The sequence below is a fragment of the Loxodonta africana genome, chromosome 3, assembly GCF_030014295.1.
Source record: "Loxodonta africana isolate mLoxAfr1 chromosome 3, mLoxAfr1.hap2, whole genome shotgun sequence".
NCBI classification, from domain to species: Eukaryota; Metazoa; Chordata; class Mammalia; order Proboscidea; family Elephantidae; genus Loxodonta; species Loxodonta africana.
Window position 1 is genome coordinate 26,043,712 of NC_087344.1, and position 72,089 is coordinate 26,115,800.

General features: G+C 41.1%; 1 protein-coding gene across 1 annotated transcript; it reads left to right on the forward strand.

Annotated features, from left to right (window-relative positions):
- Positions 1-19,132: 19,132 nt before the first annotated feature.
- On the forward strand, positions 19,133-47,502 carry LOC100661161 (zinc finger protein 709-like). The gene is made up of 5 exons (XM_010593303.3): positions 19,133-19,506; positions 21,638-21,887; positions 40,028-40,154; positions 41,111-41,273; positions 41,614-47,502. Exons 2-5 carry the CDS (start codon positions 21,885-21,887, stop codon positions 43,493-43,495), a joined length of 2,175 nt encoding a protein of 724 aa, XP_010591605.1. The 5' UTR covers positions 19,133-19,506; positions 21,638-21,884; the 3' UTR covers positions 43,496-47,502.
- The last annotated feature ends 24,587 nt before the right edge of the window (positions 47,503-72,089 follow it).

Below are 72,089 nucleotides of genomic sequence, written 5' to 3' on the forward strand. Positions count from 1 at the left end.
GATCAGAAGTCGATTGGAACCAATGAGGAGATATCCTGGTGTGCTCTCATGAGGTGGCCACCTGGGTCCAGGAAATGCAGATGTGGGCTGAAACTAGACATATTCCTTTTGCACCCTCTGAGGCACAAAACACCAATAAGAAGTGTAATGTCTAACAATAGACAGAGAATGCAATGGCTACGGGCAAATGGTGCAGGGTGAAGACCCTGCACATAGCTGCCAACTCTGACTGGTGCTGATAGCCCCAGGAGTGTACAAATGGGTCCTTAGAGGAATTGACGCTTGTTCTGGATTGGGCTTTGGATACCTGGTGGTACATGCAAATGATGAAAATACTATAAAAGGATGTGAACACAAGAAATTGCACAAATTAAGCCCAGTAAGCCACATTTCCTCAGACCAAGGAACACCCTTTACAACACATAATGTCCAACAACGGGCAGAGGGATATCGCCCTAAGAGAAATGGTTTGATAGATAATTGGAACAGGCAATTCAAACATATGCTGTCTAAAACAGGGGGTGGGGGAGATAAAGACAAGAAGGGCTGGCTTATATACCTTCACAAGTGTGTGCTCATTCTCAAAATGAGGAGAGCTGCGGCGTCTCTATTTTCTGGAAAATATCAAATGGGAGAGAATGCTGGTATGACCATAGGATTCTTCTCATAGCGGGGAGGGGATAGAGGTATGATTTGTAATTGAAATCGCTAAGTTGTACACCTGAAAAGGTTGGAATTGGCAAATGTTGTGTTACATTAAAAAAAAAAAAAAAAGCAGCTGTTGATGCTGCTTATGTTCAACCAAACACTTCATGGGATTGTTTTTCTTGGTTCAGAGGTTTAGAGTCAGGGCTTTGTTGAACATTCCAATGAATCGGCTTAATATTGTTTTTAGTGTTTCCGTTCTGTTTGTTGTGCAGTGCCTAGGGTCTTAAAACCTTGTGAGTGGTCATCCCAGGTACAACAATTCGTCTCCGTTTGCCTGCAGCCACAGAGAAAGGAGGGTCAGGAATCAGAGGAGGAATTGGAATGTGTGTCTGATTGCCTCCAAAGTTATGAAGCAAAGACTGTGTGTTGTACATTCAGAAGGATGGGAAGGGCAAAGAGAAGAGCATTTGTCTCAGCTGGGTGTTTTGTGCAATGGAGTTAGTTGTGGGAGAAAGGACTAAGTGATAGATTGGGGCCAGATTTTGGAAGGTCTTGAATGTAAAGCTAAAGACTTGATCCTACAGGAAATGAAGAGCCATTGATGATTACTGAAGGCAGTTACAAGAAATCAGAAGAAATATTAACAGAGAATCACACCTAATTCTGATGTGCCCAACAGGGCATGAGGTGCACAAGCTAAAGTTTAGTACAATGGCTTTCATATTATTTTGACCATAACCCACAGTAAAAGTATGTTATATATTGAAATCCAGTACACACGTGCACACCTGAAACTTAAGATCAAACAAGCCTTAGTCTTACTGCATGTGCAGCCTGTGCTTTCATTTCATTCCTCTCCATCTCCCTCTACGCTATTTCACTTGATTCTATTTCATGCTAGTTTTTATTCACGAAATTAATTCTTCTACCCGCAAAGGAATAACTTGAAGTTTGAAATATACTGTTTAAGGAGATGAATCAGTGTGGAGAGTGAATTGCAGAGGGGGACATAGGAGTAGGATGGCACTTAAGAGGTGATAGTCGTAGTTCATTTACAAAGACATTCATTAATTCATTCCTTTAACCAACTTTTATTAAGTATCTACTATATACCAGACATGGAGATACAGAGATATCTTTAGACCAAGGAACATGCTTCTCTCCTCAGAGTACTGATTTGATAGGGACGGGCAATTTAAGCATTGACTGTCTAAAACGGGAAGATAAAGGTGTAAAGTGGCTGGCTTACATGTTTTCATGGGTGTGTTTACACTCAAAATGAAGGGGACAAGGGAGGATCCCCACTAAGTAGATCCCACTTTTCCTGATGACTCTGGGGAAGAAAGGGTTGGGGAAATGCTAATATGACTATAGGATTCACCTGTGAGTACTGAGTACTAAACAGGGGCAATTATGACTGTGAAATTTGTAATTGTAGAAACTGTAACTGTGAAAAAGCAGACTAAGGGGGAGGTACATACTGCTGGACTGGAGTACAGAAGCCGAACCAAAAGTCCCTTAAAGGTTTCACTATGCTAATACCTCAAAGAGAGGTTCAGAGTAAGAGAATAACATTCTCTCATTTAAATTTTATAAGAGGTCAGAAAGGGTAAAGCTGAGACAACTTTTGGGACCTGACCAGATCAGATGGCCACCTGCAGCAGACCTGAGTGGCTGGTACCTGATGATCTCACCCTGAGAGGAGTTTTTGCCCTACTGAAGGGCTAATAGTTAATGACTGATTTTGATTGGTAAAATGAACAGGGAGAGAGAAGTAACCCTCCAAATGTTAAGTGTGTGTAAGACTCCATGGCCAAAAAAGGTGAAGGGGTGATCGATCTGTGATGTAACAGGTTTCTCATATATATGGCCTTTCTGGCCTTTGCTTTATAATTCTGCCAAAAATAATTGGTTGGGACACAGCCTGCCCCGTGATTTGTCTATTGTCTCTGGGGAAAGGCCTTGTCATCAGTCTTCCCCTGGGCCTAGGAGTTTCTTAGTGCAGGAACCCTGGATCCACAGGACAAGCTCCACTCCCAGCTCTTCTTTCTTGGTGATAGGAGATCCCTCTCTTCTCTGCTTGTTTCTGTCTTTTATATCTCGAAAGAGGCTGATTCAAGATACAACCTAATCCTGTAGATTGAGTCCTGCTTCATTAAAATAACTGCCTCTAATCCTGTCTCATTAACATCATAGAGGTTAGGATTTACAACACATAGTATAATCACATCAAATCACAAAATGGTGGGCAACCACGCAAACCTTGGAATCATGGCATAGCCAAGTTGACACACATTTTTAGGGGACACAGTTCAATCCATAACACCCCCTATGTCACTGCAGAGTCCCCATATTGGATTACTGGATTCCACTGCATGGAACTCAGTCTATCGCTGACTAGAACTGTCTCGTCACTTTCAATAAATCTCTCAATTTTACATTAATCACAGTACAGATGGTTACTCTACAACATTTCACCTGTGCCATATTTCATTATTTAGATGAAATGGTGATCTCCAAATCTGAATGTTGAGCATGACTCCATGACAGTGACTTTTAAAGAAGACCTCACTACCTGATTTTGTGTTCATGGGGATGAACATTCCCTTCTAAAATCCATCCAAAATATTGGTCTTTCCTGCTCCAATAAAGGATCTGGGAGTGTTCAAGCACAGTGGTCAGTTTGCACATCGCTCTGGGCTTACTGAGTTACATGTTTCCATTTCCTCCTTTACATTGGGGAAGGTATTCAGTCTTTCATCATTAAGTATAGCGTTAGATGTAGGCTTTGTATAACTGTACCAATCTCAGAGGAGAAAAACAAAACTCTTTGAGAACTTGCTATAAAGCTGCAGTAATGAAGCGAGTGTTGTATCGGTGTAAGAATAATCAAGTATCCAATGGGATATCACTGCACACCAATTAGATTGGCAGGAAGGGTCTCTCAGCTAGGAGGGACACAGCAGAGGCCAGAGACCTTTCCAGGGAGCTGGGAAACCTGCCCTTCCCTCCCCGACTCAGCCCAGTACTTGTCTGCAGGTCTAGTCCCTGGTCACCATTAGCTGAGAGCTTTATCCACCCACCCCCTCTACACATCTGTCCCCATTTCACCATCCCGTTAACCCTCCATCTGCGGTGGTTCCAAGAAGGCCTCTCATACACCCTCTTCCGAGCACGTGGCTCGCGGACAAGATGAAGTCACTTCTCCTTGCAGAACCTGGGCCAGGGAAAAGCAGAGGGAGAAGAACCTGGCGCAAAGTGTCTGTAGTCACCCTCTTCCCAACTCTAAGGGAATCCTGGCTGAACCCTCAGGAAAGCCCATGCCTGGGACTGGGAAGAGTTGTCCGCCCTGCAGACCTCCACCTCCGGTGAACGAGGGGGCGAGGGGGCCCAGGCATGGTCACGGGGAAGATCAGGGATCAAAGGCCAGGGTGTGCAGGAGCCCCGCCGACGTGCTCGTCTTCGCGTTCCTTCCTTCCAGCCGAGGCGTGGTCCGGGCGCGCGGGAAGAGCCCTCGGGAGAAGCGACGGCGGAGCACAGCCGGAGCCAAGCGCAGGCAGCAGGCGCTGAGCGCACTGACGGCGGGAAGGGCGGGAGTCACGACCAGAGTGACCCCGGGCCTAGCGCCCGCCCTCAGCGCGTTTCCCGGACGAATCCCGGCGCAGACCCACCTATTCCTCCGGGCCGCGGGACCCACGCCCGCACCGCGCCGCCGCTGAGCCGGCGCCCGCATCAGGGTGGTCGTGGGGGTTACTGATAGGTGAGGCGACCCAAGGAAAGTGCAGACGGGACTCGCGGGCTGGCCCTGAGGGGTGGTAGGGAGGGACGCGGTGGGCGGGGCCCCCGAGAAGGGTCTGTTGGGGGAGAAGTGGGGGTGGCACCTTTGGCCCTGCTCAAGGCAAGTTTGTTGGGCACAGGAGGTTGGCAGAGGGGGTGCGGTGGAGGGGGAGGGGCGCTGGGAACCAGAGCCAACTGCCCATTTCTTTTTGAGGGGCTTGTCTTTTTATCAAGTCCCAGGAGTTTCTTATGTATTCTGGATATGAAACCCTTATAGCCTATATAACCCAAAAACCAAACCCAGTGCCGTCGAGTTGATTCCGACTCATAGCGACCCTATATGACAGAATAGAACTGCCCCACAGAGCTTCCAAGGAGCACCTGGCAGATTCGAACTCTGATTTTGTAGTTATCCTCTCACTTTCTTGAAAATATTCTTGGATAAACCAAAGTTTTGATTTTGGATGAAGTCCAATTTATATATTTTTTCTTTTGTTGCTCAACTTTTGGTGTCATGTCTAAGAATCCCTTGACAAAAACAAGGTTCTGAAGATTACTAAAGTTTTTCTTCTAGGTGTTTTATGTCTCAGCTCTTATATTTAGGTCATTAGTCTACTTTAATTTTTGTTTCTGGTGTGAGGTATGGGTCCAACTTCATTGTTTTCTTTACTTAATTATTTTTGAGGTTAAGAAAACTATAGGCTTTCTCCTAAAGCCTTAGGCTCTCTACAAAAAATAAAGTTCAGGTTCTCCACCGCCACACAACATTGTACTTCCTCATTGCCTTGAAATTTTATTATTCCTTGCTTGGTAAAGACTACAATCTTGTATAAAAAAATTGCCTTCGAATCAATTCCAACCCATGGCAACCCTATAGGATAGAATAGAACTGCCGCATAGAGTTTCCAAGGAAAGGCTCGTGGATTTGAACTACCGACATTTTGGTTAGCAGCTGTAGCACTTAACCCACTACACCACCAGGGTTTGCAATCTTGTTAATAGCTCTGAGCATTTCAGTTACATACAATACAGATGAAAATCTCAGATTCCTTTTAAAAATCTTCACCCATGTAGAGAGACAGAATCCGTTTAAATTTGAAATGTAATGTTCTTGATTTTGCTTTTGTTGTGCTGTTAGTGAACTGTTCCGTGGGGTTTTGTTGGCTATAACCTTTATGAAAGTGGATCACTAGGGCTGTTCCTTGGCACAGTTGGGTATGTTTGAACCAGCCAACCTTTTGGTTACCAGCCAAGTGCAAACTGTTTGCACCACCCAGGGACATTTGAACTGTAATGTTCAAAATTGCAATTAAAATGGAATATAAAAAGGAAATCCCACTGATGTTAATGAAAGTAATTTATAAATCTGATAGAACCAATGTCCTGTATTTTATTTCCTCAATATAATATCCGGCCAAGGGTGAAAACCAAAACTTCAGACCACTAGTTTGTTCTGTTTGATCAAACAGACAAATGGTTTGGTGTAACTATTTCTCTTCCTCTCCCTTCTACTTACTCCCCAACAATCATACTCTGAGAAGGTCAAAATTCTCAATACAGTCTATCCAATTTACATTATCTGGCACCTACACTTTTACCTCTCTTCTTGCTAATTTTTCCCTCTCACTCTCCGGCCTACAACAATAATGAAGCTTCAAATACCCTGTCCTCTCTAGTCCATTCATCTTAAGTCTTCTCTCTCCAATCTCAACTGTCTAACTACATTAAAAAAATTTTTTTTATTGTACTTTAGATGAAGGTTTAGAGAACAAACTAGTTTCTCATTAAACAGTACACACATCATTTTGTGGTATTCATTACCAACCCCAAGACATGTCAACACTCTCCCTTCTCAACCTTGGGTTCCCTATTACCAGTTTTCCTACACCCTCCTGCCTCCTAGTTTTATGAGCCTGTCTAAACTTTGGCTGAAGGGTGAATCTCAGGAGTGACTTCGTTACTGAGCTGGAAGTGTCTCCAGAGGCCATACTCTCACGGTTTCTCCAGTCTCTGTCAGGTCAGCAAGTCTGGTCTTTCTTTTGGAGTTAGAATTTTATTCTTTATTTTTCTCCACCTTTGTCCAGGACCGACTATAGTGATCCTTGTCAGAGCAGGCAGTGGAGATAGCCAGGCACCATCTAGTTGTACTGAACTCAGTCTGGTGGAAGCCGTGGTAGATGTGGTCCATTACTCCTTTGGACTAATCTTTCCCTTCTATCTTTAGTTTTCTTCATTCTTACTTGCCCAGGACGGGCTGAGATCAGTGGAGTATCCAAAATGGCCGCTCACATTCTTTCAAGACCCCACACGCTACTCACCAAAGTAGAATGTAGAACATTTTCTTCATCAACTATTTTATGCCAGTTGAGCTGGATGTCCCCTGAGACCACGGTCTCTACAGCCCTCAGCCCAGCAGTTTGGCCCCACAGGGAGTTTGGATGTGTCTATGGAGATTCCATGGCCTTACCTTGTACAAGTTGTGGTGCCTTCCCCAGTGTTGTGTATTGTCTTATCCTTCTCCAAAGTGGTGATAAAGGGCATCTTTGTCTTGTTCTGTTCTCAAGGGGAATATTTTCAGCCTCTCTCCTTTACACTGATATTAGCTGTTGGTTTTGCATAGATCCCCTTTATTATGTTGAGAAATTTCCCTCTATATGTATTTTATTAAGAGTTTTTATCAGGATTGTGTTGGACTTTTTCAAATGCCGTGTGTCTATTGAGATGATCGTGTGATTCTTTTCTTTCCTATTGTTTATGTGGTGGATTATGTTGACTGATTTTCTAATGTTGAACCATCCTTGCATACCTGCTATGAATCCTACTTGGTCCTGGTTGTGTTTTTTTTTTTTTTGATATGATGCTGAATTCTGTTGGCTAGAATTTTGTTCCAAACTTTTGCCTCTATATTCAGGTCTTTGATCCATTTTGAGTTAGTTTCTGTAATTTTCTTTTCTTGTGGTGTGTTTGGTTTTGGAATCAGGGTTATGCTGGCTTCAAAGAATGAATTTGGCAGTATTGCTTCCTCTTCTCTGTTCTGAAATAGTTTGAGTAGTACTGGCATAAGCTTCTTTCCGTGTTTGGTAGAATTCGAAATTTGTGCATTTCCACTAAGTTTTCAAATTTGTTGTAGTTTTTCACAATACTCTCTTATAATCCTTTATATTTTAGTTGGGTCTGTTGTACTGTCCCCTATTTCATTTCTTATTTGGGTTATTTGCGTCCTCTCCTGTTTTCTTTTGTCCATTTGTCTGTTAGTCTGTTGATTTTGTTGATCCTTCCAAAGAACCAACTTTTGGTTTTGTTGATTCTTTCTATTGTTTTTCTATACTCTATTTCATTTATTTCTGCTCTGATCTTTATTATTCTCTTTCTCCTGGTGGTTGTGGGCTTCTTTTGCTCTCCTCTTTCTATTTGTTCAAGTTGTGTAGCTAATGTTTTGATTATGTCCCTTTGCTCTTTTTTGATGTATGCATCTATTGCTATAAACTGACCTCTGAGCACTACCTTTGCTGTGTCCTAAAGGTTTTGGTATGATGTGTTTCCTTTCGCGTTTGATTCTAGGAATTTTTTGATTCCATCTCTGATTTCCTGTATCACCCAGTGGTTTTTAAGTACGGTGCTATTGAGTTTCCATGTAATTGATTTTTTTCCCTTACTCTTCCTGTTGTGAATTTCTACTTTGATGGCCTTTTGGTCAGAGTAGATAATTTGTATTATCTCAATGTTTTGGATTTTGTTGGGGGTTGCTCTGTGGCCTAAGATGTGGTCTATTCTAGAGAATGTTCCATGTGGGTTGGAAAAGAAAGTGTACCTTACAGCTGTTGGGTGGCGTGTTCTACATATGTCTATGAGGTCAAGTTGGCTTATAGTACCCTTTAGCTCTTCTGTATCTTTGTTGAGATTCTTTCTTGATGTTCTGTCCTTTGCTGTGAGTGGTGTGTTGAAGTTTCCTACTATTATTGTGGAACTGTCAATTTCTCTTTTCAGTGCCGTTAATGTTTTTATGTATCTTGGAGCCCTGTCATTTGGTGCGTAGATGTTTATTATGGCTAAGACTTTATGATGGATCATCCCTTAGAACACTTCATTATGCTCATGAGGAACCTGTAGATAGATCAACAGGCAATGTTCACACAGAACAAGGGAATACTATGTGGTTTAAAGTCAGGAAAGGTGTGCTTCAGGGTTGTATCCTTTCACCATACTTATTCAATCTGTACGCTGAGCAAATAATCCAAGAAACTGGACTATATGAAGAAGAAAGAGCATCAGGGTTGGAGGAAGACTCATAAACTATCAGTGATATGCAGATGACACAACCTTGCCTGCTGAAAGTGAAGAGGGCTTGAAGCACTTACTGATGAAGATCAAAGACTACAACCTTGAGTGTGGATTACACCTCAACATAAAGAAAACAGAAATCTTCACAATTAGACCAATAAGCAACATCATGGTAAGTGGACAAAATATTGAAGTTGTCAAAGAGTTCATTTTATATAGATACACAATCAACAACACCCTTGGAAGCAGCAGTCACGAAATCAAACAACTTACTGCCTTGGGCAAATCTGCTCCAAAAGACCTATTTAAAGTGTTAAAAAGCAAAGATAACACCTTGAAGACTGAAGCCCACCTGACCCAGTACATGGTGTTTTCAATCGCCTCATATGCAAGTGAAAGCTGAACAATGAATACGGAAGGCTGAAAAAGAATCCATGCCTTTGAATTATGATTTGCACAAAGAATATCGAATACACCATGGACTGGCAAAAGAACGAACAAATCTGTATTAGAAGAAGTATAGGCAGAATGCTTCTTAGAAGGAAGGATAGTAAGACTCCGTGTCACATATATCGAACATGTTATCAGGAGGGACCAGTCCCTGCAGAAGGACATCATGCTTGGTAAAATAGAAGGTCAGCAAAAAAGAGGAAGACCCTCAACGAGATGAATTGACAAAGTGGCTGCAACAATGGGTTCGTTGTGGGAATTCCACAGGACCTGGCAATGTTTTGTTCTGTTGTCTGTAGGGTTCCTATGAGTCAGAACTGACTTGATGGCACCTAACAACAATTACGTTCAACCCATAATACTAGGGGTAAACACATACGTACAGAAATTGTAGATAATGGGATCCAATCTTTCACCCTCAGAAACAGACATTATAGTTAGACATTATAGGAAGGCTACAATGAAGATTACCAGAGATAAGTTCGTTGTTGTTAGGTGCCTCTGAGTAGGTTTGGACTCAAAACAACCCTACCTACAACAGAGTAAAATACTGCCTGGTCCTGCGCCATCCTCACAGTCATTGCTATGTTTCAGCCCCTTACTGCAACCATTCTGTCAGTCCATCCCATTGAGTGTGTTCTTTTTTGCTGACTCTCAACTTTACCAAACATGATGTCTTAATCCGTGGACTGGTCCCTCCTGATAAAATGCCAAGGTATTTGACACAAAGCCTTGCCATCCTTGTATCTAAGGAGCATTCTGGCTGTACTTCTTCCAAGACAGATTTGTTCCTTCTTCTGGATGTCCATAGTGTATTCCATATCCTTCACTAACACCATAATTCAAAGGGGTCAGTTCTTCTCTGGTCTTCCTTATTCATTGCCCAGCTTTCACACGCATAGGCAGTGATTGAAAACACCATGGCTTGGGTCAGGTGCACCTTAGTCCTCAAAGTAACATGTTTGCTTTTGAACACTTTAAAGAGGTCTTTTGAAAAAGATTTGCCCAATGCAATGAGTCATTTGATTTCCTGACTGCTGCTTCCATGGGCATTGATTGTGGATCCAAATAAAATGAAGTCCTTGACAACTTCAATATTTTCTCCATTTATCATGATGTTGCTTATTGGTCCAGTTGTGAGGATTTTTGTTTTCTTCACGTTGAGGTGTAATCTATTCTCAAGGCTGTAGTCTGATCTTCACCAATAAGCGCTTCAAGTCCTCTTGACTTTCAGCCAGCAAGGTTGTGTCACCTGGATATCACAAGTTGTTAATGAGTCTTCCTCCAATCCTGATGCCCCTTCTTCTTCACATAATCCAGCTTCTCGGAGTATTTGCCCAGCCTACACATTGAATAACTATGGCGAAATTATACAACCCTGATGAACATCTTTTTTGATTTTAAAGCATTCAGTATCCCCTAGTTCTGTTTAAACAACTGCCTCTTAGTCTGTGTACAGGTTCCACATGAACACAACTAAGTGTTCTAGAATTGGAGTTCTTCTCGATGTTATCCTTAATTTGCTATGAATCACACAGTCAAATACTTTTGCATAGTCAATAAGGCACAGATAAACATCTCTCTGGTATTCTCTGTTTTCAGCCAATATCCAGGTAACATCAACAATGATATCCCTCATTCCACGTCCTCTTCTGAATCTGGCTTGAATTTCTGGCAGTTCCCTCTTGATGTACTTCTGCAATCGTTTTTGAATTATATTCAGCAAAATTTTACTTGTATATGATATTAAAGATATTGCTCGACAATTTCTTCATTCTGTTGCATCTCCTTTCTTTGGAATGAACACAAATACGGATCTCTTCCAGTCAGTTGGGCAAGTAGTTGTCATCCCAATTTCATGGCATAGATAGATGAGTGCTTCCAGCTTGCATCCATTTGTTGAAACGTCTCAACTTGTATTCTGTGAATTCTTGGAACATTATTTTTTGCTAGTACCTTCAGTGCACCTTGGACATCTTACTTCAAAATCATCTTTTTTTTTTAATTGTGCTTTAAGTGAAAGTTTACAGCTTATGTTAATTTCTCATACAACAATTAATATGTATATTGTTATGTGACAGTAGGTGCAATACCTATAATGTGACAGCACAGTCCTGCTTCCCACCCCACGTACCCCATGTCTACCCAACCAGCTCCTGTCCCTGCCTGCCTTTTCATCCTGTCTTCCAACAGAAGCTACCCTTTTGGTCTCATGTATCTGCTTGAACTGAGAGGCACACTATTTGCTAATATTATTTTATGTTTTATAGTCCAGTCTAATATTTGTCTGAAGGGCCTTGGGAATGGTTTTAGTTCTGAGTTAATGGAGCATTCGGGGGCCGTGGCTTTGGGGTTCCCCCAGTCTCAGTCAGAGGATTAAGTCTGGTCTCTTAAGTGAATTTGAATTCTGCTCAGCATTTTTTCGTGCTCCGTCAGGGACCCTGTGTTGTGTTCCATGTCAAGTTGGTCATTGGTGGTAGCCGGGCACCATATAGTTCTTCTCGTCTCAGGCTGTTGGATTCTGGTTCATGTGGCCATTTTGTCTCTTCAGCTAATATTTCCCTTGTGTATTTAGTGTTCTTCATTCTCCTTTGCTCCAAGTGGGTTGGGATTAATTGATGCACCTTAGATGGCCACTCAAAAGCTTTTAAGACCCCAGATGGCACTCAACATAGTGGGATACAGAACATTTTCTTAATAAATGTTGTTATGCCAGTTAACCTAGACGTTCCCCAAAACCATGATCCCCAGACCCCAGCCCCTTCTACTCTGTCCCTGTAAGTTTTTGGTTGTGTTCAGGAAACCTCTTAGCTTTTGGTTTAGTCCAGTTGTGCTGACTTCCCCCTTTATTGTGTGCTGTCCTTCCCTTCACCTAAGATGATTGTCTACTATCTAGTTAGAGAATTTCCCTCTGCACCCTCATAACCATCAAAGAATATTTTCTTCTGTGTTTAACTCTTTTCTTGAATTGCATTGGGCAAATCTGCTGCAAAGGACCTTTTCAAAGTGTTGCAAAGCCAGGATGTCACCTTTAAGGCTAAGGTGCACCTGACCCAAGCCATGGTGTTTTCAATGGCCTCATAGGCATGTGAAAACTGGACAGTGAATAAAGGAGACCGAAAAAGAATTGATGTCTGTGACTTACGGTGTTGATGAAGAATACTGAATATACCATGGAGTGCCAGAAGTACAAATAAATCTGTCTTGGAAGAAGTACAGCAAGAATGCTCCTTAGAAGCAAGGATGGTGAGACTTTGTCTCACATACTTTGGACATGTTATCAGGATGGATCAGTCCCTGGAGAAGGACATAATGTTTGTAAAGTAGAGCGTCATCCAAAAAGATGAATACCATGCCATTTCTCTTCAATTTGTTATTCCCAGCATAGGAGACCATATGATTGTCCAATTCACAATGTCCAATACCAGTCCACTTCAGCTCACCAATGCCTAGGATATCAATCTTTATGTGTTCCATTTCATTTTGGACAACTTCCAATTTTCCTAGTTTCAAACTTCATACATTCCACGTTCTGATTATTAACAGAGGTTTCTAGCTCTCTCTTCTTATTTTGAGTCATGCCACATCAGCAAATGAAGGTCCCAAAAGCTGTACTTCATCCCTGTCAAAGCTGAGTCTACTTTGAGGAGGCAGCTTTTCCCCAGTTGTAATTTTGAATGCCTTCCAACTTTAGGGGCTCATCTTCCAGTAGTATAGTAGACAGTGTGCCACTGCTATTTATAAGGTGTTCACTGACCAGTTTTTTAAGAAGTAGGTTGCTAGGTCCTTCTTCCTGGTCTTAGTCTGAAAGCTTCGCTGAAACCTGTCCACCATGGGTGACCCTGCTATTATTTGAAATACTGGGGCATAGCTTCCAACATCACAGCAACACAGAAGCCAACACAGTATGAAAGTGACAGACCAGTTGTGGAGAGAGAATGATAAAAGGATGAATTCAACTAGAAGACATAACAATCCAAAATGTGTATACACTCAACAGCAGAGCTTGAACATATATGTAGGAAAAACTGGTAGAACTTTAAGAGAAAAAAAAAAAATCAGAAGGATATGAAAATCAGTAGGCATGTAGAAGACTTGAACAACACCAGCAACCAACCTGACCTAATTAACATTCACTGAACAATCCACACAACAGCAGCAGAAGACACATTATTGTCAAGGCAAGGGCCCATTAAACATTTAGCAGTATATATATATAGTATCCTAGGTTAGAATACAATCCTTATAAACAGGGAATTAATTTTTCAAATATTGTGGTATATTCATACAATGGAATACTACCTAGTGACACGCAACGAACAAATTACTGCTATATGCAACAATGTAGGTAAAATCTCACCGTATGTTGAGTAGATGAAGTCAGACAACAGGGTCCATACAATATGATTCCAATCATATGAAGACAAAGAACAGGCAAATGTATCTCTGGGGATAACAGAACACTCATTTCTCCCAAGGTCAATATTAATTGAGGAAGGTGCAATGTCAATTGGTGATCTCAGAGGTGGTTTAATGAGTGTATATACATATATAAATATTCATTGCATTCTACACTTGACTTTATTTCAAGTTATGCATTTTATTATATGCATGATATGCCTGGTAAAAAAGTAAAAGCTGTTTATAATTGTCATTTTGAAAAGTACTTCACTGTTTAGCTACTGTTCCTTTCAAGGACTGGTATCTTCCTGACTCTGCCCTTCAGAAACTCCTCTCCTAGGTCTTCAACCCTTTGAGAGATCAGATTGGTTTTGCATAGTGGTTGCCCTGCTCCTGGGTAAAGATACGCAAGAGAAGACACCATGAAACAGAAGCCAGCTCTTCAGACTTCAATCATTGTAAAGATGAGCAAATATTTATGTGTAGTAAGCAAATTATTTCTTTAAAGTAGGCCTAATGGCCAAATATGCAAAATATCAACTTTCTGTCTACCCAGGTGTATTAGAAATGTTTGACCACTGAAATCTGCATTTAAGTTCATATATGCATTTAAGAAATCCTAGTTTTTTCCCCCTAAGTTTCCTTGATGGTTCGAAGGTTAAGCGCTTGGCTGCTAAACGGAGAGGTTGGCAGTTCCAACCCATCCAGAGACTCCGTGGGAGAAAGACCTGGTGATCTGCTACTGTAAAGATCAGAACCTAGAAAAACTTATGGGGCAGTTCTACTTTGTCAGATAGGTTCACCATGAGTCGAAAATCGGCTGGACGTGTTATAGGGGAAAAAACACCTTCATGTTTAGTAAAGCAAAAAGAAAGTTTTATTTGCCATATATTCAAAAGGACAAAAGTTGAGAAGCAGACAAAGCACATGTTGCCTGAGCTATGTCTGCCTGAGTCCGAGGAAATATTACAGAGTAAGCAGAAATGGGAAAATGGACAAGCATGGTACCACAGCCATGTCTGTCCGAGTCCAGTGAAATTACAGGATAGACAAAAGTGGGAAAATGGACAAGCATGCTGCCACAGCCATTGTCTGCCTGAGTCCAAGGAAGGTTATGGAGTCATCAGTATATAATAACATTACAAATGTGCAAAATAATTGAAAGCTTCATCTTTTCACAGATTGGCTAGAAACTGTCATCCTACATTTTGAATTGTCTTTTTCTTAGCCATCATCGGTACAGGTTTCAGTAAGGACAGTCAGGAGGGTCTTCATTGGTCTAACAAATTTCTATTCACTAAATGTTAATAGCAAAAGTTAAGAGTGGAAAGTCTTTTGTGTTCTGGCTTATGTGAAAATTTCCCTAAAAGACACTTTCCAAGATTATTCTATTGTCTTTATACCTCAGGGCCCAGTTAATGTGTCCTTGTGAGTCCTTGTGAGCCCAGCTCCAGCTGGGTCACATTCTCTATGGTCAAGGACAGGCAATAATGACTCCAATATTATTTCCTAAGTCATTCCCTCCTTTCGATTGGAGATTGGAGATACCACATCTATGAATAATACCTGGAACTTAGTCGAGGTCCTAGATGGCGACCTTGGCAGGTTCTTTAAAATCACGGTGCTGGTTTTCCACTGAATACCATCTGGTTCTTCACCAGGATCTTAAGTAAGAGCGAAGTTCTCATCAATTATATTGTTCAAGTGAACAGATTCAATGTATACATTTTAGCCCGAGGCCTTCTTTTGCCTTTTAGGTGTGTAAGACAATAGGATAAATTTTATTTTGCCTAATATTACCAGGATGCAGACTAAGAATATTACCTGCAGTAGTGCAAATAAATCTGGTGATTGTAAGGGTGTTACAGTGTGTAACCAAGTAGTTTGTTATCTAATGCTATGTATATCTTGTTCTTCTCCTGTGTTATTTATCTAAATGCAACAAGAGGCATTTGCTACAGCACATATTACACTTTTGTGGACCAATAAATAAAACTGTAAGGCTATTTTGTCATCTCATGTCTCCTTGGCTTAATGAGGTCAGAAATCACTGTTGTGTTTCCATCTCACTGGCAACATAACTACGTCTGTTATTTATCTCAAAGTGATTGATAAATTTCTTAAAGTTTTCTCCAATTCACATATACTGTAAGTAGGAATTAAATTTACCAACCATTCCCTGAGTGTTAGACCAGTGGGCTTTCTTCTGGCTCTCGTTTTACAAAGCATAACAAATTAACATTACCTTCCTAGTATTTACTACGAATATCTAAAGATAATCTTAAAGTTCTCAAAAAGTATTCATTGTCCACAGATTCACTAGGAATCTAAACAAGAGATTATCTACATAAATTCACTATTATTTGGAAAGGGATCATCTAAATTTGTGTAGTTGGATCTACCACACAAAAACATATTATCTATAAAGCACACAAAGTTTGTCTCAAGAAAACAGAAGGCATGGAAAAATTTACGTATGACAAACAAGTTTCTATTAAAAAATACATGATTAGCAAGATAATATAGGATGGACTTCTCCTGTTGGAGGTCTCCAGTTAATCTGTTTAAAATATACTAAGTGCTTTCCCTGAGCGCAAGCTGCCTTTCCTTGGGTTACCTATTAACAGTCATGGGTCACTTACTCAGAAGCAGAAGTGGAATCTAGACAAAATGGAGTCTGAGCCATGAGGTTGATCTCTTCTGAGAACCTGATTTCTTTAAGATACATAATTTTCTATATAGCAAGAGGATAAGAGTTTAATTACAAGCATTAGACAGGTATTTCATACAACAATGTCTTGATATTTGGAGTCAGTTTCTCAAAACAGACTGAATTCTTCAAAAAAAAAAAAAAAGTACAATGCTCAGAGCAAAATGGTCTTGCTAGTTTATCTGGAAAATTGTTTGACTCAAAGTAGCTTCAGGAATCAGTTTTTTTCTCAAGGCTCGAGGTTCAAAAGGACACCCAAAGGTAATGGCCTATGTAGGCTGTCCCAACCTCTATGAAAGTCAGATATCTGAATTCCAGGAGAATTACGTACAACTCTCTCATGGTTCCCTCTTTTGGATCAGGATCTTGTAATAGAATCTGTGATTAAAAATGTTCAATAAATGGTAATTGGGGCATCATTTGGTTCTTAAGATCCCATGCACCATACAAGCAAACTAGGAAGTAGACTAGAAACACTAATACTAGGCCAATTGTCTGAAATAATCAGCATCAGTAACTGTTTTTCATGTGTCTCTGTAGAAACCACATTCTGCAAAATCTACGATTGTGTATTAATATAAATACAGCAACGTTTACTATTAAGGCACAAACTATTTCTTGAGAGAATAGAAAATCTAATGTTATTTTAATGTGTAAAATCATAACTCAAATTACAGACACTTTTCTGGTTACGATATTTACAACTTTGTTAAGTTTACTAATAGGAACTTCTAATTCAAGAGTTAAAATAAGTTAACCCATTTGTTTGATAATTTAGGAGAAAAGATAAAAATGGTTTCTTATATATACAAAGTAGGACCTGAAAACATTTCTTATTTCCAGAAAGAAAGACCTTAAAATATCAGAAATATTTTTATACAAAACCCATAGTTTCATTTCGTTGACTCAGTCTTATGTAGTTAAATTCTGTTGTGATTCTGGATCGACTGCAGTCTACAAAACCATCAGCTTCTGTATAGAGTTCTGGAAATCTTGATTGAGTCTAGTCAAAGTCTTTTTTCCAAGTTTAATATAGTCTATCTTTTTTGTTGAGATACTCTGGTCAAATGTTTTCAGAAAATCAGCAAAGTAAAAATTCATCCATAGATGACAAAACTTATTATGGCCATGATTAATTTATAAGCGTAACTCTTAATAGTCAAAGACCTGATAGAAATTAATTACAAGTGTAATGTAAAGGCCAAGTATAATCGGTTAAAAAAAACTTTAGATAAAAATATTTCTAAATATACCCATTAAACATTTTTTTATTAACTTTTATTGAGCTTCAAGTGAACGTTTACAAATCAAGTCAGACTGTCACATATAAGTTTATATACACCTTACTCCGTACTCCCACTTGCTCTCCCCCTAATGAGTCAGCCCTTCCAGTCTCTCCTTTCGTGACAATTATGCCAGCTTCCAACTCTCTCTATCCTCCCATCCCCCCTCCAGACAGGAGATGCCAACACAGTCTCAAGTGTCCACCTGATATAATTAGCTCACTCTTCATCAGCATCTCTCTCCTACCCACTGTCCAGTCCCTTTCATGTCTGATGAGTTGTCTTCGGGAATGGTTCCTGTCCTGGGCCAACAGAAGGTTTGGGGACCATGACCGCTGGGATTCCTCTAGTCTCAGTCAGACCGCTAAGTATGGTCTTTTTATGAGAATTTGGGGTCTGCATCCCACTGATCTCCTGCTCCCTCAAGGGTTCTCTGTTGTGCTCCCTGTCAGAGCAGTCATCGGTTGTGGCTGGGCACCAACTAGTTCTTCTGGTCTCAGGATGATGTTGGTCTCTGGTTCATGTGGCCCTTTCTGTCTCTTGGGCTCTTAGTTATCGTGTGACCTTGGTGTTCTTCATTCTCCTTTGCTCCAGGTGGGTTGAGACCAATAAACATATTTTTAAAGAACTTTAGGTGTAACATATAACAAGCTTCAGACAATATAAAAAAAAAAAAAAAAAAACTCATATAGCCAGGATATACTAAGGCTACACCAAGATTATCAAGTCTTTAAATACCTAAAGAGTAATAAAAAATAACTTCATAGTGTTACCTGATTAGGGTCCACTCATCTCCTTAATAAACTTTCTGTTTCTGACTTGAAGTATGTTTCATTGGCTCGAATTTCGCAGGCCCTGGTTCCGTTTCCCTAAGGACCATGCCCTGGAGCAGTCAAGCCAATGAAATTACAGAATAGATGGAAGTGGGAAAACAGACAAGCATGCTGCCACAGCCATGTCTGCCTGAGTCCAAGGAAGGTTACGGAGTCATTAGTATACATTAACATTGCAAATGGGCAAAACCATTGAAAGCTTCATCTTTTCACAGATTGGCTAGAAACTGTCATCCTACATTTTGAATTGTCTTTTTCTTAGCCATCATCGGTACAGGTTTCAATAAGGATAGTCAGGAGGGTCTTCATTGGTCTAACAAATTTCTATTCACTAAATATTAATAGAAAAAGATAAGAGTGGAAAGTCTTTTGTGTTCTGGCTTACGTGAAAGTTTTCCTAAAAGACATTTTCCAAGATTATTCTATTGTGTTTATACCTCAGGGCCCAGTTGATGTGTCCTTGTGAATCCGTGTGAGCCCAGCTCCAGCTGGGTCACATTCTCTATGCTCAAAAAAAAAAAAAAAAAAGCTCAAGGACAGGGAATAATTACTCCAATATTATTTCCTAAATCAGACGGAACCTCGCAACAAGAAGAGGCTTTTCTCTGTACTGCTAAAAATGACAGAGGTAGTTCAATCCCAATTCCCAGGGGAAGCCACTGAACTCCAACCAGGTCACACAGTGAAGCCCTGCGGTTCCACGCGCAAAGCCTTCTTCCGCACGGAGAGCCCCAGAAACCGGAAGTGGGCGTGTCCGTCCACAGCCGACCACCATCTTTGGTCGCGGTGTGTGGTGAGTTTTGTGTGTACAGGCGTCCTCCCTGATCCAGTACAAGGTGCAGCTCGCAGGACCGTCGGAATAGGAGGGCCCACCCGGGGTGTAAGGGCGCTACTCTAGCTCTCCTGTGCGGTCTTAGCGTCTTCGCCTTCTCTAGCCTGCTGCAGAGCTGAGCGACTGCCCTTATCCACCCTGTGCCCCGGCCGCCGCTTTCCTTCAGCCGCCTTCTCCGAGAGCCCGGCTCACCCCGCCGGCCTCTGCCTGGTCCGCGGCAGGTTTCTGCACCGCCGGGGTCAGGAGGGCCCAGTCCATGGGTTGGACCTGTGTCTCTTGGTGCATTAACAGGTAAGTGGTGGAATGCTCGCTAAGCAGAAGCGTTGTTCCCAGACCAGCAGCATCAGCTTCACCTGGGAGTTTGTGAGAAATGCAGGGTCACGGGCCTCGTCGAGGCCCAGGATAGTTGGCCTGAGTCTAAATGCCCTGCTCCCTCCCGCTGCAGTCTCTGCTTTCGTGCTTCCCTTTGTTTTGTGTGCTTCCTCAAGGCAGGACTTTTGTGGAGTATTGCTGGTCATACAAATAGGAAGAGTATGGTGATACATATTCTTACTCCTTTAATGACCGTAGGTGTTTAAGATACAGGGAGAATTAAAAAACATTAGTTGGAACTAGTACGTGCATTTACTACTATGGGTATCTCAACTTGAGGATTATTCGAGCAAATAAATTATTCAAGGCAATATATTCTGGGAGGAATATATTTCATCAATTCTAGAAGGCATACTGTTCCTCAAACAATTTCCTTGGCAGTAAGGCAGACATTTTTGGTACGATGGTGCGAGAAACAATATGACCAACCCTAGTTGGTCTGATGTAAAATGATGTGGCAGGACAAGCTTACCATAGACACTGAGCGATTTATGGAGATTACACACCCAGTTCTTTCTCTGAGATCTTAAGGCTTGGCTGAGACAGGATCTGTGCCAGATTGGATGCTGGTGACTCAAACACAATTTCTGCCACAAAGAGCATACTTCGTGGTAGATTCAAGGCTTCTTGAAGCAAAACCCAGGCATAATCCCAATGTCAGTGCAGGGAATATTGGGAATGAAGACAAAATAGGAGGCATGTGTATTAAAACTCATCAAAAGACTTGAACAGATCCTAGAGGACCAGTCACACTAGTGTGTTGAGAAAACTACTTCATCCTTTATAATAATTATTTGACAAAATACTGTTGCTGAAACATGATACATGAACTTTTAGAAAGTCATGATCTATAGTAAATATTACCCAATTAGGGTCCGTGACCTGGAGCAGTCGAACCAATGGAACACACTCCAAGTCAGAAAGAGTGAGAAAGTTTATTAAGGAGATGTATACATCACCAGGAACCTGGCAGCAACATAGGCTGCCTCTATGGAGTCCCAAAGAGCAGTTTTACATTACAGCTTATATGGAATCTTCCAAGGGTTAGAAGTGTCTTTGTAGTCTGCAGTTGGTCTGGCTGGAGGAGTTATTCATTACAAGGTAGTGACAAAAGACTCTATCAGGCTAAGGAGGGACACATCAGACACCTGGGCTGTGATTTTCCTGTTGGGGGTTGAAGTCACAGGTGGTCAGACAGAACAAAAGTTATTTGCATCAGATCAAACAAAGAACAAAGGCATGTGAAGGAGGGGGCAGGCAGAGGAAGGAGAACTTGTAGGCTCATCATGGTGTTAGGTATATCTCAGTCACCCATTTTGAAAAAGGAGGAAACATGCTGGGGAGTGTTAGGGTCACAAAAATGTTAAACTTGTAAAAGTAAAACTTAAATTGATGAGTAAATAATCTATGTGACATCTACATTAAGAGGAGAAAATGTTTCCTTTTATACCTAATGTAATATTGTAGAATGAGGTTGGTATGTGTTTATCAAGTGTATTGAATATAACAGCAACAACAAGGTATCGTTTTACATAGAACAAAAGGTAGGAAAAATAGATACTAAAAAGTCAAGCAGCAGCCGCATATACCATTTCAAAAATTTAAAGTGCCTAAATTTAACTGTCCTATTGGGAGATCATTTCTGTTTTCATACTATTTGGAAGTATAATTCACGGGAAATTTTGTTATAGAAGTAGTCTTGTTATCTTTTTTATTCTTCATATTAATAACCAGTGATACAAAGCTATTTACTTTTTTTTTTTAATTTTTATTGTTCTTTAAGTGAAAGTTTACAAATCAAGTCAGTCTCTCACACAAAAACTTATATACATCTTGCTGCATACTCCTAATTGCTATTTACTTTAAAAATACAGTGCAAGCCTGTGCTCTGGAAGGCTGAAACCTGCTCTGTCTTAAATGCAGATACCCTCAGGGTAGAGCATTGCTCTGAGCCTAAGAGGAAGCCCTGCCCAGGGAAAGAGTTAAAGGCCAAGAACTCTGTCATTCCCTTCTTATCCAGAACTGTCTACCCCATCTTTTTGCATTTCAGGTCACAGGTGTGGCTCAGGGAGAACTAGTCCAGCCTAGGCAGCTGGGTACCTACAATGAGCATCTTGCCCATCCATGCTGTCGCAAGTAAGGATTTCTATTGCTCCAACTGGCTGTGTGGACCAAACAGTATTCATTGGCCTCCAGACTGCCCAGCGGCTCTGCATCCACTCCCATCCCTCTTTCTATGTGGCTTCTTGGGCTTAGAGACGATATTCACTTAGACTTCCAGAAGCGGGAGGAAAGAAATGGTGAGTACTGCAGAGAACTGGGGTGTTCTTACCATAAGGGGATGAGACTAGGTAACAATTGCTGGAGGACCAGCTGTGTGTTCTGGGTCCTGTGGTCCCTCAGTGAGGTAAAAAGGTGGCAGAGGAGGCTGGGGGACTAATTCCTAAGAAGCTTCCTAAGTCCCTGCTCCACTCCCACTGGGCCTTTCCTGTAAACGTATGTGGATTCTCAAACCTGTGACTGGAGTCACCTTTCATATGTGACTTTCTGAGCTGGCACCAGGGGGTGAGACCCTTGGGCCTTGTTGCTTTGTGTTAAATGACAGAATCTCTCCTGACCAGAGTCTAAAGATGGAGAAGATCTTGCTGAGGAGGCCGGGCCCCAGGCACTCCAGAGCCATCCTTGTCCCATCACTGCAAACAGTGTTCCTGGCTTCCCCCAGGTAGTGCAGTCTTTTCTGTGCAGTTCTCTGACTGCAGTGCCACCTCTCACACTATGTGATGGAGTAAAAAAGGGGAGAGAGAGTTAGTTGGGGAAGGCCCTGTTTGTGAGGTCCTGGATGGGGCTTGGTGCTCTCATGTTGTCACCAAAGGCATGAGGCTGTGGCAGTGAGTCCAGCTGGTAATTTGTGGGGTCTCCAGACCAATCCTTTTTTCTAGTAGGTAGTGCTTTTGCACTGAGCCTCTTAGATGTGTGAGAAGCATGATTCTTCAGTGTAGGTCCTTGTCCTCCCATCTATCTGTGACTAGAGCTGGTGTTAAATCCCTGTAATTTCTTACTGTTCTCCACAGTCTTGAATTAGAATCTAAAATTACAGTGTTGTCTTTTGCTAGAGAAACTTAGCCTGTGAGATGTGTGTATCTAAGTTCTTGGGTTTACAGGTTCCACTGGAGGAAAATTTCTTGATCAGTTGTGTTTCTACTGAGAATTTTTCAATTTAGTAGATATAAACTTCTCAAACACAGAGGAGTGCCTATTACAACTGATGTAAAAGTTACTCTAAACTTTACTTAAACCATGAGAAGGATCGTAAAGGTTCCTGTTACATTTAACAAATCATGCCAGAAGTCTTAATTTAATTTGTTAAGCATTTTAGCTATTTTTCAAAAATTTTTTATTGTGGTTTAAGTGAAAGTTTACAAATCAGGTCAGACTCTCATATAAAAATTCATATACACCTTGCTATATATTCCTAGTTGTTCTTCCCTTAATGAGACAACAGAGTACTTCTCTCCACCCCGTATGTCTCTGTCTTTTCAGCCAGCTTCTGTCCACCTCTGCCTTCTCATCAACCTTCCAGACAGGAGCTGCCTACATAGTCTCACTTGCCTACTTGATCCAAGAAGCTCACTCCTCACCAATATCATTTTCTGTCTTATAGTCCAATCCAATCCCTGTCTGAGGACTTGGCTTTGGGAAGGGTTCCTGTCTTGGGTATTTCAACCATTTTTGAAACATTCTCCTAACAGATAAAATGGAAGTACAGACTCCCTGGTCACTGTGTTTAGAAAGAGAGCTGTAATTTACCTTTTTATGATGTGTAAGGATGTATTAGACCATTTAATGAGAATTAGGTGTCCTAAATGATTAACGTTGAAATGATTTTGGAATTACAAACACGAATTCCTGGTAAAAAGACATTAAATCTCACATTTGGTTTATATCACAATTAAAGGTGCAGTTTATTTACTTAAATTGTGTTTTTCCAGTAGATAAAACTGCAAAGTTCAAAACTCAGTATGAACTTGAAAATTTACTTTATGAAAACTTGTTCTCACTCTTGTCCTCATCCACCCATTCCTCTTCCATCACCTCTCTTTATTTATTTTTGTTGAGCTTTAGGTGAAAATTTAAAGCTCCCGTTAGTTTCTCATACAAAAATTTTTATACATATTGTTATATGACAGTAGTAGCAATTATAATGTGACAGCACACTCTCCCTTTCTACCTCTGGTTTCCCATGTCCATCCTGTCCCTTCCTGCCTTCTTATCCTGCCTCTGGACAGGAGCCACCCATTTGGTCTTGTGTATCTGCTTGAACTAAGAAATACACTGTTCACGAGTTTTATAGGCCAGTTTAATCTTTGTCTGAAGAGTGGGCTTCAGAAATGGTTTTAGTTCTGGGTTAACAGGGTATCTGGGGGCCATGGCTTCAACGTTTTCTCCAGTTGTAGTCACACCATTAAGCCTGATGTTTTTATGTGAATTTGAGTTCTGCACCCCGCTTTTCTCCTGCTCTTTCAGGGACTCTGTTGTGTTCCCTGTCAGGTCCCTCATTGGTGATAGCTGGGTACCGTCTAATTCTTCTGGTCCTCAGGCTGATGGTGTCTCTGGTTTTTGTGACCCTTTTTTCTTTTGAGCTAATATTTTCTGTGTGTCTTTGGTGTTGTTTATTCTCCTTTGTGGGTTGGGATCAATTGATACGTCTTAGATGGCTGCTCACAAGCTTTTGAGACCCTAGATGCCAGTCATCAAAGTGGAATGCAGAACATTTTCTTAATAAACTTTGTTATACCAGTTGACCCACATGTTCCCCAAATCCGTGGTTCCAAGCCCCCAGCCCCTGCTACTCTGTCCCTGGAAATGTTCAGTTGTATTCAGGAAACTTCTTAGGTTTTGGTATAGTCCAGTTGTGTTGTCCTTCCCTTCACCTAAGATAATCCTTGTCTACTCTCTAGATAGTAAATTCCCCTCTTCCTCCCTCCCCACCCTCATAACCGTCCAAGAACATTTTCTTCTGTGTTTAAACCTTTTCTTGAGTTAATAGTAGTCTCATACAATATTTGTCCTTTTGTGACTGAACTGATTTCATTCAGCATAATACCTTCCAGATGCCTCCACCCTGTGAGATATTTCCCAGTTCATCATTGTTCTTTATCCTTGCATAGTATTCCACTGTGTGAATATACCATAATTTGTTTATCCATTCGTCTGTTGATGGGCACCTGGGTTGTTTCCATTTTTTTGCTGATATGAACAGTGCTTCAGTGAACATGGGTGTGCATTTATCTATTTGTTTGATGGCTCTTATTCTCTGGGATGTATTCCAGGGAGTGGGATTGCTAGATTGTATCATACTTCTATTTGTAGCCTTTTAAGGAAGCGCCAAATCTAATTCCAAAGTGGTTGTACAATTTTACGTTCTCACCAGCAGTGCATAAGTGTTCTAGTCTCCCTACAACCTCTCTGACATTTATTCGTTTGTGTTTTTTTTCTTTTTTTTGATTAATGGCAGCCTTGTCGGAATAAGATGGTATCTCATTGCAGTTTTGATTCGCATTTCTCTAATGGCTAGTGATCTAGAGCATGTCCTCATGTATGTCTTAGCCGCCTGAATGTCTTCTTTGGTGAAGTGTCTGTTCATATCCTTTGCCCATTTTTTAATGGGTTATCTTTTTGTCGTTGAGGTTTTGCAGTATCTTTTCGATTTTAGAGATTAGACCCTGATCAGATACGTCATAGCCAAAAATTTTTTCCAGTCTTTTGCTGAAGTCTTTGGATGAGCATAAGTATTAGATTTTTAGGAGCTCCCAGTTATCTAGTTTTTCTTGTGGTATGTGTGTTAGTTGTGGTTTGTATTCTGTTTATGCCATGTAGTAGGGCTTCTAGGGTTGTCCTATTTTTTCTTCCATGATTTTCATTTTAGATTTTATATTTAGGACGTTGATCCATTTTGAGTTAGTTTTTGTCCACGGTGTTAGGAATGGGTCTTGTTTCATTTTTTTGCAGATGGATGTTCAGTTATGCCAGAACCGTTTATTAAAGATACTGTTTTTTTTTTCCCCCTATTTAAAGGACTTTGGACCTTTGTCAAATATCAACTGCTTATTGGTGGATGGATTTACGTCTGGATTCTCAATTCCATTCCGTTGATGTATGTATTTATTGTTGTACCAGTGCAAGGGTGTTTTGGACTATCATGGCAGTATAATAGGTTCTAAAATCACGTAGTGTGATGCCTCCCACTTTAGTCTTCTTTTTCAGTAATGCTTTATCTAGGGCCTCTTCCTTCTCCATATGAAATTGGTGATTTGTTTTTCCATCTCGTTTGAAAATGTTATTGGAATTTGGATTGGGATTGCATTGTATCTGTAGATTGCTTTGAGTAGAATTGACACTTCCACAATGTTGAGCCTTCCTATCCATGAGCAAGGTATGTTCTTCCACTTATTTAGGTCTCTTCGTTTCTAGCAGTAATGTCTTGTAGTTTTCTTTGTATGGATCTTTTATGTCTTTGGTTAGATTTATTTCTAAGTATTTTATCTTCTTGGGGGCTATTGTAAATGATACTGATTAGGTGATTTCCTTTATGAAGTTCTCTTTGTTGATGTAGAGGAATTCAGTTGGTTTTTGTGTTTTGTCTGGTATCCTGATTCTTTGCTGAAATCTTCTATTAGTTCCAGTAGTTTTCTTGTGGATTCTTTAGGGTTTTCTATGTATAAGATTATATCATCTGCAAATAAGGATGCTTTCATTTCTTCCTTACCAATTTGGATACCAAAAAAAAATTTTTTTTTTTTAAACTGTGCTTTAAGTGAAAGCTTACGATTCAAGTCAGTTTCTCAGACCAAAACTTATACACACATTGTTATATGACCCTAGTTGCTCTCCCTACAATATGACAGCAAACTCTTTCTCTCCACTCTGTATCTCCCATGTCCATTCAGCCAGCTACTGTCCCTCTCTGCCTTCTCATCTTGCCTCCAGACAAGAGCTGCTCACGTGGTCTTGTGTCTTCTTGACTAAGAAGCACGCCCCTCACCAGTATCAGTTTTTGATAGTCCCATCTAATCTTTGTCTGAACAGTTGGCCTCAGGAATGGCTTTAGTTCTTGGCTAACAGAGAGTCCAGGGGCCATGAGATCTGGGGTCCCTCCAGTCTCAGCCAGACCATTAAGTCTGTTGTTTTCACTAGAACTTGAGGTTTGCATCCCACTTTTCTCCTGCTCCATCAGGGATTCTCTGTTGTGTTCCCTGTCTGGCAGTCATTGTTGGTAGCTGGGCACCATCTAGTTCTTCTCTTCTTAGACTGTGGAGTCTCTGGTTTATGTGACCCTTCCTGTCTCTTGGGCTCATATTTTCCTTGTGTCTTCGGTCTTCTTCTTTCTCCTTTGCTCCAGGTGGATTGAGACCAGTTAATGCATCTTAGGTGACCACTTGCTAGCTTCTAATACCCCAGACACCACTCACCAAGGTGGTATGCAGAACATTTTCTTAATGTACTTTGTTATGCTAATTGAGCTAAATGTGCCCCTGAAACCATGGCCCCCAGGCCCCTGTTACTCTGTCCCTGGAAGTGTTTGGTTGTGTTCAGGAAACTCCTTAGCTTTTGAGTTAGTCCAGTTGTGCTGACTTTCCCTGTATTCTGTATTTCCTTCCGTTCACATAATTCTTGTCTATTATCTAGATAGTAAATTCCCCTCTTCCTCCCCACCCTTATAACCATCAAAGAATATTTTCTTCTATGTTTATACCTTTTCTTGAGTTTTTATAAAGGTGGTCTCATACAATATTTGTGCTTTTGTGATTGACTAATTTCACTCAGCATAATGCCTTCCAGATTCCTCCATGTTTTGAGATGTTTCACGGATTCATCATTGTTCATTATTGTTGCATAGTATTCCATTATGTGAATAATTTGTTTATACATTCCTCCGTTGATGTGCATCTTGGTCGTTTCCATCTTTTTGCTATTGTAAACAGTGCTGCAGTGAACATGAGTATGCATATATATATTCATGTGAGGACTCTTTTTTCTCTAGGATATATTCCAAGGAGTGGAATTGCTGGATTGTACGGTAGTTCTATTTCTAGCTTTTTAAGGAAGTACCAACTCGATTTCCAAAGTGGTTGTACCATTTTACAATCCCACCAGCAGTGATAAGTGTTCCAGTCTCTCCACAACCTCTCCAACATTTATGATTTTGTGCTTTTTGGATTAATGCTAGCCTTTTTAGGGTGAGATGGTAATCTCATTGTAGTTTTGATTTGCATTTCTCTAATGGCTAATGTTTGTGAGCACTTCCTCATGTATCTCTTAGCCGCCTGAATATCTTTTGTGGTGAAGTACCTGTTCACATTTGATCATTTTTTAATTGGGTTATTTGTCTTTTTGTTGTTCACGTTTTGCAGTATCTTGCAGATTTTATTGATTAGACACTGATTAGATTTGCCGTGGCCAAAAATTTTTTCCTAGTCTCTAGTTGTCTTTTTACTGTTTTGGTGTGAAATCTTTGGATGAGCATAAGTGTTTGATTTTTAGGAGCTCCCAGTTATCTAATTTCTCTAATGGTGTTTGTGCATTGTTAGTAATGCTTTGTATAATGTTTATGCCATGTATTAGGGATTTAGCATTGTCCGTTATTTTTTTTTCCTCTGATCTTTATCATTTTAGTGTTTATATTTAGGTCATTGGTCCATTTTGAGTTGGTTTTTGTGCATGTTGTCAGGTATGAGTCTTTTTGCATTGTTTTGCAGATAGATACCCAGTTATGCCAACACCATCTGTTAAAGAGACCATCTTTTCCACAGTAAACAGACTTTAGACCTTGGTCAGGTATCAGCTGCTCATAGGTGTATGAGTTTATGTCTAGATTACCAGTTCTATTCCATTGCTTTATGTATCTGTTGTTGTACCCGTACCGGGCTGTTTTGGATAACACAGCGGTATAATAGGTTCTACAGTCAGGTAGAGGTCTCCTACTTTGTTCTTTTTTAGTAATGCTTTACTTATCTGGGGCCTCTTCCCTTTCCATATGAAGTTGGTGGTTTGTTTCTTCATTGGAATTTGGGTCAGGATTCCATCACATGTGTAGATCACTTTGGGTTGAATATTTTCACAGTGTTTAATCTACCTGTTCAATCTGTATGCTGAGCAAATAATCCGAGAAGCTGGACTATATGAAGAATGGAGCATCAGGATTGGAGGAAGGCTCATTAACAACCTGCATCATGCAGGTGACCCAACCTTGCTTGCTGAAAGTGAAGAGGACATGAAGCACTTATTAATGAAGATGAAGACTACAGCCTTCAATATGGATTACACCCCAACATAAAACAAAAATCCTCACAACTGGACCAATGAGCAGCATTTTCATAAACGGAGAAAAGATTGAAGTTGTCAAGGATTTCATTTTACTTGGATCCACAATCAACAGCCATGGAAGCAGCACTCAAGAAATCAAGAGATGCATTGCATTGAATGTGTTGAAGAGTAAAAATGTCACCTTGAAGACTAAGGTGCACCTGACCCAAGCCATGGTATTTTCGGTCGCCTCATATGCATGTGAAAGCTGGACAATGAATAAGGAAGACCGAAGAATTGACGCCTTTCAAGTCTGGTGTTGGCGAAGAATATTGAATATACCATGGACTGCCAAAAGAACAAACAAATCTGTTAGAAGAAGTACAACCAGAATGCTCCTTAGAAGCAAGGATGGCAAGACAGTGTCTTATATACTTTGGACATGTTGTGAAGATGGATCAGTCCCTGGAGAAGGACATCATGCTTGGCAGAGTACAGGGTCAGCGGAAAAGAGGAGGACCCTCGACGAGGTAGATTGACACAGTGGCTGCAGCAATGAGCTCAAGCGTAACAACGATTGTAAGGATGGCTCAGAACCGGGCAGTGTTTCATTCTGTTGTGTATAGGGTTGCTATGAGTCGGAACCAACTCGACAGCACCTAACAACAAAACAATGTTCCTATCCACGAGCAAGATATGTTTTTCGACTTACGTAGGTCTCTTTTGGTTTCTTGCGTTAGTGTCTTGTGGTTTTCTTTGTATAGGTCTTTTATGTGTTTGGTTAGGTTTATTCCTAGGTATTTTATCTTTTCGAGGGCTATTGTAAATGGTGTCGATTTGGTGATTTCCTCTTCGACATTCCCCTTGTTGGCGTAGCGGAATCCAACTGATTTTTCTATGTTTATCTTGTATCCTGATACTTTGCTGAAGTTTTCTCGTGGATTCTTTAGGGTTTTTTTCTGTATAACATCATAAAAAAAAATTTTTTTTTAACATCATACCATCTGCAAATAGGTACTTTTACTTCTCCTTACCAATTTGGATGCCCTTTATTTCTTTTTCTAACGTAATTGCTCTGGCTAGAACCTCCAGCACAGTGTTGAATAGGAGTTGTGATAAAGGGCATCCTTGTCTGGTTCCCTTTCTCAAGGGGAATGCTTTCAGATTCTCTCCATTTAGGATGATGTTTGCTATTGGGTTTGTGTAAATGTTGAGGAATTTCCCTTATATTCTTTATGTGTTGGATTACATTGACTGGTTTTCTATTGTTCAGCCATTCTGCATACCAGATATGAATCCCACTTGGTCATGGTGAAATTTTTTTTTTGTTTTTTTATGTATATATGTTGTTGAATTCTGTTGGCTAGAATTTTGTTGAGGATTTTTGTATCTGAGTTCATAAGGGATATTTGTCTGTAATTTTCTTTTTTTATGGGGCCCGTGCCTGATTTTGGTATCAGGATTATGCTGTTCATAGAATGAGTTTGGGAGTATTCCATCCTTCTAAACCCATAAAAACCCAGTGCCGTTGATTCCATCCTTCTGTGCACTCAAAAATACCTTTAGTAGTAGTGGTGTTAACTCTTTCTCTGAAAGTATGGTAGAATTCTCCATTAAATCTGTCAGTGCCTGACCTTTGTTTTTTTTTTTTGGAAGTTTTTAAATTACCTTTTCAATCTCTTCTTTTGTTATAGGTTTGTTTCGTTGTTCTACCTCTGTTTAGACTGAGGTAGTGTGTTTCTAGAAATTTGCCCTATTCCTCTAGGTTTTGAAATTTGTTAGAGTTCAGTTTTTCATAGTATTCTCTTATGATTCTTTTAATTCCAGTTGGGTCTGTTGTGATATCATACATCTCATTTCTTACCTGAGTTATTTGCTTCCTCTCCTGTTTTTCTTTTGTCAGTTTGGTGAATGATTTATCGATTTTTTTTTTTTTTTTGATCTCTCCAAGGAATCATCTTTTGGTCTTGTTAAAACTCTTTCAGTTATTTTTCTATTCTCTATTTCATTTAATTCTGCTCTAATTTTTATTTTTTGCTTTCTTCTGGTGCCCAAGGGCTTCTTTTGCTGCTCTTTCTATTTGTTCAAGTTGTAGGGTTAATTCTTTGATTTGGGCCCTTTCTTTTTTTTGGATGTATGCATTTGTTGCTATAAATTGATTTCTGTGCACTGCTTTTGGTGTGTCCCAAAGGTTCTGGCAGGAAGTACTTTCATTCTCATTTGATCCAATGAATTTCTTTATTCCGTCCTTAATTTCTTCTATGACCCAGTAGTTTTTGAGAAAGGTGTTGTTCAGTTTCCATATATTTGATTTTTTTTTCCCTTTTTCTGTTATTGATTTCTACTTTTATGGCTTTATCATCAGAAAAAATACTTTGTACAATTTAGATGTTCTGGATTCTGTTAAGGTTTGCTTTATGGTCTAATAACGTGGTTTATTATGGAGAATGTTCCGTGTGTTGGAAAAGAAAGTATGCTGGAGTGTTCTGTATTTTTCTGTGAGGTCACGTTTGTTGATTGTGGCATTTTTTTTTTCGTATCTTTATTGAGCTTCTTTCTGGATGTCCTGTCCTTCATCAAAAGTGGTGTATTGAAGTCTCCTGCTATAATTGTGGAGCTGTCTGTCTCACTTTTCAATGCTGTTAGAGTTTGTTTTTGTGTATTTTGGAGCCCTGTTATTGGCTGTGTAAATATTTATTATGGTTATGCCATCCTGGTATATTGACTTTATCATTATATAGTATCCTTCCTAATCCTTTGTGGTGGATTTAAGTTTAAAGTCTCTTTTGTCAGAAATTAATATTGCTACTCCTGCTCTTTTTTGATTGCTGTTTGCTTAATATATTTTTTTCCATCTTTGAGTTTTATTCTTTGTCTTTAAGTCTAAGGCATGTCTCTTGTAGACAGCTTATAGACGGATGGTGTTTTTTAATCCATTCTGCCGCTCCGTCTCTTCATTGGTGTATTTAGTCCGTTCACATTCAGTGTAGTATGAGTTTAGTGCTGTCATTTTGATGTCTTTTGTGTGTGTGTGTTGTTGACCGTTTCTTTGTTCCACCCAATTTCCTATGCTGGGTCATTTTTCTTCATATATTGTTTATTTATCTTTTTCATTGTTGTAGCTTTTGTATTTGCTGAGTCTTTATGTTTTTCTTGTTTTTTTTTTTTTTGATGTGTAGGGTTGTTAGTTTCCTTTGTGGTCACCCTAATATTTACCCTTATTTTTCTAAGTTTAAACCAAACTTTTATTTCTTTATGTTGCCTTGACTTCCTCTCCACATGAAAGATCTGTGACTACATTTTTTAGCCCCTCTTTTTTGTTTTAATGTTGTCATGTTTTACATAATGATGTCTGTTTCCCTGTTTTGAGGGTTTTAGCTTTGATTTATTTTTGTGATTTCCCTGTCTGGGTTCATATCTGGTTGTTATGTCCTGTGTTCCGGTCCTGGGGTGTTATCTGATTTTATTGATTTTCTAACTAGACTCCCTTTTGTATTTCTTGTAATTTTGGTTTGGTGTGTACAAATTCCCTAAACATCCTTTTATCTGGAAATGCCCTAATTTCACTATCATGTTTGAGAGGCAGTTTTGCTGGATATATAATTCTTGGCTGGCAGTTTTTTTTTCTCCAAGGCTTTATATATACGTCATCCCATTACCTTCTTGCCTGCATCGTTCCTGCCGAGTAATGTGAGCTTATTCTGATTGGTTCTCCTTTGTAGGTGACTTTTTCTTCATCCCTAGATGCCCTTAAAATTCTCTTTGGTTTTGGCAAGCTTGATTATAATATGTCTTGGTGCCTTTCTTTTGGAATCTACTTTGTGTGGGGTTCGATGAGCATCTTGGATAGATATCTTCTCATCTTTCATGGTATCAGGGAAGTTTTCTGCCAACAAATGTTCAACAGTTCTCTCTGTAATTTCTGTTATTGCCACCTGTTCTCATACTCCAATCACTCATAGGTTATTTCTCTTGATAGGGTCCTACATAATTCTTAGAGTTTCTTTATTTTTTTTTAATTCTTTTATCTGATTTTTCCCTCAAATCTATTGCTGTCACATGCTTTTTCTTCAATCTCACTAGTTTTGATTTCCATTTCCTCAGTTCTTCTCTGGTGACTTTCTGTGGTGTTGTCTAATTTTGAAATTTTATTGTTAATCTGAATTTCTGTTTGCTCTCTGTCCATGGGTTCTTGCAGCCTATTTGTCATTATGCTTTTCTCTAATCTTCTTAAGTTCCTCTTTTGCTTTGTCTGTGTGCTCTTTGGCTTGCTCTGCCTTTTGCCTGATCTCCTCAAGAGTTGTGCATGTTTAGTATCCCCCCCACCACCCCCCCTCATAATTCCAAGACGTTCTCTTTGTTTGGCAGATTTCTTGATTCTTTGTTTTGGGTGCTTGCTGAAGCCATCTCTGTCTGCCTCTTTATGTGATTTGATATTGACTGTTGTCTCCGAGCCATCGTTGAGTTGTATTTATTTTATGTTTGTTTAATGTGTCCTACCTTCTTGTTTTGTTTTGTGTTGATATGCCTAAATAGGCTATTCACGTGAGCTAGTTTGATTATTCGCAACTTTGACGGTTTTACGGCCCGTCACCAGATGGTTAGAGCTGTTACTAGGTATGTGAGCCCAGAAGTCCATTTAGTTTTCTTGTATGGATTCAGCTCAGGTGTCCATGTGGTCAGTCACCAAGTTTTATTGACTCGAAACTTTCAGGTGAGTTTGCCTTGTAAAATGTTCAGTACGCTGGTAATTATTTTCCCATGATTTTGTTCCAAAGAATAGAAGAAAGTGGGAAAACATCTTGATTCCTTTTATGAGCATAGCTTAATTTTGGTACTCAAATCTGACAGGATCATTAGCAGAAAGGAAATTACAGGTAATTCTCTTTCTTGAATATAAATTTACATATCAACATTCCCAATCTAGCTGTGTTTTATAAAAAGGTTATATCATGGCCAAGTTCTGTTCATACAGTGTGATTCAGTACGAGACCCCCCCCCCGCCATGAGAAATAATAGTATAATTGCAGGGGGGGGGAAGAAAAACAATAAAATTCAATGCCCATTCATGATTTATAAAAAGAAACAACAACAAAAATAACTCTTACCAAATTAGGAGTAGAAGGGAAATGTCTTACTGCCACAAAGAATATTTACAGAAAATGGGAGCAAGCATCCAACTTCATGGTGCAATGTTAAAAACAAGAATGAGACAACAATGCTGAATATTCCCACTTCTACTAGACTACACGGAGGTGAAGCCCACCGCAGTATTGGCAGGCAGAGAAATAAAAGGGATAATTATTGCAAAGGAAGAAATAAAACTACATTATTTGCTGATGTTATTGAATAAATATAAAACCCAGAAGACTATGCATAAATTGATGAGTTAATAATTGAGTAAAATGGCAATTTTCCATAAACAATGTTGGTTAAATTCGCTATCTGCATGGATAAAACAATTATTCTGTAATCCTGGCTCACATCATTCACAAAAATCAGGAAGATTATAGTTCCAATGTGAAAAGCAAGAACTTTTAAAGGAAAAACAGGAGAGAATATTTTCAGGTTTGGAAGGCAAATGTTTCTTAAACAGGAGAGACTTTAAAGGAAAATGTTAACAAATGTAACTACATTAAAATTTTTCTGATCATGAAATAGCATAATTAAGATAGTTGAAAGATCAAGTTTCACCGTGGAAGAACATATTTAAAATAGTTGTAACAAATAAAGAATCATATAGTTCTACAAAAGAATAGGATAGGCAGAAAAACTCATTTGAAAAAGGATATGTGAACAAGTACTTAATAAGATCTCCAGAGAAACAATACAAATATGAGATAGTGCTCTGGCTCATATGTCAGAAAGAAAATGCAAATAAAAATCACAGTGAAATAGCTCAAAATAGCCCCCAAAATAGTTAAAATTAACCGTACTCACTGTATCAAGCATTGGTAAGAATATGGAGCAACTGGCATTCTCATGTGTTGCTGGTGGAGTGTAAATTGCTATAAACATTTTGGAAAACTACATGGTATTATCTACTACAGTGGACATTTGTATACTGTATAAGTCAGCAGTATAACATATCTTCACCAGACATACATAGATGGAGATACTCATTAGAGCATTATTTGCAGTAGCCAAAGCCCATATACAAGCCAAACATCCATCACCAGCAAAATGAGTAAGTAAAATATGATGTATCAGCATAATTGAATTTGATCCAGCAAACAAAAGTAAATGAACTGTAACTGCCTGCAGTGACATGAATGAATCTCTTTTGGGTAAAAGGAGTCGGGCAGATCTAATCAATGGGGTTAGAAATCATGAATGTGATTTCTTTGGAGATGGGAGATGGAGTAATGACTGAAAAGGGTCAGCTGAGAGCCTGGCTGTGTCCTGTTTCTTGGCCTGTGTATTACACCAGTGTTCGCTTTTTGATAATTGATCAATCTGTATATGATGATTTGTGCCCTTTTCAAATTACAGTTCAATAAATATGTTTAAAAATATATGAAAGTGCAACAGTGAATAAAAAACAACTGCTACCCAACTGAAAAGTGCCCAGGGGTTTAACCAGGAAGTTTGAAGGAAAAAGGAACTAAAACAGTTATTTAGAGTCAATGCCAACTGGAAATTTGTCTTATTGAAGGAGAAATTGTAAGATATACATGTATGTATGCTTATATATGTAAATACACATATATGTGTATAATATGCATACATGTAGACGTGTGTGAAGTTGTCAAGGGTTTCATTTTACTTATATCCACAATCAATGCTCATTGAAGCAGCAGCCAAGAAATCAAACAGTGCATTGCATTGGGCAGAGTTGCTGCAAAAGACCTCTGTAAAGTGTTAAAAAGCAAAGATGTTACTTTGAGGACAAAGGTGCACCTATCGGAATCGACTCGACGGTACTGGGTCTGGGTTAACCCGAGCCATGGTGTTTTCAGTCATCTCATATGCATGCGAAAGCTGGACAGTGAATAAGGAAGACTGAAGCACTGATGCCTTTGAATTATAGTGTCGGCAAAGAATATTGAATATACCATGAACTGCCAGAAGAACGAACAAATCTGTCTTGGAAGAAGTACCGCCAGAATGCTCCTTAGAAGCAAGGATGATGAGAGTCTCACATAATTTGGACACGTTATCAGGTGGGACCCAGTCCCTGGAGAAGGACATCGTGCATGGTAGAGGATCAACAAAAAAAGAGGAAGACCCTCAATGAGATCAGTTGACACTGTGGCTGAAACAATGGGCTTAAGCATAGGAATGTTTGTGAGGATGGCTCAGGGCTAGGCAATGTTTTGTTTTGTTGTACATAGGGCCGCTATGAGCCAGAACCAACTTGACGGCACCTAGCAACAACATACGTGTGTCTGTGTGTAGACCAAAACAGTTGTCCTCTAGTTGGTTCTGACTAGGTGATCATAAGTGTGCCGAGTAGAACTACTTCATAGGGTTTTCAAGGCTGTGACCTTTTGGAAACAGATCACCAAGACTACTTTCAGTTTGACTCTGGGTAGTTTCAAATCACCAACTTTTTGGTTAGTACTCTAATGTTTAACCATTTGTGCCACCCCAGGACTCCCCAATAAAGCATAACGAGTTTAGTAATAGAGGAGTGTACAGGATGTTGAAAAAGCAGGTAGGCAGTGACTTCAACGCGGAGTGCTTCCCGGGTGAGATGACTCAGGCTATTGATGCATGTATTCCCCTTGTAGACAGGTGAGTGTGTGTATCTGGAGCAAGGCAGAAGAACAAATGCATTAATGCATACTGCAGTGAATGCGAATGAGTAGTGTGATAGTTGCATATAGATGACAGTGTTAAACATTAGCACCGATCTAGTAGAGGTAGGCAAGACCAAAGCCTTTTGACTTTTCTAAGAGTCTGTACTTTTTCCAGAAGAACAAAGGAAGCAATATGGGGTTTGGCTCCTGGGGGAGAAGTATGATCATATTGACATGTAGAAATATCACTAGTAATGGTGTATGGAAGAGAAAGATTCAGGACTGAAGGCAGGGTACCACAGAAGGAAGTTATTGTGATAACAGGAGAGAAGTGGTTAGATGTTTAAAAAAAAGTGGTGGAAGTAGAAATGAAGATGAAATGGATTTGAGATGACTTTAGAGAACGGAAATAGTGTAGTTTTGAAACTCCCTGAGCTGGGATAAACATTTTGATGCAATTTACGTACAAGGGGACATTTTGTTTTATCTCTTTTACCTCCTGGGAAGCCCTGAACTTTGTCCAAAGTCAAATCCAACATGACATTTAGTGATCATTTTTGCGTGGTTTATTAGAAAGGATCCAGACTTTGCATCCAGACGTCTGATTTCAGATTCCATCTTTGCACTTTTTTGATTTTGCAAATATTGCTGTTTTTGTTTCCTCATATGTACCATGTCGGAGTGATGAGAAGATCAAATAAGGAATAACCTGACACTTATTGCTTGATTCGTAAATCTTAATCAGTGTATTTATAAGACTTCTGCTGTGCACTACACTATATGGGAGAGAGGTGATATAAGGAATTTCTAATTCATATGAATAGAGTAGACTGCATATAGGCTTGTAAATTATCGGTGTATATGAAGAATGTGTAGGTGCTGTTGGAAAAATAAAACATGTTCTGGATTTAGATGAATTCTAATAATGAACACAAGCGTTAAGTATCCCTTTTAATACCCAATTATCTTCTGCTTTGAATTTTTTTTTTCTTACCAAGCTAGGATTCACTCACCAGTGTTTTCTAAAATGATTATTTTGCTTCTCCCTGCACTAACTCAATAAAATGTTTGTCTTACTGCTTATCCCCTTACTGTGATACATTCTTTTGTAGAATTTACCACCACTTAACATTTGATTTATTGTCCATGCCCACGTGAACTTAGGTCTGTGTCAATATTGTGCAAATCAGTTTTATTAAATGAAGAAGCCAGAGATAAGGGCTTGAAGGAAAGCAGTCTTGCCTGAGACCGTTTTCTAATTAAGTAGGTTTTTTCCTTTGTCTTCTCTCCCTCATACCCAGCAGGGCTCTAGATCATCCATGATGTTGTTGGAGAATAACAGAGTGAATAACAACAAAACTGTATGCATATGAACAAAAATACAGTTGTCAGGAATTTAGGCTTCAAAGGCAAATTGACTTGCATTCTGGCTCAGGAATGTTGAACAAGTGGTTAATTTATTGAAAAATAGGTGATAGACATGTAAAAATTCATAATTAAAAAAATAATATTCTGTTTTCAGAAGATGGTCCTATTACCTCCTGATTACCTGTGTGTATATATACACATGTGTATACACCTTGCTGTGAAGTTGATTCTTATTCATAGCAACTGTTTTAGTCAGCTAGTGCTGCTATAACAGAAATACCACAAGTGGGTGGCTTTAATAAAGAGAAGTTTAGTTCTCCACAGTAAAGTAGGCTAAAAGTCCAAATTCAGGGTGTCAGCTTCAGGGGAAGGCTTTCTCTCTCTGTTGGCCTTCTCATCAGTTTTCCTCTGGACTAGGAGCTTCTTTATGCACGGACTCCGGATCCAAAGGACGCTCTCTGCTCCCAGCACTGCTTTCTTGGTGGTATGAGGTCCCCCTCCCTGCTGGCTTCCCTTTTTATCTTGAGAGATAAAAGGTGCTGCAGGCCGCACCCCAGGGAAGCTCCCTTTACTCTGGATCAGGGATGTGGCCTCGGTCAGGGTGTTACAATCCTAGGGTAATCCTCTTTAACATAAAATTTCAATCACAAAATGGAGGACAACCAGACAATATTGGGAGTCATGGCCTAATCAATTTGACACGTATTTTCGGGGGATACAATTCAATCCATGAGAGCAACCCTATAGGACAGGGTAGAATTGCCCCGTACGGTTTCTAAGGAGCAGTTGCTGGATTCGAAGTGCCAGCCTTTTTGTTTAGCAGCTGAACTCTTAACTACTGGGCCACCAGGGCTCTGATTACTTGGGTACTTAAAGACAATAACACCAGCTAAGAGCAGTGGTTGGCAATTCATTTCTGTGGTCCCCTCGGCCTCCGTTGGCTGGTGTTATTGATTGAACTGTGTCCCCCCAAAATATGCGTCAGCTTGCTTAGGCCATAATTTCCAGTATTGTGGTTCTTTTCCATTTTGTGATTAATGTCATTTTCCTATATGTTGTAAACCCTAATCTCTGCCATTGGTTAATAAGGCAAGATTGGGTTATGTTACAGTGGATTAGAGTGGAATGTAATACCCTTACTCAGGTCACATGCCTGATCCAATGTAAAGAGAGTTTCCTTGCGGTGTAGCCTGCATCACCTTTTATCTTACAAGTGGTAAAAGGAAAGCGAAGTGAGCAGAGAGTGGGGGAACCTCATACCACCAAGAAAGCAGTGCCTGGAGCAGGGCGTGTCCTTTGGACCCGAGGTTCCTGCTCAGAAAAGCTCCTAGGCCACAGGAACACTGATGACAAGGGCCTTCCTCCAGAGCCGACAGACAGAAAAAGGTTTCCCTTGGAGCTGGCGTCCTGAATTCATACTTGTAGCCTACTAGATCATGAGAGAATAAATTTCTGTTTATTAAATCCACCCACTTGTGGTATTTGTGTTACAGCAGCAGTAGATAACGAAGACAGCTGGCGAGAGGCAAAAGGAAAAGCTGCAAGTCCTAGTGTTTCTAAGTTGTTAGTATCTCATCATACTTTCACCCTGTCCTTCATATTTTGTAGAGTGTTCTGGTGGGTCTTATGGAAAGAGGTAAAATTGATTTTTTTCAGAAGGAAATGATCTCAGTAAGGAAATGAGACTAATTTGTAGAGCATTTGTGTAATTTCTCCCATGTGCTCTGACTATTCTAGACCATAAAGATAGAGAAAAATAAGACTGGAATTGGTCACAGTAAAACTGTGGAGAGAGAAATTTGTGTGCTGAAAGTATTGTAAAATCTATGTGGCAGGATGCAGTCAGTGAGAAAGAGAATGTAGATAGTGAAGGAAAGATGCTGATGGCTAATCCTAGAGTAGACCCTCGTACTATACAGAACCTTGTTTCAGATTCTCGGTTCCTCAGTACTCTTCAGTCCCACCCATTCTTTTGCACTCATTAGAGTTCATGGTACTTTTGTGAACTAGAATGTCGGATGTTTTAGGACTCCGTGGTCATTGAGGATGTGGCTGTGGACTTTACCCCAGAAGAGTGGGCCTTGCTGGATGTTGCTCAGAGGAAACTCTACAGAGATGTGATGATGGAAACCTTCAGAAACCTGGCTTCAGTGGGTAAGGATGGCATCATTTTTGTTATTTACTTCTTGAGCGAACAAATATACTCATCGATCTTGCTCCAGTATTTGGGCTGAGGAATGAGAATACATTGTTAATGAAGACAAGCATGGTAATATGCTCTATGGAGTTCACATAGCTTTGCTCCCATATGAACACAAATCTGTGTATTAAAGTGACTTTTTATTTATCTTATTAAAAAAGCCTTGAGGTTCTTTAAGTGTTGTAACTTTCAGCATTGACTCTAGGTGTCACATTGGGGCACAGAGAGATTTGTGGCTTGGGACCTTGTAAATTGTTCTACTGCATTTATTACAAGTTTAACATGATTTTTTTTTTTTTGCAAAGAATCACACGTTTTATCTATGGACACTCTGAAGACTAAAGTGTCAGGAAAATGTTCATTGCTCTTCCTGTCTTCCCTCATGATGTGCCTTTCTCCATGAGTGCTGTGTCAGCTAAATGCATTTGTTCTCTGGAGAAGCAAGAGAAAGATCTGACCAGTGTGGCATCTTCAGAGCCACCGTGTGGGGGGAGCACCAGGAAGGGAAGAATCCTTTAAAGGACCAGTCCTACATAGAGGGAATTAGATTAGAATAAATAAATTAGAAAAAGTCTCTTTTGGGTTGAGGAGACTGAACTTCCCTGACAGTTGAGCTTCATGTGTTTATGGAGAAAGACCTTCTCTTTTCACCTTATTTGTACATTGTGCATTTCCATGTTATATGTGCATTGTGTTCAATATCTTTCTCCTTTACTCCTAATTATAAAAAAAAAAAAAAAATTTTTTTTTTAATAATACCTCATATATATCACTGTCATTCTCAATCTTCAAATAGCAAATTGCTTTTTGACCATCAAACAGCCAAATTCCTCGAAGTCTTACTTTGTTCATAGGTGATCTTATTCCTCCTAATAATTCCCTTGTTTTATATTATAAACCTTGTCTTCAGTCATTGGTTCAGGTTCTCAAAACCTTAATGATGGAGAAAAATTATCCAGTGAACATCTAATGGTGCGATTCAGGAGGAATGACTCCTGGTGCTCCATGCTGGGAGAGATCTGTGAATTGCTTGGCTTTGAAGATCAACATAAAATCCTGGGGAGATATGTGAGGTGAGTATCATTCATATGAATGCCTCAGCAGAAAGCATTAAGGTATCATAACAAAAAAGAAATACCACACACACTAGCTCTAAAATTGTATTTACGTAATTTCACAATATGATATTTTCATTAATTTGAGTCACAGATTGAATATTCCAAATGTATTTTACTTGTGTACAATTAACAGAAGCCCCATATTTTAGAAAACTGGTGACGATAATGATGGTGTCTTTGCCAGATGATTTAACCAATGAAACATGAGACAACCCAGGGAAAATACATGTTCACTGTGTTTGGTAATGGTGAAATTGGAACAAGTTTTATCTAACAGCGTCTTATTTTTTCACAGAAAGCATATGATACGGAACCTTTGTGAAAATAAGGAAGACAATAAAGGTGGAAAACCCTTCAGCCAGATTCCAAACCTTACTGTGTTCAAAAGAACTACTGAGGTAAATCCTTCTGAATACCACAAATGTGGAAAATTCTTCATAGATCACTCATCACTTAAGCGTCATATCAGATGTCAAACTGAATGCAATACCTATCAACGTAATGAACATGAAGAAGTCTCTCTTTCTTACCTAAGTACTCCTATGAGAACTCTTACTGGAGATAAGCCCTATAAATGTAAGATATGTGGGAAAGGCTGCATTTGTATCTCAACTCTTAAGAATCATGTGACAACACTCAATGAAGAGAAACTCTGTGAATGTAATGGATGTGGAGAAGATTTCTGTAGCGCCTCATCCTTTTGGACACATACGAGAGGCCACAAGCATGAACATAAAGGATACTGGAAAACCTATTCCACATCACTCACTTTACACAGAAAATTTCGTAATGGAGATAAGCCTTATAAAAGTAAAGAATATGGGAAAGCCTTTAGTCATTCCTCATCCCTCATTACACATACAAGAACTCACAGAGAGAGGCCTGATGAATGTAAGGAATGTGGGAAAGCCTTTTGTCGTTCCACACACCTCACCACACTTAGAGCTCACAGTGAAGAGAGGCCTTATCAATGTAAGAAATGTGGGAAAGCCTTTTGTGATGCCTCTTCTTTCACTGAACATAAAAGAACTCACAGTAAAGAGAGGCCTCATGAATGTAAGGAATGTGGGAAAGCCTTTAGTGATAACTCCTCTTTTGCTAAACATAAAAGAACTCACCATGAAAAGAGGCCTTATGAATGTAAAGAGTGTGGGAAAGCCTTTAGTTGTTCCTCAAACCTCATTACACATAGAAGAATTCACAGTAGAGAGAGGCCTTATGTATGTAAAGACTGTGGAAAAGCCTTTAGTTGTTCCTCAGGACTCTGTGCACATAGAAGAATTCATAGTGACGAGAAGCCTTATGCATGTAAGGAATGTGGGAAAGCTTTTCGTTGTTCCTCACACCTCACTTCACATTTAAGAAGTCACAGTGAAGAGAGGCCTTATGAATGTAAGGAATGTTGGAAAGCCTTTAAAAACTCCGCTTCTCTCACTATACATGTAAGAATTCACAGTGGAGAGAAGCCTTATGAATGTAAGGAATGTGGGAAAGCCTTTAGGGCCGCCTCCGCTCTCATTATACATACAAGAATTCACAGTGGAGAGAGGCCTTTTGAATGCAAGGAATGTGGGAAAGCTTTTAGGGTTTCCTACTCTCTCATTAAACACATAGGGATTCACGATGAAGAGAGGCCTTATGAATGCAAGGAATGTGGGAGAGCCTTTAGTGACTCTTCATCTCTCACTAAACATGCAGGAACTCACAGTAGAGAGAGGCCTTATGAATGTAAGGAATGTGAGAAAGCCTTTAAAGACTCCTACTCTCTCACTACACATATAAGAATTCACAGTGGGGAGAGGCCTTATGAATGTAAGGAATGTAGGAGAGCCTTTAGAGACTCCTCCTCTCTCACTAAACATGTAAGAATTCACAGTGGAGAGAGGCCTTATGAATGTAAAGAATGTGGGAGAACCTTTAGAGTGTCATCCTCTCTCATTAAGCATATAAGAATTCACAGTGGAGAGAAGCCTTATGAATGTAAGAAATGTGGGAAAGCCTTCACTGTCTCCTCTGCCTTGATTACACATACAAGAATTCACAGTGGAGAGAGGCCTTATGAATGTAAAGAATGTGGGAAAGCCTATACTGTCTCCTCTTCTTTGATTAAACATTCAAGAACTCATTGTAGAGAGAGGCCTTATGAACATAGCATATATAGGAAAGCCTTTTGTTAATCTTCACAGCTCACTAGACATATAAGATCTCACAGTGGAGAGGCCTAAGGAATGTGGGAAAGTTTAGTTGTTCTTCGCACCTCATGACTCTGAGAAGAACTCACAGTGGAGAGGCTTTATGAATGTAAGGCATGTGGGAAAGCTCTTAGTTGTTCCTCGCACCTCGCTACACGTAGAACAGTGGAGCGAGGCCTTATGAATGGAAGGAATGAGGGAAAGCCTTCAGGTGTTATTCAGCCCTCACTACACATAGAAGAGCTCTTAGAGGAGAGAGGCCTTACGAATGTAAGGGATGTAGGAAAGCCTTTAGTTGTTCCTCTCACCTCCTACACCTATAACTCACAGAAGAGAGAGGATTTATGAATATAATTAATGCTTGTAGAAAAGCATTTATTCACTCCTCTATCCTTATTGAACGTTGATAACTTCACAGCAGGGAGAGATCACGTAAACACAAGAAATGGAAGAAAGCTGTTACTGGTAACACTTATCTCACAGGACACAGAAAAAGGTATAGTGGAGAGAAACCCTATGAATTTAAGGGATGTGGAAGTCTTTAGTTATTTCTCCCCCCTCGGTCGACACACTCACTGTGGAGAGAATCCTTAAGAATTTAAAGAATGTACAGTTATCAAATGTCCCTCATTGTTTGCAATACATCTTAGCAGATATACTAGAGAAAAGCAATATACGTCTAAGTAATGTTGGATAGCTTTTATCTCATTTCACAAACCTGAAAGAGGATCCCCAAAACCCAATGCCGAAACATACAAGGCAGAAAAACCATTTAAGTGTAAGCCATGTGGGAAATGTTTTGTTTTTTTTCTCCATGCTTTCAAAGACATTCTGATTCACGTGTATGGAAAAGTCTTCCCTAATTAACCCAACTGAACATGTGAGAAGTTGCTCTGGAGAGACAACATGTAAGTATAAGGTAACTAGGAACATCTACACATCTTTTTGCATTCTTGGACAACATGTGAGATATACTTTGGATTGATAATTTGAATGTAAAAGATGATGGAAGCCTTTAGTGTTCCTTTTCGCTCAGGACACCGATGAGACCACACACACTGGAGAGACCCCGTGACTGTAAACTTTGTAAGAAAGCCTTCAGTCACATTATTTTCCTTATAGTGCACAAGGAAATTTATACCAGGGAAGGAATCTTATCAAAGTTGCAAATTATGAACTTAATTTCATATTTTCATTTTTTGATATAAACATTATGGTGATAAACATCACTCTTAAGTATACTCAGCTACTAACTGAAAGGTTGGAATATTAAACCCTCCCAGTGGCTCCACAGGAGAAAGACCTGGTCATGTGCTTCTGGAAAGATTACAGCCCGGGAAACCGTTGGTACAATTCTGTCAAATAGGGTGGCTGTGAGTCAAAAATGGACTGGATGGCACCTAATAACAACAGTCCTTTCAGTTCTAGGACATGAATTTTGGTCAGGAGCATTTGCATTTTGATTTCATTTATACAGAAATATTCAAGGCTGTGGCGGGCCCCCACAGAGCCCCAACATGACCTAGGTGTACTGGAGCTTTTGTCCTGCACAGACCCAAAGCCTGTGCTCAGAGATAGAGTCCTGGTTTTGGTATTTCTAACAGTCCAAGAGCGTGCGCTGGGCCACAAACTGAGGCTGCATTTGCTGGGATGGGATGGAATAGTGGCTGCTGCAACACCTGGTGTGCATACCCACTGCAGGGCCTGGAGAAGATGGGAGCCCAACTAGGGTTCTTGTATTAGTGAGGCCAAGGCAAGGACTGTTGGGACTGGAAGTTTATCCGTGCCATTCTACCAATGCTGAAGTGGAAGCTGACTCACTGACTTTTTATGTGTGGAGCTTGGAAATGGTGGCCGTAGGTTGTAGAAGCCTTCAGATTAGACCTTTCTTGACCCAACACTTCCCCTTGTAGAATCATCCTCTGAATATCCCTGGCTCCCATGATGGTGCCTTTTGATAGTTGTGATGATAGTCAAAACCATGGAAGTGTCCACAAGGAAGGGAGTTAAATTAATGCCTGGCCATACATCAGAATATTATATAGCCACTATTGGCTTTTTTTTTTATAGGGTCGCTATGAATTGAAATTGACTCGGCGGCAACAGGTTTTTTTGTTTAAATGAGTTTTCAGTATTTAACAACAGTAATACACTCTTGGAATATGAATTGGTAAATGCATTAAGTATTATAATTATTTACACAGTGAAACTATGGAATAGTATCTTCCTTCCCTCCACAGATCTTTGTGCTGCCCCTTTTTAGTCAAACCTCCTGTAACTCTGAATCCCTGGCAACAGTCCCTATTCATATTATGCACTGTGTAGCTTTTTGGTTTTGGCTCTTTTCACTTAGCATGATACATTTGGGAGAAATCCATGTTGATACGCACATTGATAGTTTGTTTCTGTGTATTGCTATAGAGTATTACATTGTGTAGTTATACCACAATTTGTGTATTCAGCATTTGGAGGGCAGTTGTATTTGCAGTTGTTATGAATAAAGCTGCTGTAAACATTCTTTTGCAAGTTTTACGTGAAAGAAAAGTTGTTTTTTTTTTTTCCCCCACATATATCCCTAGGAGTGATATTACTATCCTATGGTAGGTGTATTTTTAGACAAGGATTCTAATAGTTCTCAGAAATGTTTGGTCAAGTGGGACTTAATGTGTCACAGCAAGAAACATTTATGGGATAAATGGGCAGATTCTTACTTTATGTTAATTTTGTATTTGTATGTCTTTTCTCATTAAAAACCTTGACTCCTAGTAACATTAATGTATTATTTGTTTTACTCTGTGCAATGTATGTAGTAGTTTCAAAATCATAATACTAATAGTAAATTCATGTGTCATTTAATATCCATGATACATTCTGTGAAATAGGAAGTTAATGTGATTTAGACACGTAGGCATGCCAAAATCGTTAGCAGTGGCATTCACTTATTTTTCACTTTTGTGTTGTTTAATAACCTTTTGTTTCACTTCAAGTCGAAATTTCTCCTTTGCCTCTTGCTGCTGCTTTCGCTAGCACTGATTTTGCTGTGTCTGGGAGCCATGACGCACTTCATGGTAATTTTGCAAGAAAATTAGATAACACTACAACACTCAAGAAATGCGAGATCCACGAGATTGGTACTGCTGTCTGAAAATTGAAGCATACACTCTTATACAATAAACTTTTTATTTGTTAAGTACGGGAATTTCACATTAAAATAATGATAGAAAGTGCAGTACAGTACATACATAACCTAGTAACATAGACATTTATTATGACTATCAAGACATCTGTATCATAGGTTATGGATGTACTGTACCATTAATACCCGTCAGTGCTATCACTTTGTATACAAGAGACATGAGATACATGTGTTACGTGTGGGAAGCTGTTGTATTTGCTACATCCAGTTATGTCTGCTACATTCTGTCCTCCAATTGGCGTTTCTGAACTCTCTTATAACCTATGGGACCACAGGCTTACATGTGGTTGGACATGGCTTGAACGGACATTATGCAGCACATATTTGTTACATATCTTAATTATTATGGATATAAACTTAAGAGTACTGTGCTCAGACATTTATTTGAACTCAAACTCTGCTTGGTTACATGATCAGTTTGATGTTAGTTGCTGTTTATGGTGATTTATGTATAACAGTATGAAACGTTGCTTGGTCTTGCTCCATCTTCATGATTAAAAAAATTGGTATGTTTAAGTAGTGCCTTCCAACCTATGGGGCTCATCTTCCAGTCTTGTAGCAGATAATATTCTATTGTGATCCCTAAAGTTTTCACTGAATAATTTTCAAAAGTAGATCACCTGGCCTTTCTTCCTAATCTGTCTTAATCTGGGTGCTCCACTGATACCTGTCTACCATTGTTGACCTGCTGGTATTTGAAATAACACCAGTGGCATAGTTTCCATCCAGCCTCGTAGTAACACAAAAGTCAGCACAGTGCAACAATTTAACAGACACGTAGTGGCAGGAAAAAACCCAGGAAAAAAAACCCAGTATGATATATTATTAGGTTTATTTCTTTGTGTTCATATTTAATCTTAAGGTTTGCATTCATTTTTAACTAACATACTTTAACATAAAAACAGTCTCCATGTTACGAACAAGATCTGTTCCTAGGTCTGTCTTTAAGTGAGATTTGCAGGTAAATCAGAACAGGTACCTACAGTTCTTATTTTGTGTCAGTCAATGTTTGTCTTAGTATGTAATATATATTTTGCTTTTCTAGCATACCTTTCTGAGCACTTAAGAAACACTTCCAAATACACTAAAAAATATTAAAACATAATACAGTAATAATAAAAGTAACTCCATATGGTACTGTACAAAGGTGAGTGTGTGTAGGTATACACTACTGTAAAAAATATTCAGCTCTTAAAACATTTCATATAGAAAAAGAAAAAAGATGATTAAAGGTTAGCAGTTTACTCTCATTCCATCGAGGTCTTGCATACCAGGAGCGACATTTGTGAGGTAATATTATTATAACATGAATAACTGGGTGATGCAGAAGATGGAGAAATGCCCCCTGTTAAAGAGGATGGACCTGGTGCTGGAGAGTCGGGGTTTGATTCTGCTGCTGGAGAGGCGGAGTTTACTGCTGGAGTAAATATCTTGAAGTAGGCTCAAGGGAGGTTTCTGCAGAGCTTTTCTTTTTCTCATCATAAATGGCCTTATAGCAGCTGAGGCCGGCAGTAACTGGTCAGTTTTGGTGAACCTCTCTCTATTAGGATCTTGCTACTCTAACTTTGCCATCCCTGCTTCAATGAGATGAAAGGCTTCAGCTAACTTTCATCAAAAACTTTTTTGGTTTTGGAGTTTTTAGGTCCAGTCTTCCTCCTCAAATGCTGTCACCTGCTGCTCCAGTTCCATAAGGCCTTCACTGGGTAGTTCTTTGGCATGGTGTCCAGCAACTATAATGTCATTTTCACCAATATCTAACTGCAGATGATTACCAATATCAAGCACAGCTTACCTGGCTTCAGCAATTGTCATCACCTGTAAATTACTGAAAAGCCTGTGTGAATTAGGGTGATAATTTGTTCCACACCCCATATATGACTGCTTCTCTTCATCCCAAGAATCAGCAGTGTTTTTGATGGCATCATAGATACAATTCCTTGAGAACTCCCTTGAGTTTATCACATCATCCTGGGTGGCCCTGACTGCTGTGGGAAAGCCTGCCATAAATAATAGGCCTTAAAGTAGGCTATGCCTCCCTAATCCATTGGCTGAAGTAGCAGTGTGTTGGTGGTGGGTAAAATACGACCTTTACGCTGGAGTGAAGGTCATCTAAAGTGGTTGGATGTTCAGGTACATTGTCAAGCACAAGGAGAATGTTGAAAGGAATTTTCTTGGCCAAGCTATAATGTTCAGTGGCAGGGACAAAATGGTTCAAGAACTAGTCTTCAAAGATGGCAGTTGTAACCCAAGGTTTTTCATTTGCCTTCAAAATAACAGGAAGACATACCTTAATGATACGGCGAAGTGTCCTCAGATTTAGGGAACGATACACACTCATAGGCTTGAGCTTGAAGTTCCCAGGTATGTTACCCCCCGGCAATAACATTAGCGTACCCTTCGATGACTTATGCCATCTTTCGTAGCGTAAGTCCCTTCAGGCATTTTTTTCCAAAACAAGCCAGTCTCAACTAAGGATTTCATATGGCAAATAACCTCCCTCAATTTTTTTCAACATTTTAGGAAAACCACTGATAGCACTTACATCAGCACTTGCTGCTTCACCTTGCACTTTAATATGTCAGTTTGCCCTCACTTTAAAACAATTGAACCAATTCCCATTCACAACAAATTCTTCAACCCCATCATCTTCACTTGCTGTGCGTGTTGTTGTTGTTAGGTGCCACTGAGTCAGTTCTGACTCAGCAATCCTGTGTACAACAGAAGAAAACATAGCCCTCATGGTTGTTAACACTCTAGCCCATTGTTGCAGTTACTGGGTCAGTCCATCTCGTTGAGGATCTTCCTTTTTTTCACTGACCCTCTACTTTAACAAGAATGATGTCTTTCTCCAGGAACTGGTCTCTCCTCTAAACATGCCCAAAGTATGTGAGACAAAGTCTCAACCATTCTCGCTTCTAAAGAGCTGTACTTCTTACAAGACAGATTTGTTGGTTCTTTGAGATATGGAAAATTGACTGCAGAAACGCAGCCCTGAAGGCAGAGATAGGAATTGTGAGGGTATTGTAAGATGATGAATGCTTAAGTAATATGGTGTCTTTGAGGCTGTAGAAGATGTTGGGCTGGAAGATACTAAAGCACAATCAACTTGACTAGGTAATTTTACTGGCCTTGGGGATGAAAAAGAGAAGGTTGGACGCCTTTGTGTCTTCACCAACGGAGTGAATGATATCATTCATCTGGGATGGGGAATGCAGAAGGAAGTGCAGATGATGATGCTTTTTTTGCTGTCACTTCCCTTCTTTTTTCTGCCACTACTAACTGGAAACCTAAAAATTATAACCTCTATAGCTTGGCTGCTCAAAGTGTGGCCCCTGGGCCAGTCGGATGAGTATCACCCAAGAGCCTCTTAATTCAGAATCCCAGGCTCCTCCCAGACTTCTGAATCAAAACCCACATTGTAACCAGTTTCCTGGGAGTTTCAGATGCATGTGTTGGAGGAGTGCTGGCTCTGATCCTTCCGCTTCCCTGGGTGTTTGTTGGTGAGAACAGAAGCTCTGCCTTCAGGAAGGGAAGGTGGTGGTGCCAGGCTTGGATTACCTAGACCAGAGTGATGTCTCTAGGAGGCACAAGTGAGTTTCTTTCCAGTCTGGGAGTGGTGAGCTGCAGGTGAAGGACACGGGGTTGTATCTGCAGTTTCTGTAGTTGAAGTGTCATCGCTGCTCATCAAATACTTTGTTCTAATGTTACTGTAGTCTTTGAACAATTTATGAAGATCAGGTGGACCTAAACAGCTAGGAATTTTGTTGCTCATTAAGTTTCTGTGGTTTAAGTTTGGGCCTAACGTTTGAATCCATAGGAAGTCTTTATCTTAGAAGGGCATTTTGTTCTTAATTTTAACCTCCACTCTACAGAATGCCCCAAGAGCATTGCCAGGGCTCCTGAGCTGAAGCTTCTCCTCCTCCATAGGGAATGAGACACAACTTTGGTTCATTGCGACCCTGTTGTCTTCACTCAGAGATAGATTCCACCTGAACACACCCAGCCTCACATCTTCGTGGCTCCCGTTTTATCCCCTGAGGGGAGACCCAAAAAACAGGGAAATCATTGCAGGTGGGAGAGACAAAGAAAAATCCACTGGTTGTGTTTCACTTCAGATCTCTTGGTGCATCTCCCATATCTACATGTGGCCCCCCCCCCACCACCACTACCCCCATCTGCTGCTGAGTCATCCTCAACTCATAGTGACCCCTGTGTGTCGGAGTGGAACTCTGTTCCATAGGGTCTTTAATGGCTGATATTTCAGAAATAGATCACCAAGACTTTCTTCCAAGGTGCCTCTGGGTGGACTCAAAACAACAGCCTTTGCATTAGCTGTGAAGCACATGAACTCTTTTCACCACCCAGGGACTCTGGGTGCCAGTCCGGTAGATCTTATTCATGTGTCCAGGTTACAAACTTTGTGGGGTAAAGATTTTTCTTAGCCAATACACATCAGATAAGTTAATATTAAAACCTCCCCAGGAATTATACAGAAGCCCCTTCTTTACATTTAATTTGGAAATCAAAGTATCATCAGATGCTGACTTAAATGGTGCCACCAAGAATATTAATAGTAGAGGGAACTGTCCTCAGATATGGCCGTGTGGTTCCCAATCTCTGCATCTGAGGAGTCAGAATGCTCCTGTTACTCAGTGAGGTATTAGTTTTATCCCTCCTCAAGGTTTACCGCTGATTTATTCAGAACACCTGGGCCGTGATACAATGTCCTTGTCTCCCCCCTCCTCAGTAGTGTGGTGTTTACTCTGTGTGATGCCTTTAGCTGATGTTAAGAAACATTTTACAAACCGTGAAATTCATTATTGTGTTCCTTGGGGGGAATTGGCAGAAGCATTGCTCATTTTATCACAGTGTGACCTTCTCATGAGAATCAGGGACATCAGTGTCTTTTTTCCCTTAGTATCAGGGTCATGCTGCTTTTATGCAGTTGTTTTAAAGCAGTGCCAGGAGCGGAACGTGTCCTTTGGACCCAGGGTCCCCACGCAGAGATGCTGCTATTCCAGGGGAAGATTGATGAGAAGGCTAACAGAAAGCCTTCACCTGGAGCAGATGCCCCAAATTTGGACTTTTAGCCTACTTCACTGTGAGGAAATAAATTTCTCTTTGTTAAAGCCATCCACTTGTGGTATTTTTGTTATTAGCAGCCCTAGATGACTAAGACACCTTCGCATGGGAAAAGTCTACTTTGGAAATAAAATCAGCACTTGGCTGTGACTCACAACGGAAAATTGCAAACTTTTTGGAAAAGGCTAGATAAATACCTGAGGCATCACAGGTCATAGGCTCTCTGTTGGAACTAAGCTCTACCCTGTACACAATGGTACCATATACACAAAGGAAAGTGGCTGTGTGGATAGTTTCCTGTGGCTGCTGTAACAAATGACCACTACCTGGATGGCTTAAGGAGCCCCGGTGGTGCAGTGGTTAAGTGATATGGCTGCTAACCAAAGGTCAGCAATTTGAATCCACCACCACCCTTGGAAACCCTGCGGGGCAGTTATCCTCTCTGTCCTATAGGGTTGCTATGAGTTGGAATCGACTCAACAGCACCAGGTTAGGTTTAGGTATAGGGTCACTATGGGTTGGGATCGACTCTGCTGGAACAGATTTTGTTTGGGGAGGTGGGTGGCTTAAAACAATAGCAATTCATTCTCTCACAAATCTGGTGGCCAGAAGTCCAAAATCAAGGAGTCAGAAGGACCATGCTCCATCCAAAGGCTGTAGAAGGTTGTCCTTTGTCTCTTCCAGGTTCTGGTGGCTGTTAGTATTCCTAGGCTTGTGCCTGCATCACTCCAATCTGCCTCTGCGGTCACATGGCCTCCTTTTCCTCAAAATTCCCTCTGCCTTGATTTTAAAAGAATACAAGTGATTGCATTTAGGGTCCTCTCATCCCAAACAATCCCCTCAAGATGCTTTTCTCGAATATGGTCACGTTCAGAAGGTCCAGAGATGAGGACATGAACATATCTTTTGGGGGGCTACCATTCGGCCCTCTACACTGTGTTGCCAGAAAACTTTATTTACAAAGGCAGTGGCCCAAATTTGTCCTGCAGACACTGACCCCTGCCCTAGAAAGTAGGTTCAGACATGGGGAGCAGGAAATCACGGAGGACACAGTAAAATTAAAAAAAAAATTCACACCCGGCATCTTTTCTCTAATGGGACTCACCTAAAAGGTTCAGGATGATTACGTCACTCAGGTTCCACCCAGTCTCCTCAGCGGAAGATGATTTAACTGTCAGACCCTTCACCACAGCTTTCCCCAACACAGCTGCTGCTTATGCCAGCCCACCCTGTTAATTGAAATCTTAAGGAGAGGGCAGACCAAGGAGGCCCAATCAAAAACTATCATTTTTAATAGTGACCCAGAATGGCAGCCCAGTGGGGAGGGGACACACTGCTCTGGGGGCCTAGGTCCCCACCCTAGAAAGCTCCAAACTACAGAAGGTACCTGTGCGTCTTGCTGACTCCGTACCTGCCTCTTCAACCCACCTCAGCTGTTTCTTGCAGGCTTCTGCCTGGCGTGTTAGGGTCACTGGAGCCTCTAGAGTTGCCCTGCTTGGGCTGGCCTATGTCCAGTCAGGTCCCAGAAAGCGGGCCCTCCCCCAGTGCCTGGCACCTGCAGCAGCTCTGTCTGGCACCTCTGGCTCTGCCTCCTTCCCGCCTACTGGGCCCTGGCTCACTTGGCCACATTTCTCAATGACTGATTACAGGTGGGCTGGGAGGCCACAGGACTGTAGGGACACAGTGGGCTACTCCACCTTCAAGCATTCACTGTCCAACAATTAACAGGAGAAGGAATCCTGGGGTGCAACAGGGAAATAGAGAAGGGGCACAATCCCTGCGCTGGAGGCCTCTTGGACCTGGCACAGGGTCAAAAGTTAAGCCCCCATTCCAAACCCAGGAGTCATTGCTGGGCTCGGGCCACATTCTGCCCCCGCTTTGACCCCTGGCATGCTCCGTGCTTTCACTGATGGTGCTGTGAGCCTGGGACAGAACTCTAGGCCCACCAAGACTCTACCTCTGCTACCTGAATGTTCCACCCAGGAGGGAGTCCTGGGCACTCATGGGGACCCGGGACCACTGCAGATGCCCAGTCTGACCTGGAGAACACCCAGACCCTTGAGCAGGGATACCCAAGGCTGTGCCCCATCCAGGCCCAAGCCTCTCTTCAGATTCACCTACCAGAAACAGACACCCCACTCGCCCCACCCCCTGCACCTCTGTCCCAAGCTGCCCTGGACTCTGGCCTCTGCCGGCAACATCTGGGTGTTCAGGCTGCCCAGCACCAGGATGCTGTGAAGGTGCATCCCTCCTGCGTTTAAATGGGCCTTCTAGACAGTGTTTGGGTGAGGCTGGAGGGCTCCAAGTTGACAGGATTTCTGCTCAGGACTGTAGAATGCTGCTCTGCGGTGTGGGTGAAAAAGGTGCTACGACTCCATGCATCCTGGATTCACAATAACCTAGACAACGACAGGCTGAAATGGGCCTTTACGCTGTGATGAAGGGACTTTCTGAGCGAATTGTGTGAGCGCAGTTTATTTACACAAGTAAAGGTGGAGTCTTCAGCAATCCTCAGTAGACACACTGATGGGTAATGAAGCACCCTGGTATGTTTATTCACACAGATCTGCACACTCACTGCTTGTCAACACGGTTTCAGCTGGCCTGAGTGACTTCCTCCTGGTGAAAAATAAGAATAAGGTGACACGAGGTTACCGAAAGACCAAGGTGGCCTTTCTGGGTTTCCATGTCCTCTTCTCCAACTTGGAGATGGCAGCACACTCCCTGCACACTGGATCTCCTCAGGTTCTCCTTCCCCCTGAGGATGGTTACAAGTGAAGCATGTGGCCCGCCTCTGACCGTAAGAGCACAGGCTTTGGCCTCAGAGTCTGTAACTTTAATTAGGTTACTTCACTTTCTTCATCTATAAATTGGGAATGGTGAAAAATCACATGAGATGCCAAATGTAAAATGTTTACCTCCAGAAGGGGGGGCTACCCTTTCCCTGCCTTGCTCCAGGAAGCCCAGGCTCACACTCACTCTGAGCTGGAACCTGGAGCTGAGCCCAGCACCACACTGTTATGTGGCAACACTGTGCCCATAGCCAGTGCCACTGCCTAGAGAACATTCTGTTCTCTGCTGGGGGGTTTTAGAAGGAACAGCATTTCTTACAGGAAATGAATCTGCTGAAAATAAGCTTTAGGTTTTAAGTCAAATGTTTTAGAAGAGAGAAGAGCCCTTTAGACTAAACATTATGCAAACTACCAAGTCTGCTAACTAAAATGTTGGCAGTTGGAATCCATGAGTGAATCCTTGGAAATTCTGTGGGGCATTTCTACTCCATCCTACAGGGTCACCATGAGTCAAAATGACCTTGATGGCAGCAAGGTTCTTTTTTTTTTTTTTTTATGGGGCTTCAAGTGAATGTTTACAAATCAAGTCAGACTCTCATACAAAAATTTATACACACCTTGCTATATACTCCTAATTGCTCTCCCCCTAATGAGATAGTACACTCATTCCCTCCACTCACTTTCTTCTAGTCCATTCAGCCAGCTTCTGACCTCCTCCACCCTCCCATTTCCCTTCTAGACAGGAGATGCCAACATAGTTCTCTTGTACTTACTTGATCCAAGAAGCTCTTCACCAGTATCATTTTCTATCCCATTGTCCAGTCCAATCCCTGTCTGAAGAGTTGGCTTTGGGAATGGTTCCTGTCTTGGGCTAACAGAAGGTCTGGGAACCATGACCACCGGGGTCCTTCTAGTCTCAGTCAAACCATTAAGTGTGGTCTTTTTATGAGAATTTGGGGTCTGCATCCCACTGCTCTCCTGCTCCCTCAGGAGTTCTCTGTTGTATTCCTTGTCGGGGCAGTCATCGGTTGTAGCCGGGCACCATGTAGTTCTTCTGGTCTCAGGCTGTTGTAGTCTCTGGTTTATGTGGCCCTTTCTATCTCTTGGGCTCATAATTACCTTGTGTCTTTGGTGTTCTTCATTCTCCTTTGTTCCAGGTGGATTGAGACCAATTGATGCATCTTAGATGGCTGCTTGCTAGCGTTTAAGACCCCAGACGCCACTCTCCAAAGTGGGATGCAGAATGTTTTCTTAATAGATTTTCTTATGCCAATTGACTTAGATGTCCCCTGAAACCATGGTCCCCAAACCCTCACCCCTGCTACGCTGACCTTCAAAGTGTTCAGTTTATTCAGGAGACTGCTTTTGGGTTAGTCCAGTTGTGCTGACTTCTCCTGTATTGTGTGTTGTCCTTACTTTCACCTAAAATAGTTCTTAACTACTATCTAATTAGTGAAAACCCCTCTGCCTCCCTCCCCCCTCTCATAACCATCACAGAATATTCTCTTTTTTAAAACTATTTCTCAAGTTCTTATACTAGTGGTCTTATACAATATTTGTCCTTTTGCAACTGACTAATTTCACTCAGCATAATGCCTTCCAGATTCCTCCATGTTATGAAATGTTTCACAGATTCATCACTGTTCTTTATTGATGCATAGTATTCCATTGTGTGAATATACAATAATTTATCCGTTCATCCATTCATGGGCACCTTGGTTGCTTCCATCTTTTTGCTGTTGTAAACAGTGCTGCGATGAACATGAGTGTGCATTTATCTGTTCGTGTAAAGGCTCTTATTTCTCTAAGTTATATTCCAAGGAGTGGGATTGCTGGATTGTATGGTAGTTCAATTTCTAGCCTTTTAAGGGAGCGCCAAATCAATTTCCAAAGTGGTTGTACCATTTTACATTGCCACCAGCAGCGTAGAAGTGTTCCAGTCTCTCCACAACCTCTCCAATGTTATTATTTTGTGCTTTTTGTATTAATGCCAGCCTTATTGGAGTGAGATAGAATCTCGTTGTAGTTTTGATTTGCATTTATGTAATGGCTAATGATCGTGGGCATTTCCTCATGTATCCCTTTGCCACCTGAATGTATTCTTTAGTGAAGTGCCTGTTCATATCCTTTGCCCATTTTTTAATTGGGTTGTCTTTTTGTAGAGTTTTTGCAGTATCATGTAGATTTTGGAGATCAGACACTGATTTGAAATGTCAAGTTAAAAACTTTTTCCCAGTCTGTAGGTAATTGTTCTACTCTTTTGGTGAAGTCTTTGGATGAGCATAGATATTTGATTTTTAGGAGCTCCCAGTTATCTAGTTTCTCTTCTGTATTGTTAGTAATGTTTTGTATAATGTTTATGCCATGTATTAGGGCTCCTAGCATTGTTCCTATTTTTTCTTCCATGATCTTTATCATTTTAGATTTTATATTCAGGTCTTTGATCCATTTTGAGTTATTTTCTGTGGGTGGTGTGAGGTATGGGTCTTGTTTTATTTTCTTGCAGGTGGATATCCAGGTACGCCAGCACTATTTGTTAAAGAGACTGACTTTTCCCCATTTAACTGACTTTGGGCCTTTGTCAAATATCAGCTATTATATATGGGTGGATTTATTTCTGGATTTTCAATTCTATTCCATTTGCCCATGTATCTGTTGTTGGACTAATACCAGGCTGCTTTGACTACTGTGGCGGTATAATAGGTTCTGAAGTCAGGTAGAGTGAGGACTCCCACTTTGTTCTTCTTTTGTAGTAATGCTTTACTTATTAGGGGCCTCTTTCCCTTCCATATGAAGTTGGTGTTTTGTTCCTACATCATATTAAAAAATGTTGTTGGAATTTTTGATGGGAATTGCATTGTGTCTATAGATCACTTTTGATAGAATAGACATTTTTACTTTTTCTTTTTTTTTCCTGGTTTTCTCAGAGGAGGTTCCCAAGGTGTCATACTGGCCTCACTCCTGTGGTGAATGGGTGACTCTCACTCCTGGGAGAGCTCTGGCAACTGGCGGTGGGTCAGCTCTGCCACTCCCACACTTGGGGCCTTGAGGGCTCTTCCCAGCAGAGACTGGTAGGGGCACGGGCCTGGCTGGGCTCCTGGAGATGAAGAAAGCTGTCAGCAGTCAGCATGGTGAGTCATCTGATGGCACAGATATAAGGCCACTTTCCCCCTCCTGGGTCTACAAGGCATCAGAAGGGTGAGGTCTGGAAGAAATGTTGCTCCTGGCCTATGACCTTCTTCTTCTCACTGTGCCCTGGTAGATTCTCATTTCTGAACAACCAGGGCCCCATTTTAGACATAGTGGGTTAAATACATATTAAAATTGATTTCACCGGTTTCACCTACTTCTTTTATCGTGGCTTCTCAAAGGTGAAAATTACATACGTGGCTTGCAAATATCTTCTACTGGACAATGCTATTCCATAGGAATGGCCTTGGAGTTCCACTTCTGGTAAGGAAATAAAAGGATGAAAACACTGTTGCTCTGTCATAACAAAAGGAGACACCCAGACAAAATAGAAGTAATTCTTTTCTATGGGACAAGAGAAGAGCAGCAGATGCGAGAAAACCTTGGAGACCCAAGTTCCAGAGAGAAAGGAGCCATCAGGATGGGCAGAGAGCGTAGAGGTCCAGGCTCAAGTGCACAGAGCGGGGAGCTGTAACTGAGCACATGGATGTTCACACATTCCTGGGGGTTAAGGAGATACAGTGCAACCACTTCGGAAAGTAGTTTGGCAGTTTCTTATAATGGTAAAGGTGCACCTGTCCTATGACCTAGCATTTCCACTCCTAAGTGTTTACATAAGAGAAATGAAAATATATGTCTTCAAAAAAATGTGTGCACAGATGTTCAGAACAGGTTCATTCATGACTGCCAAAAACAGTAAACAACCTAGATGTCAATCGACATGAATGGATGAACATAGTGTGGTGCTTCCAAACCATGGAATGCTACTCAGCAATACACAGGAACAAATTACTGATTCTCACTTCCACGTGGACAAACCTCAGAAGCATTATGTGGAATCATGGAGCTGGACAAAAAGGGTACACACTGTGTGATTCCATTTTTCTGAAGCTCAAGAACTGGCAAAACCACTCTAAGGGGACAGAAATCAGAAGGATGGTTGCTCTGGGGAAGAGCTGATTGGGCAGGCACACTAGAGAAGTATCGAAGGTGATGGAAACGTTCTGTATCTTGATTAGGTTTAAATTGCCTGGATGTATACAATTGCCAAAACTCATCAAAGAGTACCATTAAGATCTGTGAATTTCAATGCATGTAAACTATATCTCAAAGAGAAATTTTTTTAAAGGTGCAAGCTGCAGCTCCAACCCTCATGGAAAGAAGAAAAAGGGGCAGTTGGAGGGAGGCCTGCTGGGGAACAGGCCCCACACTCACCCAGGGAGGCAATAACAATGTCAACCAACCTTTTGCCATCCCCCTTTGGGGAAATGGAATTGATATTGCCAAGGATGTCAATCAAGACCTGAGAAAGAAGGTGCTCTCTCCAGTGGAGGGAGCTGGGAACCAGGAATCAAGGGCAGGTGAGGATTTCTGTAGCACTGAGTAGCGTAGTAGAATCCATAGGTGTGGTTTATGTTAATAAAATGCACACCAGCCTCATCATTACCAGCGGGGCTTTAAAGATTCCTGTTCTCAATTCCCTGATAAGCACCAGAGCAGGTCTCTCCCTCTGCACCTAAAGTTGGGGAGAAAGGGAAGCTAGTTGATACAAGGAAAGACCAAGAACTTAAAAAACCCTCATTCCCAGTCCTGAGCTGGGTGCACTCACCAAAAGGAGCCATCTCGCAAAGCGAGCATCATCAAGTTCCTACGGTACAAACTCATACAGACTCCAGTGAAGACCTCATCGGGTCCCCCAGTAGAAAAACTCAGCCAGGCTGAGACACGGCTGAGGGATACGGGACCCCCACTGTGCCAAACGTGGGAGCAGAGATGGTGCTGAGAGAAGCTGCGTGTTTATGGAATCAGCTGATGCTCCTACTTCCCACTGTGTGGTAAACATGATGACTCCAGGATGCAGTGGGAGAAGAGGACAAGGAGCAAGAAATTTCAGGCTAGAGACACCCAGGACCAGAGGCATAGGGGGTCAGGGGACATAGAAGGGCACTTACTCCCTGGGCACAAGTCCAAGGGGGCGCCAGACAAAGCGTGGAATGACATTCCGAGGCACCACAAATATGAAAGGCGCCTGAGGCAGCTGGACAAGAGGGAAGAAGGTCTTTCCATTGTGGTGTTGCCCCATCAACGTCTATTCATCTTGAAATTAGGAGTGGTGCAACTTAGAGATTGCTCCTGTGCACTCAAATTGGGGGGGAGCAATTTAGAGATCGCCCTTGGGTGCTTGTTACCCTCACTATGCCCCTGCCCAGGCCTACCATATAGGGGCTGAGTGACCTCAGTGAACCACAGTGTCCTCATCTGACACACGAAGATGTGAAGAACCGCCCTGTGAGGTTGTTGGGGAGATTAAGACAAAGGGTTTTTTATGTACCCAGCAAAGGTCACACCTCCCTTCCCTCCCCCCTCCCAGGAGCTTCCCATGGGAGGGCAGCGGGTCTTCACACATTTGTGACCCGTGATGACACCAGGAATGGATATAGCAGAGGGACATGCAGAGGCTGTGGAGCCCGGAGAAGGAGGTAATGACAGAGACAGGAGCTGAGTCCGGAAGGATGAGTACGATTTCCACAGATGGGGGGACGCTGGGGCCATGAGGCCAACAAGAAGACCAGTAGAAGACATGGCCACAGGGGATAGGCTGAGATGGGCAGGAGCCTAGGCTGGAGAGGGCTGTGGGGAGTGGGTCACAGAGGACCCTAGGGAAGGTGGACCTGATGCCAGGGAAGAGACTGAGCAGGGAGGGAAGAGCTTGTTGATGAGCATGGACTAGAAGCTGCACATCTGGAGGTCAGGGGAATGCTGCAGGGGTGTCCGGGGAGAGCGAGCCCCCAAGAAGTGGCACTGAGTGGGTAGGCATGGAGAGAGGAACAGACAGGCCTGGTGGGCTCTGTGGGCAGAAGAGGGACACGATTCAGGAAAAAAACAAAATCAGCGAGTGTCATAGGTAGGCACCTAGGGATGAAAAAGATTGTCTTCAAGAGCTCACACTGTCTGTATCTTGGACAGGCCCTGTCGGTGTGGGGCTCAATTTTTCCATCCGCAAAAGGGCGCAATGTGCAGAAGTCTGGCTGAGAACACCTGCAACAGAAGTGCACAAACAGCAACAAACCCCGCGGTCACGTTCCCCTAGATCCTGAGGACGTTCTCCCCACTCCTTTGGGCCAGAAACCTGATCCTGCAGCTACCTCGGGCAGGCCTTACTGGAACTTTCTGGTCACTTTCATCATCCCACCTTCCAAAAATGGATCCCACCCTGTCGCTGCGGGAACCCCACCCAGGTGTCACCCTCATTTCTTACTGCCGCATTCACGTTTCTGATCCTGAATGGCCTCCTCCACGGAGCCACAGCGCAGGCTCGGGATCCACGTCCTCTGTAGATCAGTTCAGAAAAATGAGGCCGTGCCATTTCAGCTTCCGATGTTTGGATCTCAAGTTAGGAGGGACAACAGAAAGGGAGGTAGGATGATCCTGGGGGTCCAAAGGGAGGGAGGAAGGTGGCCCAGAAGCAGGCAGAGATGGAGAAACGCTGCCATCAGGGTTTGGGGAGGGTCAAAAATCGCTGGGGAGGAGAATCTATGGAGGGCCTCAGTTTCCCCATCTAGGAGGTGAAGGGGTGAACAAAGAACTCTCGAGTCGAGCTCGGACACCGTGAAGTCCCAAGTCCATGATTCGCAGTCGCAGCTGCCTGGCGACACTGTGGATGTGACACGGAGCTATGGCTCCGGCTTGGGGAGGGCGGAGCGGGCATTAAAGGCCCTTCTGTTCCAGCTGCACAGACGCAGTGACCTCCTCATGGCGACCCTGTGAGAGTGTTACTGGCGCTGCTGCGCACACCTAGGTGGCACAGAGAGAGGGCCAAGGGTACAACGGGCACTAGGGGCACCAACTTCATCTCCCACACTGCAGCCCCGGGGGGACAATGGGCCTCCCTCCACCATGACCCCAGCCGTTGGTGGACCCATACCAAACCAAACGCATTGCCATCGAGTCGATTCCGACTCATAACGACAATACAGAACAGAGTTTCCAATAGTTTCCAAGGAGCACCTGGTGGATTCAAACTGCAGACTGGTTAGCAGCCGTAGCACTTAACCACTAGGCCACCAGGGTTTCCCCCTTGGTGATGGACCTTTCCAATTGCACTCAACCTGTCCCTGAGCACAGAAGTCCCAAAATGTTGGGAGGTGAGCCCATGACAGAAACCAGACTTATCCCCTTTTGGGGACCTTTGGGCCCAGTGTGGTCTGGGATGGCCCAGAGCTCAGGGAAACACCCCTCTTGGCTGAGAGTACAGTAGCAACAGCAGCAGCAGCAGCAGCAGCAGCAGCAGCAGCAGCAGCAGCAGCAGCAGCCACACATCAGGGCTCCTGGCCTCAGGGGTTCTGCCAAGGTCTAACAACCCCACTGTGGTGGACCCAACCGCCCCCTCACTCCAGACCTGCCCATTCCTCTTGTCAGGGCAGGGAGTGTAGTGAGCTGTCTGGGTCATCTCTAATCAATCCCGGTACGATGGTGAGACAACAAACTTTGATCCAGAAGCAAAATTCAAAAGTCTCCACCACTGCGGTGGGCCAGGTTACACATCTTTAAGCTGTCAAACACCCTAGCATTAATTACTACAAAATATTAGTGATAAAATGTTCCATTTCTTGAGCATCTATGAAACATGAAAGGTTTTGCAAAAAGCTCTTGACACAATAGCTCATAACTCTCATGACTCTTCTAAACAGATACTATTTCAAACAGCTTACAGCTGAAGAAAAGTTCCTGTCAGGGAATCACGTGTTCAGTGCTGCCCCAATGGAGCTCTGCTGACCCGGGGTCAGAATGCAGGTCAATTTGTCCTTGAAGCCTAAATTCCTCACAAGTACATCTCTGTTCATATGCATACAGTTTTGTTGTTATTCTGGTTGCTATTCTCCAACAACACCATGACTGACCTAGAGCCCTGCTGGGTACTAGGGAGAGGACACAAAGGAAACATCCCACTCAATTTAAACAACCTGCAGTTCCTTCTCCTGGCAAATCCGTGTGTCTCAGGCAAGGCTACTTCCCTTCAGACCCTTACCTCTAGTGCCTTCATTTATTAAAATAATCCTTTGCCTTTGAGTCGATTCCAACTCATAGTGACCCTACAGGACACAGTAGAACTGGCCCATAGGGTTTCCAAGTAGCACCTGGTGGATTTGAACTGCTGACCTTTTTGTTAGCAGCCATAGCTCTTAACCACCATGCCACCAGGGTTTCCTTATTAAAACTGACTTAGGTAATATCGACAAGGAACCTACTTCATGTGGGCAAAGCAGATACAGCAGTGAGCAAAACAAAATATCCAGATGACCATGAATTAAAAATTCTTTGTACCTGGACCACAAATAAACAAATAAAATACAATATCAAGTGTTGATAATTTGTATGGAAAATGCAACACAGTAAGGGGATAGGCAGTGAGTAACACAAGTATATTTATCCTTAGTGAGTTAGTGCGGGGAAATGCAAAATAATCACTTTAGAAAACAGTAGTTGTTTCCAAGGAACTGTGAAACGATTACAAAGGGTGGACCATACATGTATTGGGAACACTAGAAAGGAAAGAAAGTAGAAAAAGAGATGAAATATTTGAGGTGATAATAGCTGAGAATTTTTTAAAAATTCATGCAAAGAATGGAAATTCCAGAACACTTAATTGTACTCCTGAGGAACCTGTACATAACTCGAGGCAGTTGTTCGAAGAGCACAAGGGGATACTGCGTGGTTTAAAGTCGGGAAAGGCGTGTGCATCAGGGTTGTATCCTTTCGCCATACTTATTCAAACTGTATGCTGAGCAAGTAACCCGAGAAACTGAACTACACGAAGAATGGGCATCAGGATTGGAGGAACACTCATTAACAACCTGAGTTATGCAGATGACACAATCTCGCTTGCAGAGAATGAAGAGGACTTGAAGCACTTACTGATGAAGATCAAGGACCCCAGTCTTCGGTGTGAATTACATCTGAACATAAAACAAAAATTCCCACAACTGGACCAATGAGCAACATCATGATAAACGGAGAGGGGGTCAAGGTCGCCGAAGATTTAATTTTATTTGGATCCACAATCAACACCCATGGAAGCAGCGGTCAAGAAATCAAACAACACACTGCACTGGGCAAATCTGCTCCAAAAAAACCTCTTTAAAGTGTTCAAAAGCAAAGATGTCACCTTAAAGACTAAGGTGCACCTGACTCAAGCCATGGTGTTTTCAGTCACCTCATATGCATGCAAAAGCCGGACAATGAATAAGGAAGATCAAAGAGGAATTGACGCCTTGGAATAATGGTGTTGGCAAAGAATATTGAATATACCATGAACTGCCAAAAGAACGGACAAATCCACCTGGAAGAAGTACAGCTGGAATGCTCCTTAGAAGCAAGGAGGCCAAGAGTGTGTTTCATATACTTTGCACATATTATCAGGAGGGATCAGTCTCTACAGAAGGACATCATGCTTGGTAAAGTAGTGGGTCAGCAAAAATAAAGGAAGACCCTCAACGAGATGGACTGACACAGTAGCTGCAGCAATGGGCTCAGGCATAATAAGGATTGTGAGGGTGGAGCAGGACCAAACGGTGTTTCATTCTGTTGTACACAGGGGCACTATTGTGACCCCAATACTCCCCAGCATGTTTTCTCCTTTTTCAAAATGGGCAACTGAGAGCTTAACATGACTAAGGCCATGATAAACCTATAAGTTGTTCTTCCTCTGCCTGCCTCCTCACATACCTCTGTTAATGACTTTGTTTTGACCAAATGTTAAAGACTTTGTTCTTTGTTTTAAACTGAAGCAAGTAACCTTTTGTTCTGGAGGGATTACCTGTGGCATACAACCCCCGCAGGAAAGTTGGAGCCTAGGTATCAGATATGTATGTCTTTAGCCTAATAAAGAAATGTCTGGCGGGGGACTACAAAGACACTTGTAACCCTTGTAAGATTCTATATAAGCTCTAATGTAAAGCTGCTCTCTGGGACTCCATAGAGACAGCCTGTGTTGCTGCTGGGTCCCCGTGATGTATGCATCTCCTTAATAAACTTTCTCACTGTTTCTGACTTGGAGTATGTTTCATTGGCTCGACTGTTCCAGGGCACGGACCCTAATCAGGTAATACTGTGAGTCAGAACCAACTCAACAGTGCCTAACAACAAAGACACCAAACTAAAGATTCAGAAACCTGGCTTGATAAAGAAAAAAAGAATCGCATTTTCGATTCTAAAAACTTGGAAGGAGACTGTGATGACTTTGCAAACCCGGACACGGATTGCACATGCCCATTGGCTTCATCAAGTCCCAAAAAAGAGGCACAAGAGTCAGGACTTCACTGACTTTCATACCCAGGAAAGGGAAGATACATTCTTTACTCCCAGAAAAGACAAGGTCATTAGCAATAGGCTAAACATACAAATTAGAGACCCTGGAAAAATTAAAGCACCGTAAATAGTATAAAATAATATGAAAATAAATACAATCGGAATGATAGAAAACACAAATGAAAGCTTCTGTTTTCTGATCCAGGTATGTAAGAGACTTGGAATCATCACTCCTGCCCTTCAAGCAAGAAAAAGATAAATATAGGGAACTCAAAGAATGGAGGGAAAACTGCTGGCCCCCCAATTTGAGGGACACATAGGCAGATACACAGTCTCATACCAAAGCAAAAGCCCAGGAACAGAAATCTCAGCTAGGATCAATGCCAGAGTAGGAAAACTTAAAAGTGTAACTGGCAAATTGCTAGAGGTTTGGTGTAGACAAGATTGAGCATTGAAAATGGCAAGGGGGTCCAATGTCTTAGGAGGACCCACACAGTTTTGTGAGTTTTACCTCCAGGAACCCTACCACGTCCTCAGGGTGAAGTTCAGAGAAATATCTCCTTGTGCTTTTCCAGTAGGGGGAAGAGGAAATGTAAGCATTTTGAAACTCAAAGCATTCTGTTCTCTTTAACAAAGCCTGGCCTCAAGGGAAATGATTTTAGCAGAGTCTAACTTACAGAAAGTAGTGAAATATCCAACAGCAGCCTCATCTAGGCCTCCTGTCTCACCAAAGTGGGGTAGAAGAGAAGCAAGAACCAGTTGTGAGGGTATTTCCCAGGAGCACAGGCTCACTAGAAGACTGAGACCTAGTTACTGGACTATAGAATGCCTCCCTGCCTCAACACATCAATAGAGCTCCTACATTACAATGGAAAGAATCCAAGTCTCAGACTTTATTTAAAAAGTTTCCAAGAAACCCAAACACAACAGGAAAGACAAAAAACGAGAAAAGCAAAGAACATTTTGGCCTCTGATACCTACAGCAAACAGTAAACACAGTCTAACTTTTAGCCAGATAAAGATAAAACCTCACATTAAACACCTATAGTCCCCAATTCCTTTTACTTAGGACATCATCTCTGGCTTTCAAAAGAAACTACGAGGTACACTAGGAGCTTGCAGTTATCTAATTTCTCTTCTGGTGTTTTGTATACTGGTTATGCCATGTATTAGGGCTCCTAGTGTTGTCCCTATTTTTTCTGCCAAGATCTTTGTCATTTTAGACTTTGTATTTAGGTCTTTGATTCATTTTGAGTTAGTTTTTGTGAATGGTGTGAAATATGCGACTTGTTTCATTTTTTTGCAGATGGATATCCAGGTACGCCAGCACCATTTGTTAAAGAGACTATCTTTTCCCCATTTAACTGACTTTGGGCCTTTGACAAATATCAGCTATTAAATATGGGTGGATTTATTTCTGGATTTTCAATTCTATTCCATTTGCCCATGTATCTGTTGTTGGACTAATACCAGGCTGCTTTGACTACTGTGGCGGTATAATAGGTTCTGAAGTCAGGTAGAGTGAGGACTCCCACTTTGTTCTTCTTTTGTAGTAATGCTTTACTTATTAGGGGCCTCTTTCCCTTCCATATGAAGTTGGTGATGTGTTTTTCCATCTCATTAAAAAATGTCGTTGGAATTTGGATCGGAATTGCGTTGTATCTATAGATCGCTTTGGGTAGAATAGACATTTTTACAATGTTAAGTCTTCCTATCCATGAGAAAGGTTTGTTTTTCCACTTATGTAGGTCTCTTTTGGTTTCTTACAGTAGTGTCTTGTAGTTTTCTTTGTATAGGTGTTTTACATCCCTGGTAAGATTTATTGCTAAGTATTTTATCTTCTTGAGGGCTACTGTAAATGGTATTGATTTTCCTCTTCGATGTTCGTTTGGTTGGTGTAGAGGAATCAGACTGATTTTTGTATGTTCATCTTATATCCTGATACTCTGCTGAACTCTTCTATTAGTTTCAGTAGTTTTCTTGTGGATTCTTTAGGGTTTTCTGTGTATAAGATCATGTCATCTGCAAATACAGATACTTCTACTTCTTCCTTACCAATCTGGATGCCCTTTATTTCTTCATCTAGCCTAATTGCTCTGGCTAGGACCTCCAGCACTATGTTGAATAAGAGTGGTGATAAAGAGCATCCTTCTCTGGTTCCCGATCTCAATGGGAATGCTTTCAGAATCTCTCCATTTAGGATGATGTTGGCTGTTGGCTTTGTATAAATGCCCTTTATTATGTTGAGGAATATTCCTTCTATTCCTATTTTGCTGAGAGTTTTTATCATGCATGGGTGCTGAACTTTGCAAATGCCTTTTCTGTATCAATTGATAATATCATGTGGTTCTTGTATTTTGTTTTATTGATATGATGCATTACATTAGTGGTTTTTCTAATGTTGAACCATCCCTGCATACCTGGTATGAATCCCACTTGGTCATGGTGACTTATTTTCTTTGATATGTTGTTAAATTCTATCACCTAGAATTTTGTTGAGGATTTTTTACATCTAAGCTCATGAGGGATATAGTTCTGTAATTTTCTTTTTTTGTTGTGTCCTTACCTGGTTTTGGTATCAGGGATATGCTGGCTTCATAGAATGAGTTTGGGAGTATTCTATCCTTTTCTTTGCTCTGAAATACCTTTCCTAGTAGTAGTGTTAACCCTTCTCTGAAAGTTTGGTAGAACTCTGCAGTGAAGCTGTCTGGCCTGGGCTTTTTTGTTGTTGTTGCTGGGAGTTTTTAAATTACCTTTTCAATCTCTTCTTTTGTTATGGGTTTATTTAGTTGTTATACCTCTGTGTTAGTTGAGGTAGGTAGTGTGTTTCTAGAAATTCATCCATTTTTTCTAGGTTTTCAAATTTGTTAGAGTATATTTTTTTGTAGTAATCTGATACGATTCCTTTAATTTCAGTTGGGTCTGTTGTGATATCGCCCATCTCATTTCTTATTTGGGTTATTTGCTTCCTCTCGGGTTTTTCTTTTGTCAGTTTGGCCAGTGGCTTATCAATTTTGTTAGTTTTTTCAAAGAACCAGGTTTTGGTCTTATTGTTGGAATTGTTTTTCTGTTCTCTATTTCATTAAATTCTGCTTTAATTTTTATTATTTGCTCTCTTCTGGTGCCTGAGGGTTTCTTTTGTTGCTCTCTTTCTATTTGTTCAAGTTGTAGGGGTAATTCTTTGATTTTGCCCCTTTCTTCTTTTTTGTATGTGTGCATTTATTGATATAAATTGACCTGTGAGGGCTGTTTTAGCTGTGTCCCAAAGGTTCTGATACCAAGTATTTTCATTCTTATTGGATTCTATCGATTTCTTTATTCCAACTTAAATGTCTTCTATAATCCAGTCTTCTTTGAGCAGGGTATTGTTCAGTTTCCAAGTGTTTGATTTCTTTTCCCTGCTTTTCTGTTATTGGCTTCTACTTTTGTGCCTATATGGGCAGAGAAGATGCTTTGTAATATTTTGATGTTTTGGATTCTGCTAAGGCTTGATTTAGGACCTAATATGTGGTCTGTTTTAGAGAATGTTCCATGTGCACTAGAAAAGAAAGTATACTTGGCTGCCGTTGGGTGGAGTGTTCTATATATGTCTATGAGGTCAGGTTGGTTGATTGTGGATTTAGATCTTCCGTGTCTTTATTGAGGTTCTTTCTGGATGTCCTGTCCTTCACCGAAAGTGAAGTGTTGAAGTCTCCTACTATTATTGTGGAGCTGTCTATCTCGCTTTTCAATGATGATAGAGTTTGTTTTATGTATCTTGCAGCTCTGTCACTGGGTACATAAATATTTAATATGGTTGTATCCTCCAGATATATTGTCCCTTTAATCATTATATACTGTCATTCCTTATCTCTTGTGTCGGATTTAACATTAAAGTCTATTTTGTCAGAAATTAATATTTGCCACACCTGCTCTTTTTTGATTATTGTTTGCTTGATATATTTTTTTCCATCCTTTGAAGTTTAGTTTGTTTTTGTGTGTAAGTCTAAGGTGTGTCTCTTATAGGCAGCCTAGAGATGGAATGTGTTTTCTAATCCATTCTGCCACTCTCTGTCTCTTTATTGGTACATTTAGCCCATTTACATTCAGCATAATTATGGATAGGTATGAGTTTAGTGCTGTCATTCTGATGTTTCTTTTTGTGTGTGTTGTTGACAGTTTCTTTTTCCCACTTAATTTTTTGTGCTGAGTAGTTTATCTGTATATATTGTCTTTTCCTCTTATTTGTTATTGTTGATTTTATTTCTGGTGAGTCTCTGTTTTTCCTTGTGTTTCATTTTGATGAGTAGGATTGTTAGTCTCCTTTGTGGTTACCTTAATATTTACCCGTTTTTCTAAGTTCAAACCTAACTTTTATTTCTTTATATCTCCTTGTCTTCCTCTCCATATGAAAGATCTATGACTACATTTCTTAGTCCCCCTTTATTGTTTTAATGTTGTCTTCTTTTACATAATGACACAGCTGTTTCCGTTTTGAGCATTTTTTTAAATCTTGATTTGTTTTTTTGATTTCCCTATCTGGGTTGACATCTGGTTGCTCTGTCCTGTGTTCTAGTCTTAGGATGGTACCTGATATTATTGATTTTCTAACCAGAGAACTCCCTTTAGTATTTCTTGTACTTTTGGTTTGGTTTTGATGAATTCTCTAAACTTCTGTTTATCTGGAAATGTCCTAATTTCATCTTTGTATTTGAGAGACAGTTTTGCTGGATATATGATTCTTGGCTGGCAATTTTTTTCCTTCAGTGCTTTATATAAGTCATCCCACTGCCTTCTTGCCTGCATGGTTTCTGCCAAGTAGTCTCAGCTTACACTTATTGACTTTCTTTTGTAGATGACTTTTCGTTTATCCATAGCTGCTCTTAAAACTCTCTCTTTATCTTTGGTTTTGGCTAGTTTGATTATAATGTGTCTTGGTGACTTTCTTTTACAAGCTACCTTATGTGGACATCTATGATCTTCTTGGATAGCTATCTTCTCATCTCACGATATCACGGAAGTTCTCTGTGAACAAATCTTCAACAATTCATTCTGTATTTTCTGTTATCTCTCCCTGTTCTGGTACTCTAGTCACTCGTAGGTTATTTCTTTTGATAGAGCCCCACATGACTCTTAGGGTTTCTTCATTTTTTTAAATTCTTCTATCTGATTTTTCTTCAAATATATTGGTGCCAAGTGTTTTGTGTTCAGTCTCACTAATTCTGTCTTCCACTTCCACGATTCTGCTCCTCTGACTTTCTATTGAGTTGTCTAATTCTGTAATTTTATTGTTAATCTTCTGAATTTCTGTTTGCTGTCTCTCTATGGATTCTTGCAGCTTATTAAATTTTTCATTATGTTCTTGAATAACCTTTTTGATTTCATCAACTGCTTTATATGTGTGTTCCTTGGCTTGTTCTGTGTATTGCCTGATCTCCTTCCTGATGTCTTGAAGAGTTTTGTATATTAATCTTTTCTAATCTGCATGTGGTAATTCCAGGAATGCATCTTCATCCAGAAGATCCCTTGATTTTTTGTTTTGAGAGCTTGTTGAAGTGATCATGGTGTGCTTCTTTATGTGATTTGTTTGATATTGACTGTTGTCTCTGAGCCATCTATAAGTTATTGTATTAGTTTATTTTATGTTTGCTTAGTGTATCCTAGCTTTTTGCTTTGTTTTGTTTTGATAAGCCCAAATAGGTTGCTTGAGTGAGGTAGCTTGATTATTTCTGCCTTTGAAACTCTAACATCCTGTCACCAGATGGCTAGAGCTGTTATCAGGTATATGAGCCCAGGAGTCCATTCACCTTTCTTGTATGGATTCAGCTCATGTGTCCCGGTAGTTGGTCATCAAGTGTGTAGTTATCTACACACACTTGTCCTATAGTCTTAGAGGGGCCAGGGTGACTGGTGTAGGTTCAGGTATCTGGTTGCAGCAGTGAGTCACACTCTAAAAATGGCAGGGGGCTGACAACCATCCCCTGAGTGTCTCTGAGGAAAGCACGTCCCTGTTACCTAGAGCACACAGGTGGGTGGGTTCTGCAGATGGACCATGGGCACCCAATACTTTTGGTTTTAAGGACTGGGAGGTACCAGTTTTCCTTGGACCCCTGTCACAGGTGGCTGGGTGATGTGTGTGGAGCCACCAGTCCTTAGGCCCCTGATGTGGGTAGGTGAGGACCCTGTTTAATAGACAAAGTGGTGTCAAATATCAAACACCCAATTCTCTACTGCATAGCTGAAACAGTTGCAGTCTGCCAACAAGGGCCTATTCTCCTGAAATAGGCCAGGTTCATGCAGGGGGGAAAGTTATTCAAAGTCCATGGACTGTTTATGCCTGGACAGGAGCTGCTTCTGTCCTGAGTTCCCCAGCTTAGTGAAGCTGGCAGATTATCTTTTCCCCAATTGTGAAGTTATTCCTTCTCCAAGGCCAGGAGAATGCCTCAGGGCACTCAGCAGAGCCTATCTCAGGCCCAGGGAAATTGACATCCACTGAAGCTGGCTTGGGGACTGAGGATGTGGTAAAATAAACCAAGTACTTAGCTTTTGCCAAGAGCACTGTTCTTCTCTGGTTCCAGAGGTGTGAGTAGGCTGTGCGCCTGGCTGTCTCTACATGAGGAAACTGCACCCAGAATGCTACTACCAGCCCACCACAGTCGCTCCTGGGAATAGTGCCAGAGGGTTCCCGGAGATTCAGGTCCGCCATCTCCTCTATGCTCCTGAACAACCTCTCCCTCCGCCTGCCACTCAGGCCGTTTTCTAACTTCCCCTTTGATGTTCAGGGCTCGTAGCTTGTCAGAAATGGAATCATTTCATTTGTTTTTTTTTTTGGTTTTTGTCGTAAGAGGGATCACCAGAAGCGTCTGACTACTCCATCATCTTGGTCCTCCCTCCTCTGATTTTCTATTCATTCTTCTTCTTCTTTTTTTTAAATAGAGTTTATTTTTTAAGGCAGTTTCATGTTTCTGGAAGAATGGAGTGGAACAGAGTTCCCATATGCCCCTACTTCCTCCTGCTCCCCCTTCAATATTCT

What these genes read in the sequence shown, in the direction of transcription:
- LOC100661161 (XM_010593303.3), top strand. An exon ending in CAGAAACCTGGCTTCAGTGG is followed by an intron (nt 40,155 to 41,110) that starts GTAAGGATGGCA and finishes CCTTGTCTTCAG; the next exon opens with TCATTGGTTCAGGTTCTCAA. An exon ending in ATCCTGGGGAGATATGTGAG is followed by an intron (nt 41,274 to 41,613) that starts GTGAGTATCATT and finishes ATTTTTTCACAG; the next exon opens with AAAGCATATGATACGGAACC.